The sequence below is a fragment of the Dermacentor albipictus genome, chromosome 3, assembly GCF_038994185.2.
Source record: "Dermacentor albipictus isolate Rhodes 1998 colony chromosome 3, USDA_Dalb.pri_finalv2, whole genome shotgun sequence".
NCBI lineage: Eukaryota > Metazoa > Arthropoda > Arachnida > Ixodida > Ixodidae > Dermacentor > Dermacentor albipictus.
The window spans coordinates 187,436,975-187,509,063 of NC_091823.1; positions in this window are offsets into that span (position 1 = coordinate 187,436,975).

Sequence of the window (72,089 nt, forward strand, 5' to 3'; positions counted from 1 at the left end):
CTCTGTGCGGACGGGCGCGCTACGCCATGCTTCGCGCTGCGCCAAATGTTTGGTTTGCTATCGGTATTTTTTTTAATAACGAGTTCAGGGCTGCAGTTTTGTTACAATGCCTTTTCCGATGCCGTTCCTAATCGCTCTTCGTCAGTGGTCATAGCAATTTCCACCCGCGTTATCAGTACGGGATGAGCCAGCCAAAAACGGTGGAAGAAAGAGTGGCAAATAATCAAGAAGGAGGCATGGCTACAAAACCTCGGCCCTTGGGCAGTATTGGCGGTTGATTACTTGTCCTTTTTTGTCATACGAGCAGTTTCGCGATATCTTGTGCGGATAGGCTTTGGACGGGTCAATACCTATGTGCAAAAGTGTTTGCAATGAATGAATGAATGAATGAATGAATGAATGAACAAACGAACGATTGAGTTTATTTCCTTTGTTTACAACAGAAAGGAAGCCGAAGCTAAAGGCTATGTGGCCTGACAAAGGCTTCCTCCCCCACAACAATTCGGCGCGCAGGCCGTACGCAGCAACATGTATCATCCATACATACTGAAATCAACTGGAGAATCGCGAGACAGAATATTATTTTCGTGAAACAGAACGTCTAAAAGAAATATGAGAAACCAACAGGATACCCAAACTACGATGCTTTTGTTTCAGACAAAGTACAACCTGAAAACAAAAGAAACAAAAGACTGACAATTTATACTGCGGTTCTAATCAGGCAAAGTGAATATTGCTGAGAATTAGAAAATTTTTGTATGGTTTATTTGAACATTCTATAATTTCATCAAAATCACGTAGGCGATTTAGTATTGAAGGCACCTGGTAACTGACTAGTTGTTTTCCGTAATTCGTTCTTATTTTTGGTGTTCTCATGTTATGTTGTCGAAGTCTGTAATGCGGATTGGTGGTTACATTTAAGATGTACTGGGATTCGTTTTGTTTATTGTATTGCAGCAACTTGTAATAGTAGACCTGGTTTGCCTTTAACATAGAATGTTTCATAAAAAAATGGTGTGGTTCTAGAGTGTTGTACAAGGCCACAATATCCCTCGAATGCGCGTAAGACTCTTTTTTGCAGCACTTCAATTTATCCTAATTTTTTTGCGAAGAAATACCCGAAATTATTATGCAGTAAGTTCATCTAGAATAAAAGAGTGCGCTGTACAAAGAACTTTGCTCCCATAGAGGAACCATAGTACTCAGTCTGTATAAGCAACCAAGAGTTCTGCTTAGGTCCATAGCAAGTTTGTCGATGTGCATGTTCCAGGCCAAATCGTCTTGGAACCACACTCCGAGAAATCTTTTACATTTTACCTGCTCTATCAGCCTATCTTTAAAAAGAATAGCCGGATTGCAGTTGCGTGGTTTATTAGTATCAAATAAAATTAAATCAAATGAATCTTTATATTCCAGTAAAAGAAACAGAAACTGGATGGTCATTTTGGGCTAAAAGCTACTAGCTTGACAGGGCCCAAAAGACCTTACATAGCAAGATCACCTTGGCACACGATCAAACACTGTTGTAGATATATACATATACGTGAGACAGAAAACATAATAGCCATGACTGCATTATGAATAACTATGTCATAGTCATATTATGTCATAACTATGTCATTTTGTAGTAGGGACTGCACATGCGCTAAGCCAAGCCGAGGCGCACTAACTCGCCTACAAATGTTGGCTCGAAAGTTAGGCTATTAAATGTTGTAAAAATTCCGTTGGATGTAAGGCCTGGCACAATCAATACCTTGCAATGCATCGAATATTTCTGTTGACAAGAGCTTGCTGCCGGCTTCAGCTCTTCCACAAATAGTCTCTGTGGAACGAATGTGTGAGCGTAACTTTTTCAGGGGCCGAAACCCGTTATTTCCCATAGTGCACACTTAATTTATATATGTCTAGCGACACGCCGAGATACTTTGGCCGCTTATCAGTCTACCTATTGCTTGGAAACTGTTCTGGCCTGAAACACCAGGAGCCGAACCGTAAGCCTAAATATTTCAGGAGTTTTTCTATGGTGCCAAATTTCTCTATTGCAGATACGACCTGTTCAGCACTCTGCTTATCCACGCAGAACGCTAAATCATCTGTGCGATGCCTGCTGTCGACCTCAGTTAAAAATGTACCCTGTGAAGTGCTATTTCCTCGTGGAATGTACAGCCTGTCGCGAGCGAGAGGGATAGCCTGTAACGCCGAGTGAATTGTACCTAGAAGGGTGCATTTTTCCCATGTCGGTGCACTAAAGTATATTTACCCCGAATGTGATATTCAAATTGGCTGGTACAATATTTTGATGAGGTGCTTAACTTTAGCGCCGTTTTAAAGTGGGACAAGCATTCCCACCTAAAGTAGGAAGAGCGCCTCTTCTGTGTGTGACGGTCAATGTGCCCGCCATTCTACGACTACACACAACAGGCGCATGTTTTATCGGCTTACATGCTACTATAATCAATACTGACACGTGTGCTTGTTTATAGGGTGACCAGGTTTCGTCGACCAACAAATGTTATCGCTCAGCGTAGGACACGCCTGGGCGTATCGGAAGTTTCCGGAAGCTTTTCGCTGGATGGTTCTACCCGCTGTCTGTTGTCACTGAAGATTGTCTAATCTGAATGATTGTATGGGCGGCGCAAGTTGTGTAGAAGTGTCTGTAAAATACATGTGTGCCAGCGATTATTCTGAAATCATCGATGACTTATGTATAAAAGCCGACAATCTTTCCTCGAAGATCAGATTTCGATGATCACCGACCGTGTCCGCCACTGTCGCTGCGCGTTGAGTGTAACTTGCTCTTGTGGGCACCAACTCGCCCAATAAACATCAGTTTCGTCATGCACAAATTTGCTGCTGTATTATTCACAGTGACTACTACGTGACAATACCATGAAACAGAAAGACTTATAAAAAAGAGTTGCCTTGATGTAGTGGTAAGAGTATCAAAATAATGAACGTGAAGAGCTGAGTTCGAAGCCTAGTTTGGGGCATTCGTTTACCGCTTTAATGGCTAATGTCGTTCATTGTTTGCTTGAAGGCAACGAAAAGAACGACCTTTGCTCCCTTGAGGAGCATCGGAAAAGAGCAGCTGTTAGACCGTGAAGGACTAACACTTGAAACGCATGAGGAATAACAGTTCAAACCGTGGCAGTTTCACCCCAAAAGTAGGAATTGTTGTGGCAGGTCAGTTGCTCTTCATAAGGTGTAACTTCGATACTTCATTTCCACCTTTTTTCTTCAGTGGGGAGATCCGCTTTAGGGTTGACACCGAGGCAGTCAGCTTTACTGACGGATGAAACTCGTCTTAAGAAAGAAAGGAAATGTCTTACAGGGACATCTACAACTTGATCACTTAACAGGTTAAGGTCTTAGATGTCAGCCCACCAATTGAATATCAAATCGTGCTGCTGGCGTAAAGGAACAGTCAGAAAACTCAACAGGCACAATAATCAGTACATCTTCTACCATGAGGGTGGAGAATGGTATAAAAACTTGTGGTTCTGTTTTTATTTCTTCGGCTGTCCATAAGGACTGTACATAATATGAGTGTCCTCTAATGAAGCGCTGTTTAGAGAAAGCGTTCGTGTCATTCTACTGATTGTCGCATTCGCGCCCCTTATCGTTACAATAAAAATAGACCTGCATTCAACGAAAAGTAATGCAAAGAACGCTCAACCCTAAATCTCTCATATCCTGCTGAATACCATCATGCTGAATCCACTAAGATGCATGCAGCACTGTTTCACGGCAGTGAAATTTTGATACAGGCTTCACTAATATACTCTAGAAGAACTTCTTGGGTTAGTTTGGAAAGTCGCTTTTTTGTTATCTTGAAGGGACACTAAAGTGAAAACTGATTTTTGCTGCATCAGTAAATTACCTTTCTACAACACGAAAAACACCGCTCTTGCAACGATAAGATGTTTGGTAAGCCAGAGAAAGTTCAAGAATGAAATATGGGTGGCGACGCCTGCTTGAGTACCCGCACCTGGTGGCTGTGACGTCTTGGATTTTGACGGCGTCTTCTAGCGCCTACTATCTATATCTAGCGGTACAGATTGACTACATTGTGTTCCAAAGGAATCAAATATTAAACATGCCAAGCTTCGGGAACCTTTGCTCAACCAATACGGCCCAAATGCGAAAACATACTTTGGAATCCCTGACGTCACGCTGACGTACCGGCAGTGGGGAATCGGCGCGAAATTCAAATACTGATGCTTGCACCTTCATTTTCTCCTCTAATAATCAAACTATTTTTTTATGTGACTGCCTGCAGGGTTCTCAAACAATGCTTCATTAGTCTAAACTGATTTATTGTTTCGCTTTAGTGTCCCTTTAGGCTGCACTACTCCCGAAAGGCTTAATTACGGCCAGTCATCTTGTGTCCGACGCGGCACGAAGCGCAGCAACACACGTGGCCTTTCATTAGCTATCTGACCGTTTCGTCCCCAGGCCCACTTGCGCTCGCAGTCATTTACTGGAACCAACTCGTGCGTTCTTCTCCGTTTATTCAGAGACCCCGCTGCGAACTGACCTTATGCCCAATGTTCATTAGGCCACGTTTTCATCCACAATGTCGCTCCTGTGTGCATCCCTAATGCTGTCGGTGCAATTTTTACTTTCCCTCTATTTCTTTAATAAAACACTCAGTCTTGTAAGCATTACAGAGGGGCGAAGTACATGATGTTCATATAACTTAGATAACGTATACAACGCGGTTAGTACCTGAATAATGGGGAAGATAAATAACAGCGCGTATTATTGCCACGTCATTAATGTATCCACCACTGAACATAGTCAATTCCTCAATAATAACAAGTGCCTTAAGGCAATTTAGGAAAAAGTCAAACACCATGTAGCTAGTTAGCTAATCGTCAGTTATTACACATTTGCTGCCGTTCGTAGCGGACAGAGCTTGCATGGACTGTCACAGATGCGTCATGTGCTGCGAGTAATTTTAGCTATGTTCCGCGTCTGCCTCAGTTTCACTGTGAACTATTGGACTGCCCTACCGTAATTCGCATCCGCTCGTCAATAATAATTATAAAACGGTAGTCGCAAATTGGTCTGAGAATGACAGATAACGCTAATTTCACCAATATTAGAGGTTTGGTAGTTTGATAATTAATTTTATTTTGATTCGGCTGAATGAAAATAAACCTGCACTGTGGGTTGGCATGCTAGGGTGCTATGCAGGATGCGTCGAGTTTCTCGTTCACCCGAGTTTTACCCGAGTTTGCTCGACGGCAGTCAGTGAACGGAGATAGCGTGAAACGCGCGAAGGCTGCAGGCAAAAAAATATGTAGACAAAAAGCCGCGTATGACAACATGGGCGCACCCTGCGCGGCACGCTGCTTCTACGTTTCAAGCGCAGACGGCTGCACAACGAAACGCGCCAGCGCCGCGTATTGTTATCAACGGATTATCGCAACTTAGCAATACCATGACTGTCCCGCTGTCTGTCTGCACACTTGCCGTAAGCCGCTTGCCACGCCTTTTCCGGGCGCGTCAAGGGCGTGCTTCTTCTTTCGAGAACTATCTTTCTATCCTAAATCGAATGCGAACAGGGTACATGCGGCGCATTCTTGCACCTGCGCTTTCGCTCAAACGAATACGTTAAAATACAAGAATTAAAATAACAAACATTTTTATTTCTTTAAGTGTTTGTTTTTCGTTTTGAATGCTAGAAATTTCTGATGATAAACGGTGATCGAGCAAATTATTAAATTTTGCACTTCTTGCCGCGAGTGGCGACAGTGAGGCGAAAGCTTAGAAGCGGATACATTGAAGCGGGTCGCACGCACGAGGCAATTCATACGGTGAGAAGTCGCCTAGGGGCGCTACAGTGCTATTCTCAATAATGTCAGTGATCACCACTCTTTCTCTATTAGGGGAATGGAAACGCAGCGTCGTGATGCGGCTGTTCGTCGCAGGCGCCTTAAGGCCCCCGCCTTACCAACTAAAAACGATGCACTAGTCATAAATACGAGAGCAGCGGCTGTGGCTGTAAAATGGCGGTCCGTAGTGATGCAGTTTAGTGAAAATGTACCAGTTTATCTTTGTGCGCGAAGCCTCGGCGATGTATTGCGAAGAAGTGCGTGCTTCCCATCGACACAATTCATCGCTTGTCATCGCTTGCCCACTGAAAGTGCCTCTGAGCGCATGTACGCAGTATTTGAGTGTTTTGTGCGCACCAAGGTGCTTGCGGATTACTTTTGCTGGAGCCAGCAGCGATCGCAGAAGGATATCGTAACGACACCGCAGCAATCGCATTTTGGCAGGTGAGGGCTCTTGTGTGCGGTTATGAAATGAGACTTCGAACTGAGGAAGGTGTTGGAACTGTTGAGGGCGCACTGTTTGTGATGAAGAAATGCCATTGCACTGGGTCTAGAAGAGCGAGCGATTCTCGGACGCTGATCGTGTTTACGACGTTGTGGCTCCGATACATCACCGATGACAGAGCAGTCATCTCAAACGACTGCTGCGATACGCACTCTTCAGCATGGTCGTCACCCTCGGCGCATCGACGCCTTGTAAGCAGCTACAGTGACGTGCCGATAATTATTTACTGTGTGCTACGCGCCACAATGCAGGCCATGAAACCGTGTTGTGTGGCCATCTCAGCCCGAGATGTATGCATAAGCCAGCGACAGTCAACGCTTTGTTTTTGATAGTGGTGCTCAGTACATCACCGATGACAGTGCGTTGTGCGCGTTTTATGTTGGCGGTCAAGATTGTTGATGCCTCTCAGCTCGACACCGCGTCGCTGTTGCCGGAAGTTGGGCGTGGCCCAACTGTAGTGGGTGCGCGCACAAGAGTGACATGCCTCGCGCGGGGCGTGACCTCTGGTTTTGATTGACAGGCGAACTCGTGCTAAACTCGTACATCGCGAAACCCCCTCCGAGTTCAACTCGGGAACATGGCGGCGGCAGCAGCAGCCTGTTTCATTGCATCCAGCGGCAGCAAGCGTCAGTATGACCGTCCGGACCCGTTCACCTACATGACCGCCGTGGAGTTTCAGCGTCATTTTGGCCTGTCGAAGACGTCAGTGCGCTGGCTGTGTGACGAGCTAGGCGAAGACTCTCGTCTGCGGAGACAGCGTGGCGGGCTTCATTCGCTCACCGTCGAAGAGCAAGTCCTCTGCGCCCTCCATTTCTACGGGACTGGGAGTTTTCAGGGAAGCGTCGGCGCCGAGCGCTGCATTGGACGTCATAAATCTACTGTGAGCCTCTGTTTCATAGATGTCTGATGCGCTTATTGACGCGGCAGTGCGGAAGCGGTGGCTGGCTTTCCCGAAGACTGCGGCTGAGAGGGCATTTATAAAAGAACGCTTCTTACTTCGCGGAAACATTACGAACGTAGTCGGGTGTGTCGACGGAACGTTCGTAGGAATTAAGGTGCCTTCAATGTCAGCGTTACTGTGATTAGCATTGAAGCAATGTCTAGACGAACCATATTGCCAAATTTGTCACTTCTGTGTAGCCGACTTAAATATTGTGTTACCGACATCACACATGCGGCAGCCTATGATACTGACTTTTTCGCTGGTTGCTGACGTTTTACCGATTGTTCTACTTGTCTATCAGGGTGCCTTCCAAATGGCTCACTTTTTGGGAAAAGAGGTTAATGAAGTATAACTAGATAAATGGATATCACAAATTGTGTGAAATACCCTGTGAATGCTAATCTCATAAAGAACTTGGGATTTTTTATGAGATTACTTAGTAAAAGTTACTCAGTATGCATAATGCTGAACTTTGGTCATGCGTCATCTATCGACCACACTATGAAACAGCAAGGCATTGCACAACTGCAGTGCGAGATGCGGATGTCGCACCAAGCCGGTTGTGCCTATGCATGTATGGCAAAATGAAAATGCATTAAGAATCTTAGTGTGCTGGCTTGCATGAAGAAAATACTTCACAGTGTTTGCTGTGTTCACTGTTGGTGCATGTGCCAGTGGTTCAGTGTAATTTCTTTTGGGGGGGGGCAGCGTTATTCTGTATGAACAAATCATATATTTTCCTGTAATAATGGGGCTCTAATTCGTCAGCAGTAGAACAATGGAGATCCAATGCTCTGCAGAACTCGGTGTGCGTGAATATGTGAACCACCAAGGCAAAATTACATATCGGGAGAAATGTGGTGCAGATGCCAATGAAAAGTTGGTCTTTAACCTGTCATGATACAAACAAAAATTGCAGAGCGAATAGACCTTTTTTACAGCTTTAGACCAATGACTACACAAACTGTGACATGCTCAAACGTGTAAAAGCTTGCCGCAATGCCAAAGTAGGATGAGCGATATGCAGCATATTTTGGCATTGAACATGTCTTGTAAATGCTGTTTTTATTGTAAGCCTCGCTGTCACGCCTTTCCCTCCGGCACTCCCTTTACTGAAACGCAGCACTGTCTTTCTATTGGTGTAATGATGTGGATGGTAACGGCAGCAGTAAGGCTGGTTAATGCTTGCCCCTTTGATTCCTGTGAGTTTAGTGGTACAGAATATGGCACGTGCATACACCTGTGCAGCAAAATTTTATGCTTGTGGTGATTTGTTGGAGAGCTAATTCTTGTTGGGACATTTCAAAGACGTGTGCCATTTTGGCTTAATAACTAGATCATTGTTGAGGTTGAAGACCCATTGTATTGGTATAAAAGCTTGAAACTGAATTGCACAACAATTCGACGGGACACAAAGAAGAGAAATACACACAGCAGAACACTCTGCTGTGTGTATTACTCTTCTTTGTGTGCCATCGAATTGTTGCGCGATCCAACTTCAAATAGAGCATTGGGCCTCTTTAGTGCAGGACCGAGGAAGTGTGAGCTATTCGACACCATGCTGGTGCCTTGCCACACAATTATGGAAGTCTGAGGGTTTGCAAACAAAGCTTTGCAATCAAATCCACCTGCTCATGTAATACAAGCACTGATTGAAAGAACCGTCATACAAAAATAATGGTGAAATGAATGGCCTTTGAAAATTTGTATGTTGACACTAATGACATAATAGGTGCCACAGCGAACTCGACAATTCTACTGGACAGAGCACTTTGTTTCCTATGTGAAGCACAAGCTTCCATTACATGCTATGCAGATAACCAAGCTCAGTTTGTTTTAACGTGGTACACAACACTCACTGTAATGTGTTTTTGCTTCTAAAGTGCCAAACACCACCTCTTTTTCAAGGATGTCATGGGAATATTTGACGAGAACTGTTTACAGCCCCTCATAATGGAAGTGTGGCCAGCCAGCTTTGCTGGAGTGCCTTTATAGATTTCTGTTCCTGATCACTGTGTGCTATCAAGTTGCTAAAGGCTATGCAACCAGTGTAAGGCATTACGTGATTCTATAGTCTGATACGGCTTTAGGAGGCCGCAGAACCTGCACTTTAATGGCAGGTGAACACAAGCCTGCACCAATGGGCACACACTCTACACTGACATCGTGCCGCTGGACGCACTAATACCCGCTCACTGGAGAGGGACTATTTCTTTAGACATAGAGGCAATCGGCTGCTGCGCTTTGGTCATCTGGGCAGGGCTTCTCCTGTCTTGTGAAGTTGTATCCGACAAGAGGATGCCACTTTTCATACAACACAAAAGGACAAAGTGTACAATTATTTGGCCTATGAAATGGATACATCACAAGTGAGCTACGCATGGGCTTAAGCTGTGTGAAAATTAGTACATGCAAATATATGACATTGTTAAAGAATATGTGGTATCGAACATGCATGTAATGGCACGTTTAAATCGGGGAGTGTTGCATTCATGTGCACAGTCTATAGGTGATAGCATTATTAAGGTCATGCCGTTTCCTGTCTTTTCATTGTGAAATACACAGACCGTTCATATTGTGGCTAATCAACACCCACTGCATTCTTGCACATAGAAAGAACAAACAGCACAATGACGTATATGCTGCATTAGTGTCTTTTTCATTTACACGGTCCAATAGTGGCACAGGTTGTCTTACGTGTTTGCCCAATTTGAAGAGACATCAAGTGCATGTTACAAGTGTCCCAATATGCACAGCACAATGTTTACTGCAATAATTTTATTCATGCTCTTGAATAATAGACAAAATAATAAACTGAAAGCTCCTTTGTAAGGTGTGTTCTGGGGGTTCGACTGGAAAGCAGTGAGGGCACTGATCCTACTGTTGCAGAGCTACTGTTGCCACACTCAAGAGCATGTGCCTGGCGCTCGCCTACTGCCACCAGGCGGTTGAATGCCTCCAGCAGCAGAATGTTTTGCTGCAAAAAAAGTGGATTGTTGGAATGAATCAATCGCATATAAACCATTATTTACAAATAAAAATGCTCATTGCACTATTGGTACTAACTGCCCTTAACTGTGGAAGCCTTTAGTGTATGCATAATAAAACAATTTGTCGGGATAACATTGCTTTATTTTTCATAACAGGTTTTTTCAGAGCCAATTGTAATGTTTATTAGTGTGCCAACAGCTGAGGTGTCCTCGCACCTTCACGAGTCTCTACTGTCAGCACCACAAACCTATTTTTGTTCACTGCAAAATCAATGGCGCTCCCTACAATCCCTTCTTATGCGAGCTGATTGCATCCTGTGCCTACAAACATCATATTTTTGTCCCATTATGCAATTTTCTACCATCCTCAGCTGCAGTTCTCTCTCCTTGACATCCATTCTCTCATGCTTATGTAATCACCTGCTATAAATTGGCAACAAGTGATTGAAGACGTGCATTGCCTGCCCACCGATTCTATTTTTTTTTCTTAATCTCAACTAGTATATCAGTTGCCACGGTTTACTACGCCACTGTCTTCCTGCCTTAATGCTATCTCCAACAATTTTTGTTACTTCGCTTTCTGGACAGTCCTCGACTTCTCAAGTTTCTTTGTTAACCTCCAGGTTTATGTCCCATATTGGATAACCGGTAGAATCCAACGATTCTAAACATTTTTCAAGGATATCGGTAACGTGGCGATCACGATTCGGAAATGCCTCCCATGTGCTGTTCAACCCATTAAATTTTTGCATAAGTTTCCTGCTTTATATCAGTACCTGCTATTGATATTTCACTTGGACAAAGATACTCTTTCATAGATTCTGCGGGCTGAATGTCGCTGATGAATTTCTGTTATACCACTAAGTTAGTGAAGGTTACCTTTATATTTTCCATATTTTCGCGGGCCCACGTACATGTAACAGCACGAGCACTCATTGGCTCTCAATGCCTTTTTTAAACTGCTGGACATTCAGTTCGTTACTACGAAAGTGACTTAATCCGTGCACTATTATTATGCTAAATATGAAACAGTAGAAATATACTTATCTGCAGTTTGTCGATGCCTCCTTCACTGTGTTGGTTGCGAGAACCATGGTCGGCACCACCTCTTTGTCGCATCGTAGCTATATTGACTGTCTTCCTTTTGCACACACTGTGCAATATTCGTGACGCTCGCAGTCACGCAGAGTGGAGGAACTCAGCGCACTCACATAAGCAGCACCGGATAAGTTGTTTGTTCAGGATTGTGCCGTGAACAGTAGGTACGCGTTGCTATCTGTAAAATCGCCTAAGCTATTGGCAGTCTTTCGGGGTGCACGGAAAGATTGCTCACGGAGCAACAGAACTATCCAAGAAATAGTGGTCATCGTCGAGCCTGATCACTACGTCGCGCACTGGAAGCTCGTAGTACGAGTTTGTTTACACTGCGCATCGCCGATGCTTAGCCGCCATGCTCGCCCGATGAATGTATGTGATGACGCCACCACAGCGTTCCCTCGTGGTATAATGCGAAGCGTACTAAATTACAAATTAGTCGAATATACATTCAGTGTACATCTTGTAAGCTTTAAAATGCTGTTAAACCACGTTAACCTAACTAATAATATTGTACTAAATGCATTTGTTTTATAACTCGCTTGTGCGTGTAATGCACTCGGTGGAACGACAAACAAGTGAAAGAAGGCGCGACCATGCACCGACGGTACGATCACGTGATCCCCAGTTTGTCGACCGCCCAGAAGGCAACGCCCAAGGAATGATAGCCAGCCAGAGTGAATCTAGATCAACCAATGAAACTGGAGGCTTGTCGAAAGATAAACTGTGTCTCGGTACCATTCGTGCTTTCATCTTGGGGTGTCGCCAGAGCTCGTGAAGATCCCGAGTTTCGCCAAACTCGACGCATCCTGCATAGCACCCCTAGTTGGTGCAAATCTATAATCACCTTGTTTAGCACAAAACAACGGACATAAGAAAAACGACCTGTCCTGTCGACGTCCTGTCGTCCTTCTTGTGTCCGTTGTTTTAGGCTCAACAAAGTAATTATGAAAATAAATCTAACTGTAAAACCCAGCAACATTTCCGGCCACCATAGGCTCGGATTTCTTGTAGATTAATCCCTACTTTTATCGTACGCGATGCCTGGGAACTAGCTCTGACTGTTTTTGGTGTTGCCAGCTAAAAAATGTAAAAATAAGTTGATGTATGGACTGCAGCGAACGCACGCTGACGAAGACAGCTTCTCTCGACTACCATGAGCACATGCTTCACCATTTGCGCTGACGCCAAAGCAGGGAATCTTTAAAATGTGTATTCTTTGGGGCTAAAAATAACTTGCGAGGACAACGATTGCAAGAGGTGAAACGAGGATGAATGTGTTTTATTAGAGCGAAGCATTCTTTGCCTCCATCGTAGCACTCTGCGGTAGGCTCCTGTGTCTCCTCGCTTGAAGAAAAATAATCTGTGGCTAATGTGGGAATCGAAGCTCTGCCGTAGAGCACAGAGCCGGGGGCTCATAGCATTAGGCCACAATGGCTTGTTTTTCTGTATTGCGTGGAAACAGAATTACATCATGCGGACGTATTTGCGTTACATTTAGGCAAACAAAACGCACACTTGCTCTCGAATGAAAGCTCAAAAATCGGGCAATCAAGTGCAAACGTCCCGATGCGAAATTCCTTCGGAAACGGGATCTAAGCCTCCAACCACGCCACGCATTTGAGTAGCCTCTTCTCGAAGGACATACCTTGTCGAGCGAGGTGGCTCGGCATGCCTGTCAATCATGCGGCAGCTCTATTATAACAAGTCCTAATCACATAACGAAATTTTGTGGTGCATAAGTGATATACTTTTTAAAGAAGGAACCGGATGCCGTAAAATGTGAGGAAGTTTTTCTGATAGTTCTTTGTAAAATGTCCGAAAACTAAAACGCGTCACAACAAAGAATAGCGCAATGTTCTGTTGTCGCAGGTAGGTAGCAAAGTCTACAACTTTCATCCGAGGGTACCTATCCTTCACTTTCAGGAAGTCATGTTTTATCTATGGCTAAATGCTCCTCTCGTTCCACAGCCATCCAGCTTGTTTTGGTTGGGTGCCATTTGGTATGGCTTAGAACACTACGGGGGATTGGCAATTATTTGGGCGGCAGTAGGCAAAAAGGAAGAAAACCTAAATAACATTTTGTGAATTGAGAATGACATACTAATGCTAATCCTTAATATCAATTTTCGGGCAATATAACTTTAAAATTGCAAGTTAATTGTTTTGTTTTTATGTTGAGGAAAAAAGACATATATAGTTGAGGAAAAAAGGCTTATATTTGTTCCTTGCATGTAGCTGTGTGTCCTTTTTCTACAAATGTTCTATGTATTACAAATGTTCTACTACAAATGATCTTCAATATTTGTTCTATGTATTACTGACCCTCCCTGTAACGACCCTCAAGTGAGGGTTAACAGTACGACTAAATAAATAAATAAATAAAATAAATAAATAAATAAATATAAATGTAATGTGACACTTTATTTCGTTTACTTCTAGAATTAAATATGCCGTCACGTATGTTCCTATCGCGGTATCGCAGAGCCGAAACCCCATCACAGGAAGGGTAAAGACGAATCCAAGTTGGCTAAGGGTGCGTTTTCTTGCTCGTTGGACCTACAACACTCTACAAATAAATGCTTCATAGTATCCGGTTTATTGCAATTAAATAACTTAGGAGAACCAGCCAAACCAGACCTGCGGGAATAAATATTAAACATTGGTATTCAGCAAAGCATTTTCTTAAATGAAGCTTCAAGTTTTCCTATTAAACACCATTTAATGAGGAAATAAAATCCAAGATGCTGAAAATCGGTGTCATTAACTACATATAACCTGGAATATTCCTCTTGGATCAGAAAAATTATAAATCTTGCAGCAGTGATGTATGCCGAATGTTGTATCTACCTTAATACCGGGCCTTTACCAGATTCATCATCATCATCATTTATCATCATTTATTGTCCCTTAAAGACACTTTTCAGGGTATTCATAAGGGGGGGGGGGGTAAAAGCATCGAGAAACACTATGGTCATTATTATACAATGGTTACCTCATTTGTGCAACGGTAAACAAAACTTAGTATGCATGCTAGTACACGATTGACAAAAAAAATTAAAAACAAACCAAAGTAAGGTTCGAACCGGCAGTAGAAATGGCAACACAACCGGCAATGTAAGAGAGCAGTAAAAAAAGTTAGAAGTTAGCGTAACAGCGCAGTTTTGGCAGGGTAAGGGTTTAAGAAACATGGAAATAGGTGTGTAAATTTATCTGGACCACTTTCATTTACTCTACTATTGGGTAGCGCGTTCCACAATTCAATAGCACTAGGTAAAAAGGAATTGCTGGAGGCATTAGAGGAACCATAAAGTCGTTGTAGACTCAGGTTGTTAAAGAGACGCTTAGAAGAGCGGTTGGGCGGAAGTAGAAGAGTGTTCCTGAGATGTGGGAAATTATAATAAAGTTTGTGGAAAAGAGAAAGTTGGGAAATTTTCTTACGAAGTGTTAGGCTGGGGATGCTCAGCGATGATTTGATGCCGCTTATACTTGTATGCCAGTGGTAGTTTGAAGCGATAAAACGTGCTGTGCGATTGTGCACTGCTTCGAGCGAGTTAATAAGACTGGTGAGGGTTCAAAATTGCTGAGGCATAATCAAGTTTACTCCGAATGAACGTTTCATACACGAGCTTGCGTATACGGGACCAGGGGACAGAATAATCGATCTTTTGAGTAGGCCAAGTGGTTTAGGGCAGTCGTTTATAAGTTGAGTTAAGTGTGCAGACGACGTAAGCTGATTAGTGATAGTAACGCCTAGATAACGGTAAAAGTCAACATGAGTGAGGGCTGTGGAATTAAGAGAGTACTGGTGGTTAATGATTTCCCGCTTGCGAGTTAAACGCATGTACTTGCACTTGGAAACGTTGAGGGACATGAGCCAAAGGAAGCACTAATTGGCTATTTCGCTTAAGGCGTCCTGGTGTATTAGTTGGTCATTATGGGAGGATATGCGCCAATACAGGACGCAGTCATCAGCGAATAACCAAATTGATGAAAGTATGCTGTTAGGGAGGTCTTTTATAAAAATGAGAAACAAAAGAAGCCCGAGCACAGAGCCCTGTGGTACACCTGAAAAGACTGAACTACTTGACGACTTGAGGTTATTGATGACAGTGTGTTGTGAGCGGGTTTGTGAGAAAAACATTCAATCAAGCACAATACAAGTGGGTCGAGATTAAGACAAGCAAGTTTCGCGGTAAGACGTAGATGGACGACACGATCAAATGCCTTTGAAAAGTCAAGATAGATAACATCCGTTTGAGAACGGGAGTCAAGGTGGAGGTGAAGGTCTGTGGTGAATTCGAACAGCTGTGTTTCACATGAGTGGCCTCGTCTAAATCCATGTTGATTGGGCAAGAAAAAAAAGAGTGCTTGTCTAAATGAGATGCAATGCTGGAGTACAATATATGCTCTAGAATTTTACAAGGCCTGCAAGTTAGGGAAATAGGGTGGTAATTACATGGACTGGAACGACAACCGGATTGGTGCATAGGTACAATACTGCTAATTTCCCAATCGTTTGGAATTCTGGAAGAGGCAATGGATTGAGTGAAAATCAATTTCAAGAAGCGGGTGGATTGCGATTTGGTGCCCTTTAAAGCTTTGGCCGTTATGCCGTCTCGGCCTGGTGCACTGGAAAGCTTAAAGTTATCGATTAAATTGTAGGTTCCCTGAGTAGTTAAAATACCAGCTGGCATTTGAGAATAGTGAGTAGATGGCAACGTTGGAATATCAGCAGGAGGTTCATTAGTGAAAACAGAGCCAAACTAAGAGTTAAAGACATCGGGAAGCTGATTCACTGAAACAGGAGACCCATCTGAGTTGAATAATGCGATACTATGACATGACGTACGTTTAGGTGATAATAAGTTCCAGAATTTGCGAGGGTTGTCACGCATAATGCTCAGCAGGTCCTGGTGGAAATATTTGCGTTTAGATTGTCTCAGCAATTTTGTGTATTCCCGCAATACCGTGAAGCATTTTCCCCATTTTCGCAGATTGTTGCGTCATTTGAGTTCCTTGCGCTTTTTGTTCCTGGATAGTTTTTAAAGGTTTTTCGAATACCAGGGTCTGCCGGCATCCCCGCGAATACGTAGAAGAGGAACATGAGCATCAAGAACAGACAACAGTTTATGTTTATGGAGTTACCTGCTTTGCTCAACCATTCTGGAAGAGGCTGATTGATGGAAGTTTACGCAGAACGATTCTAGCTGATTGTTAATTTCTGCAAAGTTTGCTTTATTGTAATCTCGAATGTATTTAGTAGACGGCTGGCGGGTACGAAGTTCTATAGCTATGTTAAAAAACAAAATGTTGTGCTCTCTAACACCTTTAACATGATGTAATGAATTGATTAGTTCATTGTTGGTAGTAATTACTAAATCAAGAGTGTTAGTACTGCCAGTAGGTCTGGTAACTACTTGGCTAAGGTTGTACGTAAGAACTGCTTCTAGGATATCATTGGACGCGCGGGTTGAAGCAATGAAGTTTTCCCAGTCGATATCCGGAAAGTTGAAGTCACCGCATAGCACGAGATTAGCGCGAAGAAAACGGGAGATTATATTGGATATGATGGAATTAGGTTCGTGTCCAAATGTAATGTCACAATTAGGGGGACGGTAACGAGAAATCAGTATGGTCGTGCTTTTCGGGAGTACTATCTTGAGGCAAAGAATCTCGTGCTGACCTGCAGTAGATACGCGAGAAGAGAACAGCCATTGTTTGACAAATACGAAGACTACCCCCCACCCCCGACCGGTCCTATCATGCCTCTAAATGGTATACGATGGGTTTTTCAGAAGTTCAGGGACTTCGAGATCAGAGTTTAGCCATGACTTTGTGATAACAACAATGTTAGTGTCATCGTCCGTGACGATCGTTTGCAGTGTTTCTTATTTGGCGTGAAGCTTCGAGCATTGGTAAACATAACTTTCGTCGTGTGGAACGTGGCGATCCTTGAAGGCGCATAACTGGATAGAGTAGAGTGGGAAAATGGAAGCTGTTCAATTCGATTGGATGGCTACTTTGTTAGTTCTATGACTGAGTCGCACATGGTCAGAGACAAACTGCTTGTTTTCTATGATGAGCCTGTCAAAACGAATTTTAAATTGGGAGCCCGTTTGTATACCAAGCAAATATAACTTTTTATGCTTTGTGCGCACGCGCATAGATAACTCCTCGCAAACCGCAAAAGAGGATGAGTTTGGATGCTGCTACAAGGATGGTACTTTTATCTTTAAAACGTGCGAATTTCACGATGGAGGGATGATTTTTGCTTTTCTGGAAGCGACCTAGTCTGTGTGCACGCTCTAAGTCAGCCGCTGCAATGGAAATCTTAAGCTTCTCTGATAAGAATGAGGTTACATGCATTTCTGCTTGTGCCCAGCTTTTGTTATTATCATCAGGGATTCCCAAGAACAGCAGGTTAGAATGCCTCTGTTGGTTAACCGCGTCGTCCGATTTTTCCGCCAGCGCTTTTAATTTCCAACCCAGATTAGCGATGTAGTCACTTGTGCCATAAGAAGGCTGTGAGTGCACTCATTGAACTTCATCAACTCTTTATCTAAGATATTGTCACGTGGTCGTGACGTCGAAGAACACAGTAGCAATACTGTGAAAGGCAAAGACTAGCTTTTATTGGGCGAACTTGTGCCCACAAAAGAGGCTACACTTAAAGCACAACGAGAGCGGCGATCACAGTCGGCGATCGTCGTAATTCTGTTCAGCGGGTCAAGCGCGTCGGCTTTTATAGAGCAGTCGTCGAATGTTCCAGACTAATCGTTCGGACCCGCGCGCCTTCCACAAAGTTCTACACAATTCGCGTTACGCGATGAAATCAGATAACACAAGGTTTGGCGACAACAGACAGCCGGCTAGAAGCATCGATAACTTTCCAGAAACGTCGGATACATGCAGGCGCGTCCCTCGCTGTGCGATTACAGTTAAGCGGCGAAACGTGGTCGCCCGATAAAGATACGTACACGTGTCAATACCCCCCTCTTAAAAAGCATCAACCCGATGCTGCAAACAAACGAAGGTAATAAACAAAAGCGCTCGTAAAAAAGAAAAGAAAACATGGCGAAGTTCGTCAGCATGCGTAAAAGGGTTCAAGGCGCACCACGTGGACCACTTCAGATCGTGCATGGCACGAAGCGTCGTTGGAGGTTGTAGTGTCGGCTGTCGGTCCTCTGCTGGCTCTTGATCCGCAGGCGGGCGAGCTCTCGGGCTTCTTCGGCGCGCTGGAGATAGCTAGCGACGTCAAAATTATCTTCGTCAGCTACGTGCAGCAGCATGGCGTCAAGCGTCGTCGTCGGGTTCCTGCCGTAAACCAGCTTAAACGGCGTGATCTGTGTTGTTTCTTGCACCGCCGTGTTGTACGCAAAGGTTACGTACGGCAGGACCGCGTCCCACGTCTTGTGTTCGACGTCGACGTACATTGCTAGCATGTCGGCGAGGGTCTTGATCAGGCGCTCCGTGAGACCATTCATCTGCGAATAGTAGGCAGTTGTCCTCCTGTGGCTTGTCTGGCTGTACTGCAGAATGGCTTGGGTGAGCTCTGCTGTAAAAGCCGTTCCTCTGTCGGTGATGAGGACTTCTGGGGCAGCATGTCGCAGCAGGATGTTCTCCACGAAAAATTTCGCCACTTCGGCTGCGCTGCCTTTTGGTAGAGCTTTAGTTTCAGCAAAACGGGTGAGATAGTCCGTCGCCACGACGATCCACTTATTCCCGGATGTTGATATCAGAAACGGCCCCAACAAATCCATCCCAATCTGCTGGAATTGTGGGCGAGGAGGTTCGATCGGCTGTAGTAACCCTGCTGGCCTTGTCGGTGGTGTCTTGCGTCGTTGACAGTCTCGGCATGTCTTGACGTAACGGGCGACGTCGGTGGTCAGACGCGGCCAGTAATACCTTTCCTGTATTCTCGACAGCATCCGGGAGAACCCGAGCTGCCAGTGGTTGGATAGTCGTGTAGGGCGTGCAGTATTTCTGGACGCAGCGCTGACGGTACAACGAGAAGGTAGCTGGCGCGGACTGGTGAGAAGTTCTTCTTCACGAGCAGGTTGTTTTGTAGCGTAAACGAAGACAACACGCGCTTAAATGCCCTAGGGACAACGTCGGTGTTCCCTTCCAAATACTCGACAAGGCCTTTTAGCTCCGGGTCGGCTCGTTGCAGTTTAGTGAAGTCCTCCGCACTTATGACCCCAAGGAAGGCGTCGTCGTCCTCGTCGTCTTGCGGCGGGGCATCGATGGGGGCGCGCGATAAGCAGTCGGCGTCGGAGTGTTTTCTTCCGGACTTGTATATTACCGTAACATCATATTCTTCTAGTCTCAGACTCCACAACGCCAGCCGTCCTGAAGGGTCCTTTAAGTTAGCTAGCCAACACAATGCGTGATGGTCACTGATGACTTTGAATGGCCTGCCGTAGAGGTAAGGGCGGAATTTAGCTGTAACCCAAATGATGGCGGGGCATTCCTTTTCAGTCGTAGATTAGTTGCTTTCCGCTTTTGACAACGACCGGCTAGCATACGATGTCACCCTTTCAAGTCTTTCTTTCCTCTGGACTAGGACGGCACCGAGGCCTAGGCTACTGGCGTCAGTGTGGATTTCGGTATCGGCGTCCTCGTCGAAGTGTGCAAGTACCGGCGGTGACTGTATGCGTCGTTTTAGTTCTTGAAATGCCTTGGCCTGCGGCGTTGCCCACTTGAACGCGACATCACATTTGGTTAGATGTTTTAGCGGCTCCGCGATGCGTGAAAGGTCCTTGACAAAGCGCCTATAGTAGGCACACATGCCAAGGAATCTGCGCACTGCCTTCTTGTCGGTTGGCTGCGGGAACTTTGCGATGGCAGCTATCTTCTGTGCGTCGGGGCGTACGCCTGATTTGCTGATCTCATGGCCTAGGAACAAAAGCTCATCGTAAGCGAAAGGGCACTTTTCCAGCTTCAGAGTGAGCCCTCACGGCTTGATGGTTTCTAACACTGTCGCAAGCCGCCTAAGGTGATCGTCGAAATTTCCGGCGAATACAACGAGGTCATCCAGGTAAACAAGGCACGTCTGCCACTTCAGCCCGGCTAACACCGTGTCCATGACGCGCTGAAACGTTGCAGGTGCCGAGCACAGTCCGAATGGCATGTTCTTGAACTCGTAGAGGCCGTCTGGCGTGATGAAGGCAGTCTTTTCGCGATCTCTCTCGTCGACTTCTATTTGCCAGTAACCAGACTTGAGGTCCATCGACGAGAAGTATTTAGCGTTGCAGAGCCGATCCAATGCGTCGTCTATCCGTGGAAGAGCGTACACATCCTTCTTCGTGATCTTGTTCAGTCGACGATAATCGACGCAGAAGCGTAGGGTTCCGTCCTTTTTCTTTACCAGGACTACAGGAGAAGCCCATGGGCTTTTGGACGGCTGGATGATGTCGTCGCGCAGCATTTCGTCGACTTGTTGCCTAATAGCTTCACGTTCTCGCGCCGAAACCGGGTAAGGGCTCTGGCGGAGTTGTCGAGCGCTCTATTCGGTTATTATGCGATGCATTGCAACTGGTGTTTGTCGAATCCTCGATGACGTCGAAAAGCAGTCTTTGTATCGTCGGAGAAGACTTCTGATCTGTTGCTGCTTACCCATAGGAAGACTTGGATTCACGTCGAAGTCTGGTTCGGGAACAATGCTCATCGGGGTAGATGCGGCTGAATGCGAGAGGACAAAGGCATTGCTGGTTTTCACAATTCCCTCGATGTATGCGATTATCGTGCTCTTGTTGATGCGCTTGAACTCTTGGCTGAAGTTGGTTAGCATAACTTCCACTTGCCCTCAGTGGAGTTGAGCGATCCCTCCTGCGACGGAAATTTCACTGTCGAGCAGTAGATGTTGGTCGCCCTCGATGAAGCCTTCTACGTCAGCGGGTGTTTCCGTGCCGATGGAAATAATAATGCTGGAGCGCGGCGGGATGCTCACTTGATCTTCGAGCACACTCAAGGCGTGGTGACTATGACAGCTCTCGGGCGGTATCGCTTGATCTTGTGACAGCGTTATCGATTTCGACTTGAGGTCGATGACTGCGCCATGTTGATTCAGGAAGTCCATGCCAAGAATGACGTCTCGTGAACACTGTTGGAGGACAACGAAGGTGGCAGGGTAAGTCCGGTCATGAACGGTAATTCTTGGCGTGCAGATTCCAGTCGGCGTAATGAGGTGTCCTCCAGTGGTCCGAATTTGGGGGCCCTCCCATGCAGTCTTAACCTTCTTCAACTGGGCGGCGATGTGTCCACTCATTACAGAGTAATCGGCCCCTGTGTCGACTAAGGCAGTGACTGCGTGGCCGTCGAGGAGTACGTCGAGGTCGGTGGTTCTTTGTCTGGCGTTGCAGTTGGGTCTTGGCGTCGGATCACGGCTGCGTCGCGTTGAACTGAAGCTGGAACGTCGCGTCGTCAAGTCGTCTTTCATCGGTGTAGTCTTGGCTTCCTGATTTCGTCGGGACGGCGGCGTGTCATTATGTCGTCGAGGTAGTTTCTTCGGTGTCTTCGTCGGCGGCGGAGGATCTTCGTAAGTTCGACAAACGGCAACCGCACCTCCATCGGTTGCTGCTTCTAGTTTTCCGGATATGGGCCCGCTGACTGGCCCCGAGCTGGGCCAGTGTATGGTCGGCGCTGCGGCGACAGGTAGCGGCCTGGTGATGGCGAACGCGACGGTCGTCGAGAGCTCCACTGAGTAGCGGTGAGGTAATCGGCGATATCGCGGGGGCGTTCACTTTGCGGCGGGTGCGGGACGTTCACGGCGAAACCTCGCATTCCCATCTCCCGGTATGGAGATCGTCGGTAGACGTGACCCGCTTCTCCGCAGTGGTAGCAGAGCGGGCAGTGGCCAGGAGCGCGCCAAATGTCCGTCTTTCTCGCGTAGGTGCGCTGGGCGACGGGTGGTCGTGCTGGCGGTGGCGGCGGCGAACCTTGCAGTCCTTGCAGCCTGCGGCTACCTCGCTGGTTCTTGGCGACGTTGGTGTCTTACGAGTGACGCTTGGGTCACGGCTTTGTGGGGGCGTCCGGTACGTGAACGCAAAGCACCTCCACCAGATGTCACGTGGTCGTGACGTCAAAGAACACAGTAGCAATACTATGAAAGGCAAAAACTAGCTTTTATCGGGCGAACCTGTGCCCACGAAAGAGGGTACACTTAAAGCACAACGAGAGCGGCGAACACAGTCGGCGATCGTCGTAAATCTGATCAGCAGGTCAAGCGCGTCTGCTGTTATAGAGCAGTCGTCGAATGTTCCAGACTAATCGTTCCGACCCGGGTGCTTTCCACAAAGTTCTACACCATTAGCGTTACGCGATGAATCAGATGACGCAAGTTTCGGCGACAACAGAAAGCCGGGCAGAAGCATCGATACCTTTCCAGAAACGTCGGATACATGCAGTCGCGTCCCTCGCTGTGCGATTACAGTTAAGCGGCGAAACGTGGTCGCCCGATAAAGATAAGTACACGTGTCAATATCAACACGGGCAGAAAGGGCGCTGATCGTAGCTTCAATGTTAGTTTGGGAAGTACGGATTACTGCAAGTTCAATGAGCACGGTGCTTTGGGAAGATTCTAAGCGAGATCGTGCTTTGGAAATAGATTTAAGTGAAGAAACAGTGCTTGTGGCAGGACCGGGGTTCAGTTCCACATTGCCTGCCAATATGAGCGAAAAAAAGATACATCGTGAAAAGCAACGTAACAGGAGCATAAGAACATGTATAAATGATTACGACAACTGTCAAACAACACAGGGGGGCATGACACCGTAATTTGAAAATGGTCATCGGAACGGAAGCAGCTTGCGTTTGCGAGTTAACTAACCTGCAGAAATAATGGCAGTTGCAGGACCTTGATTCGTACGGTGGCGTGGCCCGACTGCCCGAGAAACAGTTCCAGCTTAAGTAGCAGGTGGGAGGGTGCAGCTGCACTGATATTAAAGCCATGTTGCCAGACGAGAAGCGCGCTCGTGGAAAACAACGAAGGCAAAATGAAGAGTCAATGATCCGGTTCGGGATGGATGGGCACGTATTCCGTTTGAGATGGCAGGTGGCAATGAATCACCTAGGCTACCTCACTAAGCGTGAAGCAGTTGGGCAGAGGGGCGATGACCCACTGAAGGGCGGTCTGCAGAAAGAATGGCAGTTGCATGACATTGTTACGGACGGTGATGTGCCGCGACTGGCCGTGAAACAGTTCCAGCTTAAGCAGCAGCTGGGATGGGGCGGCCGCACTTCGGTGTATAAAGATGTCTTTTGCATTCATTGTCAAGATTGGAGGCATTCCGTACACCTTTCACATTTCCCAGGAAAATATCATATAAAGTATTGTCCATGCATAAAAACCGAGTCTTGCCTGTGAAAAAAGGCGACGCGATCTCCATGTTCCAGATCACGCAATTCCAGATGAAGCTACAGAACAGGTATTCCGCTTTAACTCAGGAAGAGGACCTTAGTGTTCAAGCAATGAACGACAATCTTGTGGGCATCATTAAGGAGTGTGCAATGGAAGTCGGTGGTAACTACGTTACGCAGGATACCAGTAAACTATCGCAGGAGACGAAACATCTGATCAAGAAACGCCAATGTATGAAAGCCTCTAACCCTACAGCTAGAATAGAACTGGCAGAGCTTTCGAAGTTAATCAACAAGCGTAAGACAGCGGACATAAGGAAGTATAATATGGATAGAATTGAACATGGTCTCAGGAACGGAGGAAGCCTAAAAACGGTGAAGAAGATACTAGGAATTGGCAAGAATCAGATGTATGCGTTAAGAGACAAAGCCGGCAATATCATTACTAATACGGATGAGATAGTTCAAATGGCTGAGGAGTTCTATAGAGATTTATACAGTAGCAGTGGCACCACGACGATAATGCAAGGGAAAATAGTCTAGAGGAATTCGAAATCGCACAGGTAACGAGGGAAGAAGTAAAGAAAGCCTCGGGAGAAATGCAAAGGGGGAAGGCAGTTGGGGAGGATCAGATAACAGCAGATTTGCTGAAGGATGGTGGGCAGATTGCTCTACAGAAACTGGCCACCCTGTATACGCAATGCCTCATGACCTCGAGCGTACCGGAATCTTGGAGGAACGCTAACATAATAAGTAAAGAGTCGGTGATCCGCTTCGGTTTGCGCGGGCAGGTACACCGTTTCAGATGGCAGGTGGCAATGAAGCATCCAGGCTACCTCGCTACAGGCGAAGCAGTTGGGCAAAGGGGCGATGGCCCATTGAAGCGCGGAATCCAAAAAAATGGCAGTTGAATGACGTTGTTCCATATGGTGGCGTGCCCCGACTTGCCGGGAAACAGTTCCGGCTTAAGTAGCAGCTGGGACGGGGCGATCGCACTGATAGTAGGGCCAGGTTGCCAGAGGGCAAGTGCGTTCGTGGCCAGGAACGGAGGCAAAGGGAAGAGTCGGTGATCCGTTTCGGCTTGGACGGGGAGGTACCCCGTTTGAGATGACAGGTGGCAATGAAACATGAAGGCTACCTCGCTGCGGGCGAAGCTGTTGGGCAGAGGGGTGATGGCCTATTGAAGATTGCCAGAAGAAAGAATGGCAGTTGCATGTGGTTGTTACTGTCGGTAGCGTGCCCCGATTGTCTGAGAAACAGTTCTGGCTTAAGTAGCAGCTGGGACGATGTGGCCTCACAGATAGTACAGATATGTTGGCAGAGGGGAAGTGCCTTCGTGGCCAGGAACGGAGGCAGAAGAGTCGGTGATCCGCTTCCGGTGGGACTGGAGTGGAATTCCTTTTAAGATGGCAGGTGGCAATGAAGCATCCTGACTACCTCGCTACGGGCGAAGCAGTTCGACAGAGGGGGATTACCCACAGAAGGGCGGCCTGCAGAAAGAATGGCTGTAGCATCACGTTGTTCTGGACTGGGGCGTGCCCCGACAGCCCGAGAAACAGTTCCGGCTTAAAGTAGCAGCTGGGACGAGGCGGCCGCGCTGATAGTACACTCAGGTTGCCAGGCGGGAAGCGCGTTCGTGGCAAGGAACGGAGGGAAACTGAAGAGTCGGTGATCCGTTTCGGGTTTGACGGGTAGGTATACCGCATGAGATGGCAGGTGGCAATGAAGCTATCAGGCTACCTCGCTAGGCGTGAAGCGGTTGGGCAGAGAGGCGACGACCCACGGAAGGGTGTGCCGCAGAAAGAATGGCAGCTGCGTGACGATGCGGACGGTGGCGTGCCCCGACTGGCCGAGAAAAAGTTCCGACATTAGTAGCAGCTGGGACGGGGCGGTCACACTGATTGCCAGAGGGGAAGTGCCTTGGTGGCCAGGAACGGAGGCAGAGGACAGAGTCTGTGATCCGCTTCCGACTGGACTGTCAGGTATTCTGTTTGAGATGCCAGGTGGCAATGAAGCGTCCAGGCTACCTCGCTATGGGCGAACCACTTGGGACGAAGGGCGATGACCCACTGAAGGCGACCTGCAGAAAGAATGGCAGTTGCATGACGTTGTTCCTGAAGGTGGTGTGCCCCGACTGGCCGAAAAACAGTTCCTGCTTAAGTAGAAGCTGGGACGGGGCGACCTTACTTACAGTACAGCTAGGTTTCCAGACGGCAAGTGTGTTCGTGGCGAGGAACGGAGGCAAAGTGAAGAGTGTGTGATCCGCTTCGGGTTGGATGGGCCGGTAATCCCTTTGAGATTGCAGGTAGCATTGAAGCATCCAGGCTACTTCGCTACGCGCGAAGCAGTTGGCCAGAGGGGCGACGGCCCACTGAAGCGTGGCCTGCAGAGAGATTGGCAGTTGCATGACGTTGCTCGGACGGTGGCGTGCCCGGACAGGCCGAGAAACAGTTCCGGATTAAGTAGCAACGGGGATGGGGCGGCCTCACTGAAAGTACAGCCAGGTAGCCGGACGGGATGTGCGTTCGTGGCCAGGAACGGAGGCAGAGGGAAGAGTCGGTGATCTGCTTCCGGTTGGACTGGCAGGTGGCAATGAAGTTCCAGGCTACCTCGCTACGGGCGAAGCAGCTGAGCAGAGGGGCGAGGAATATATAAAGAGTGACGCGCAGAAAGAATGGCAGTTGCATGACGTTCTTTCTGACGGAGGCGGGCCCCGAATGGCCGAGAAACAGTTCCCGCTTAAGCAGCAGCTAGGACGCGGCAGCCTCACTCATAGTACAGCCAGGTCGCCGGACGGGAAGTGCGTTCGTGGCGAAGAACGGAGGCAAAGTGAAGAGTCGGTGAACCGTTTCGAGTTGGACGGGTATGTGTACCGCATGAGATGGCAGGTGTCAATGAAGCATTCAGGCTACCTCGCTACGGGCGAAGCAGTTGGGCAGAGGGGCGATGAATAACTAAAGGGCAGCCTGCAGAAAGAAGGCAAGTTGCATGACGTTTTTCCAGATGGTGGCGTGCCCCGACTGGCGCAGAAACAGTTCCGGCTTAAGTAGCAGCTGGGACGGGGCTACCTGACTGAGAGTACAGACAAGTTGCCAGACGGGAAGTGTGTCGTGGCCAGAAACGCAGGCAGAGGGAAGAGTTGGTGATCTGCTTCCGCTTGGACTGCCAGTTAGCAATAAAGGATGCAGGCTACTTCATTACGGGCGAAGGAGTTGGGCAGGGGGGTGATGGTCCACTGATGAGTGTCCTGTGGAAGGAATGGCAGTTGCATGATGCTGTTCCTTACGGTGGCGTGCCCCGACTCGCCGAGGAACAGCTCCGGCTTAAGTAGAAGCTGGGACGGGGCTGCCTCACTGAAGTACAGACAGGTTGCCAGACGGGAAGTGCGTTCGTGGCCAGGAACGGACGCAGAGGGAAGAGTCGGTGATCCGCTTCTGATTGGAATAACAGCTATTCCGTTTGAGATGGCAGGTGGCAATGAAGCATCCAGGCTACCTCGCTACGGGCGAAGCCGTTGGGCAGAGGGGCAATGGCCCACTGAAGGCAACCTGCAGAAAGAATGCCAGTTGCATGACGTGCCTCCTGTAGGTGCCGTGCCCCGACCGGCTGACAAACAGTTCCTGCTTAAGTAGCAGCTGGGACTGGACGGCCTTACTCACAGTACCGCCAGGTTGCCAGACGCGAAATGCGTTCGTGGCCAGGAAAGGAGGCAGAGGGAAGAGTCGGTGATCTGCTTCCGGCTAGACTGGCAAGTGGCAATGAAGCACCCAGGCTACCTCACTAAGGGCGAAGCAGTTGGGCAGAGTGTCGATGAATTACTAAAGGGCGGCCTGCAGAAAGAATGGCAGTTTCATGACATTGTTCCTGACGGCGGCGTGTCCCGAATGGCCGAGAGAACGCTGCGCCTTAAGTAGCAGCTGCGACGGGGAGGCTTGACTGATGCTACAGCCAAGTCGCCAGACGGGAAGTGTGCACGTGGCCAGGAACAGTGGAAGAGGAAAGGGTCGGTGATCCGCTTTCGGCTGGACTGGCAGGTGTTCCGTTTGAGATGGCAGGTGGCAATGAAGCATCCAGGCAACCAAGCTTCGGGCGAAGTAGTTGGGAAGGGGGGCGATGACCAACTGAAGTTCGGCCTGCAGAAAGAATGGCCGTTGCATGACGTTGTTCCGGATGGTGGCGTGCCCCGACTGACCAAAAAACAGTTCCCGCTGAAGCAGCAGCTTGGACGAGGAGGCCTCACTGATAGTACAGCCAGGTTGCCGGATGGGAAGTGCGTTCGTGGCCAGGAACAGAGGAAGTGTCGGTGATCCGCTTCCAGATGGGCTGGCAGGTATTTCATTTGAAATGGCAGGTGGCACTGAATTATCCGCGGTACCTCGCTACGGGCAAAGCAGTTTCGCAGAGGGGCTATCGCCCACTGAAGGGTGGCCTGCAGAGAGAATGGCAGTTGCATGACGTTGTTCCGGACGGTGGCATGCCCCGGCAGGCCGAGAAACAGTTGCGGCTTAAGTAGCAATAAGGACGGGGCGGCCTCACTGATAGTACAGCCAGGTTGCTAGATGCGAAGTGCGTTCGTTGCCTGGAGCGGTGGCAGAGGGAAGAGTTGGTGATCCGCTTCCGGTTGGACTGCGAGGTATTCCGTTTGAGACGGCACATTGCAATGAAGCATCCAGGGTGCCTCCCAACGGGCCAAACAGTTGGGCAGAGGGGCGATGAATAACTAAAAGTTGGCCTGCAGAAGGAATGGCAGTTGTCTGATGCTGTTTCTAACGGTGGCATGCTCGACTGGCCGAGAAACTGTTCCGGCTTAAGACGCGGCTGGAACGGGGTGGCCTCACTCATAGTACAGCCAGGTTTCCGGACGGGAATTGCATTCGCGGCCAGGAACTGAGGCAAAGTGAAGAGTCGGTGATCCGATTCGGGTTGGATGGGCCGGTACTCCGTTTGAGATGGCAGCTAGCAGTGAAGTATCTAAGCTACCTCTCTACGCACGAAGCAGTTGGACAGAGTGGCGAGGGCCCACTGAAGGGTGGCCTGCAGATAGAATGGCAGTGGCATGATGTTGTTCAGGGTGGTGGTGTGCTCCCACTGGCCGAGAAACCGTTCCGGGTTAAGTAGCGGCTGGATCGGGGTGCCCTAACTGATAGTACAGCCAGGTTACCAGACGCGAAGCGCGTCCGTGGCCAGGAAAGGAGGCAAAGTGAAGAGTCGGGGTACCGCTTCGGGTTGGACGGGCCAGTACTCCGTTTGAGATGGCAGGTAGCAGTGAAGCATCCAGGCGGCCTCAATTCGGGCGAGGCAGTTGGACCGAGGGGCGATAACCAACTGAAGGTCAGCCTGCAGAAAGAATGGCAGTAGCATAACGTTGTTCCAGAAGGTGGCGTGCCTCGACTGGCGAGAAACAGTTTCGGCTTAAGTAGCAACTGGGACGGGGCAACCTTACTGGTAGTACAGGCAGGTTGCCGGACGGGAATTGTGCATATGGGCAGGAACGGAGGCAGAGGAAAGGGTCGGTTATCCGCTTCCGGTTGGACTGGCAGGCGTTCCGTTTGAGATGGCGGGTGGCATTGAAGCATACAGGCTACCTTGCTACGGGCGAAGCAGTTGGGAAGGGGGACGATGACCATCTGAAGGTCGGCCTGCAGAAAATATTGCACTTGCATGAAGTTGTTCCGGACGGTGGCGTGCCCCGTCTGGCCGAGAAACAGTTCCGGCTGAAGTAGCAGCTGGGACGGGGCGGCCTCACTGATAGTACAGCCATGTTGCGGGACGGGAAGTGCGTTCGTGGCCAGGAACGGAGGCAAAGGGAAGAGTCGCTGATCCGTTTCTGGTTGGACGGGCACCTACTCCGTTTGAGATGACAGGTGGCAATGAAGCATCCAGTCTGCCTCGCTCCGGGCGAAGCAGTTGGGCAGAGGGGCGATGACCAACTGAAGGTCGGCCTGCAGAAAGAATGGCAGTTGAACGACGCTGTTCCAGACAGTGGCGTTCCCCGACTGGCCGAGAAACAGTTCCGGCTGAAGTAGCGACTGGGTTGGGGCGGTCTCAATGATAGTACATTCAGGTTGGCGAACGGGGAAGTGCGTTTGTGGCCAGGAACGGAGGCAAAGTGAAGAGTCGGTGATCCGTTTCTGGTTGGACGGGCACCTACTCCGTTTGAGATGGCAGGTAGCAGTGAAGCTTCCAGGCTGCTTTGCTACGGGCGAAGCAGTTGGGCAGCGGGGCGATGGCCCACTGAAGTGTGTCCTGCAGAAAGAGTGGCAGTTGAATGATCTTGTTCCGGACGGTGGCGTGCCCCGAGTGGCCGAGAAACAGCTCCGGCTTACTTAGCAGTTGGGACGGGGCGGCCTCGCTGATAGCACCATCAGGTTGCGATACGGGAAGTGCGTTCGTGGCCAGGAACGAAGGTAGAGGGAACAGTCCGTGATGTGCTTCCGGTTGAACGGGCAGGTGGCAATGAACCATCGAGGCTACCTCGCTACGGGGGAAGCAGTTGTGCAGAGGGGCGATGAATAACTAAAGGGGGCCTGCAGAATAAATGGCTGTTGCATGACGTTTTTCCTGACGGTGGCGTACCCCGAATGGCCGAGAAACAGTTCCGGCTTAAGTAGCAGCTGGGACGGGGCGGCTTCACTAGTAGTACTGCCAAGTTGCAAGACGGGAAGTGCGCACGTGGCCAGGAACGGAGGCAGAGGAAAGCGTCGGTGATCCGCTTTCGGTTGGACTGGCAGGTATTCTGTTTGAAATGGCAGGTGGCAATGAAGCATCCACGGTACGTCGATACGGGCAAAGCAGTTGGGCAGAGGGGCGACGACCCACTGAAGGGCGGGCTGCAGAAAGAATGGCAGTTGCATGACGTTGTTCCGGGCGGTGGCGTTCCCCGAAAGGGCGAGAAACAGTTCCGGCTTAAGTAGCAACAGGGACGGAGCGGCCTCACTTATAGTACAGCCAGGATGCCGGAAGGGAAGTGCGTTCGTGGCCAATAACGGAGGCAGAGGGAAGAGACGGTGATCTGCTTCCTGTTAGACTTGCAGGTGGCAATGAAGCATACAGGCAACCTCACTATGGCTGAAGCAGTTGGGCAGAGGGGCGATGAATAACTAACGTTCGGCCAGCAGAACTTATGGCAGTTGCATGACGTTGTTGCTGACGGTGGTGTGCGCCGAATGGCCGAGAAAAGTTCCGGCTTAAGTAGCAGCTGGGATGGGGCGGCTTCACTAAAACTACCGCCAAGCTGCCAGACGGGAAGTGCGTACATGACCAGGAACGGAGGCAGAGGAAAGGGTCGGTGATCCACTTTCGGTTTGACTTGAAGGTGTTCCGTTTGAGATGGCCGATGGCAATGAAGCATCCAGGCAACCACGCTTCGAGCGAAGTAGTTGGGAAGGGGGGCGATGACCAACTGAAGTTCGGCCTGCAGAAAGAATGGTCGTTGCATGACGTTGTTCCGGATGGTGGCGTGCCGCAACTGACCAAGAAACAGTTCCCGCTGAAGCAGCAGCTGGGACGGGGAGGCCTCACTGATAGTACAGCCAGGTTGCCAGAGGGGAAGTGCGTTCGTGGCCAGGAACAGAGGAAGAGAGAATAATAACTTCTTTATTTCCATCAGTGATGGAGGAGACTGCTGGTAAAAGTCGCTTTGGGCAAGCGACTTGACTTGAGCCCGCAGCCTCCTTTACAAAGCAAACAGCGATTGAACGATATATATATATATATATATATATATATATATATATATATATATATATATATAAGAATTGACTATATGTGAAATATGCACAAATATAAACGCAAAAGCACAACTTATCTGAAAAACGCTCTTCAATTATTTAAGAAAGATTGAGTGACAAAATGTTCACGTAAAGCTCGTACACCAGTTATATAAATATCAAGACCTGATTTCAGAAACAAATTTAAAGTGTTGGTAGTGTGTATGATATCTTTTGTATAGAATAATTGGCACGCGGAGTGACCACCTTACACTGTTCCGTACACATTGTGATGTAAGAATGTGTGCTCCTGGTGTGATCAGATAACTCATGAAGAAACTTTAAGTTCTCTTTTACCTCCCGTTTGAAAGCTTGACTTAACTTGTAATTATAAAGGTTAAAAACGGGTATTACATTTGCTATCTGAAATAAGTCTGATGTGTGGGCATTGTAAGGCAGGTTAAGTGGCATTCGCAAAATTTTTTTCTGAAGTATATGTATCTTTTCTAGATTCGTATGTGATGTGGTACCCCACACGAGCAGACAATAATAAAGTGTAGAAAAAAATGAGAACCTTCATTCTGTAAGGTAAAAGAGGTCTCAGCCGCACCATCATGCCAACTAGACGAGATAATTTGCCCAGTACCGATTCTATGTGCATGTCCCAAAGCATATTTTGTGTGAAAATAACGCCAAGTATTTTAAAACTATCTACAATTTCTAGGTTTACATCGTCATAAACAAGCTTGATGGAACTGGTTATTTGCTTAGATTTTGGCCTAAAGATTATTGCTTTTGTTTTGTTTATATTGATTTGTAGACAGTTTTGTTTTGACCATACATGAAGTGTTTTCAGAGCAGTGTTAGCTTTATTCTCAAGGCTACTAGAATCAGGTGACGAAAAAAATATACTGGCGTCATCTGCGTACATTACGTATTTCGCATCTTTATATATATTTACTAAGTCATTTATATATAAGATAAACAGGAACGGGCCAAGAATATTACCTTGAGGAACGCTTCTGGTGATATGCTTCAAATTTGAGCGGCTATTGTTTATTTCAACATATTGATAGCGATCATCAAGATAAGATTTTATAAGGCTTCCACAGTGCCCTCGAACACCATAGGTTTCAAGCTTATCAAGTAGAACAGAGTGAAGGATGCCATCAAATGCTTTAGTAAAATCAATATAAATACCAAGGACAATGTCTTGAATTTCAAATTGCGATAAAATAAACTGTTTTTGAAGGAGTAGTGCTAATTCTGTAGACCGTCGTTTTCTAAATCCAAACTGGGCTGGAGAAATTAGGCTGTGCTTGTCAAAAAACTTCGAAACCTCCATTAGTATTAGTTTTTCTAGACCCTTCGAAAAAACAGGTAATATAGAAATGGGTCTATAATTTTTAGTATCATTAACGTCACCTTTCTTGAACAATACAGACACTCTGGCTATTTGCATCCGTTTAGGAAAGATAGCGCTTGACGAAGACAAATTAAAAATATAGGTAATGTATGGGGAAATGATATCAAGCACATGTTTGATAGGGCGAACCTGCATGCCTTCTGCATCGCAAGTTGAGCTATTTTTTAGTGAAAGGAAAACTGATGTCACCTCATGCTCAGTAAAGGGATGAAGAAAGAGGGAAGATGAATTTCTGTTCGGCATAAATTCCCTAATGTCAGACGACGCAGAACCACCAGAAAAGTTTACAAGGTAATCATGAAAAACATTTGCATGAGCACTTCCCGATACTTCGCTCCCACCAAGTATTAGGGTTTGTATTCGCAAGAGTCGGTGATCCGCTTCCAGATGGGCTGGCAGGTATTTCATTTGAAATGACAGGTGGCAATGAAGCATCCGCGGTACCTCGCTACGGGCAAAGCAGTTCCGCAGAGGGGCGATGACCCACTGAAGGGCAGCCTGCAGAAAGACTGGCAGTTGCATGACGTTGTTCCGGACGGTGACGTGCCCCGACAGGCCGAGAAAATGTTCCGGCTTAACTAGCAACTGGGACGGGGTGGCCTCATCGATAGTACAGCCAGGTTGCCGGACAGCAAGTGCGTTCCTGGCCAGAAACAGAGGCAGAGGGAAGAGTCGATGATCCGGCTCCGGTTGGACTGGCAGGTATTCCGTTTGAAATGGCAGGTGGTAATAAAGCATCCGGGCTATCTCGCTATGCGCAAAGCAGTTGAGCAGTGGGGCGATGGCCACTGAAGCGCGGCCTCCAGAAAGAAAGGCAGCTGCATGACGTTTTTCCGGACGGTGGCGTGCCCCCACTGGCCGAGAAACAGCTCCGACTTAAGTAGCAGCTGGATCGGGGTGCCCTCACTGACAGTACAGCCAGGTTGCCAGACGGGAAGTGCGTTGATGCCAAGAAACAAAGGCAGGGGGAAGAGTCGGTGATCCGCTTCCGGTTGGACTGGCAGGTATTCCGGTTAAAATGGCAGGTGGCATTGAAGCATCCAGCGTACCTCGGTGCGGGCAACGCATTTGGGCAGAGAGGCGATGACCCACTGAAGGGCGGGCTGCAGAAAGACTGGCAGTTGCATGACGTTGTTCCGGACGGTGGCATGCCCCCTCTGGCCGAGAAACAGCTCCGGCTTAAGTAGCAGCTGGGACGGGGCGGCTTCACTGATAGTACAGCCGCGTTGCCAGACGCGAAGTGGGTTCATGTGCAGGAACGGAGGCAAAGTGAAGAGTCGGTGGTCCGTTTCGGGTTGGATGGCCTGCACTGCGTTTGATATGGCATGTAGCAGTGAAGCATCTAGGCTACCTCGCTACGCGCGACGCAGTTGGGAAGGGTAGGGATGACCAATCGAAGTTCGCCCTGCGGAAAGAATGGCAGTTGCGTAACCTTGTTCCGGACGGTGGCGTGCCCCGACTGACCGAGAAACAGTTCCGGCTGAAGTAGCAGCTGGGACGGGGCGGCCTCACTGATAGTACGTCCAGGTTGCAGGACGGGAAGTGCGTTCATGGCCAGAAACAGAGGCAGAGGGAAGAGTCGGTGATCCGCTTGCGGTTGCACTGGCAGGTATTCCGTTTGAAATGGCAGGTGGCAATGAAGCATCCACGGTACCTGGCTACGGGCAAAGTAGTTGGGCAGAGGGGCGATGGCCCGCTGAAGGTCGGCCTGCAGAAAGAATTGCAGTTGCATGACGTTGTTCCAGACGGTGGTGTGCCCCCACTGGCCGAGAAACAGCTCCGGCTTAAGTAGCAGCTGGGAGGGGGCGACCTCACCGATAGTACAGCAAGTTTGCCGGACGGGAAGTGCGTTCGTGGCCAGGAACTGTGGCAAACTGAAGAGTCGGTGATCCGCTTCCGGTTGGACTGACAGGTATTCCGGTTGAAATGGCAGGTGGCAATGAAGCATCCAATCTACCTCGCTACGGGTGAAGCAGTGGGGCAGAGGGGCGATGGTCCACTGAAGGTCGGCCTGCAGAAAGAATTGCAGTTGCATGACGTTGTTCCAGACGGTGGTGTGCCCCCACTGGCCGAGAAACAGCTCCGGCTTAAGTAGCAGCTGGGAGGGGGCGACCTCACCGATAGTACAGCAAGTTTGCCGGACGGGAAGTGCGTTCGTGGCCAGGAACTGTGGCAAACTGAAGAGTCGGTGATCCGCTTCCGGTTGGACTGACAGGTATTCCGGTTGAAATGGCAGGTGGCAATGAAGCATCCAATCTACCTCGCTACGGGTGAAGCAGTGGGGCAGAGGAGCGATGGTCCACTGAAGGTTGGCCTGCAGAAAGAATGGAAGTTGCATGACGTTGTTCTCGATGGTGGCATGCCCTGAGTGGCCGAGAAACAGTTCCGGCTTAAGTACCACCTGGGACATGGCGGCCTCATAGATAGTACAGCCAGGTTGCCAGAGGGGAAGTGCGTTCGTAGCCAAGAATGGAGCTAGATGGAAGAGTCGGTTATCCGCTTGGGGTTGGACGGGCAGGTATTCCGTTCGCAATGGCAGGTGGCAATGAAGCATCCAGGGTATTTTGCCACGGGTGAAGCAGCTGGGCAGAGGGGCGGTGACCCACTGAAGGGCGGCCTGCAAAAAGAATGGCATTTGCATGACGTTGTTCCTGACGGTGGCGTGCCTCGAGTGGCCGAGAAATTGTTCTGGCTTAAGTCGCAGCTGGATCGGGGCGGCCTCACTGATAGTACAGCCTGGTTGCCAGATGGGAATTGCGTTCCTGGCCAGGAACGAAAGCGAAGGGAAGATTTGGTGATGCGTTTCGGGTTGGAAGTTCAGGTACTCCGTTTGAGATGGCAGGTGGCAGATAAGGTACCCACCGCACAAGCCGCCATTGGAATATGAACCTGACAACGTTTAACGCTAGAACTTAATCTAGTGAGGCGAGTCTAGCATTGCTATTGGAGGAATTAGATGGCAGTAAATGGGATATAATAGGGCTCAGTGAAGTTAGGAGGCCAAAAGAAGCATATACAGTGCTAAAAAGCGGGCACGTTCTGTGCTACCGAGGCTTAGCGGAGAGACGAGAACTAGGAGTCAGATTCCTGATTAATAAGAATATAGCTGGTAACATACAGGAATTCTATAGCATTAACGAGAGGGTGTCAGGTCTTGTTGTGAAACTTAATAAGAGGTAGAAAATGAAGGTTGTACAGGTCTACGCCCCTACATACAGTTATGATGACCAGGAAGTCGAAAGCTTCTATGAAGACGTGGAATCGACGATGGGTAGAGTGAAAAGAAAATACACTATACTGATGGGCGAGTTCAATGCAAAGGTAGGCAAGAAGCACGCTGTAGACAAGGAAGTGGGGGAATATGGCATAGGCATTAGGAATGGGAGAGTTAGAGTTTGCGGAACAGAATAATATGCGGATAATGAATACCTTGTCACGATGGACGACACGCTACACGTGGTCCCGAACTACCGCTTTATTTCCCGAACGCCAACCTTCCGCACCACACAACGACACTCCGAGTTCTCCCGTTCGCCACCCTCTCTCTGCCCGCTCACGCGTTCGCGCCGCTGTCCTCTCCGCACTCACGCCACCTGTTCACCGCTCAGTCAACTACCGTCAATCCCGCGCCTGGTCTCCGAGAACCATGGCTCCTCGTCGTGGGTCTTGGGCTCACTTGTCCCGGCCCTTGCGTGTCACAACCTTCATCCGCAAGCGGGATAGCCGAAAGTGTACGTGGAGGAGCCCGAACGGCGAGACTAGAAATCAAATGAATTTTATACTCTGTGCTAATCCTCACATCACACAAGGTGTGGACGCGCTCAGCAAGGAGCGCTACAGTGATCATAGGATGGTAAGAACTCGTATTAACCTAGACCTGAGGAGGGAACGGAAGGAACTGGTACATAAGGAGCCGATCAATGAGTTTCCAGATCAAGCTACATCAGATCAAGTGATTCCAGATCAAGCTACAGAACAGGTATTCTGCTTAACTCAGGAAGAGGATGTTAGTGTTGAAGCAATGAACGACAATCTCCTGGGCATCATTGAGGTGTGTGCAGTAGAAGTCGTTTGTAACTCACTTAGACAGGATACCAGTAAGTTATCGCAGGAGACGAAAGATCTGATTGAGAAATGCCAATGTACGAAAGCCTCTAACCCTACAGCTATAATAGAACTGGCAGAACTTGCGAAGGTAATCAACAAGCTTAAGACAGCTGACATAAGGATGTATGATATGGATAGAATTGAACATGCTCTCAGGAACGGAGAAACCCTAAAAGCATTGAAGAAGAAATTAGGAATTGGCAAGAATCAGATGTATGCGTTAAGAAACAAAGCCGGCAATACCATTACTAATATGGATGAGATAGTTCAAGTGGCTGAGGAGTTCTATAGAGATTTATACAGTACCAGTGGCACACACGACAATAATGGAAGAGAGAATAGTCTAGAGGAATTCGATATCCCACAGGTAAGGCCGGATGAAGTAACGAAAGCCTTGGGAGCTATGCAAAGGGTGAAGGCAGCTGGGGAGGATCTGGTGACAGCAGATTTGTTGAAGGATGGTGGGCAGATTGTTCTAGACAAACTGGCCATACTGCATACGCATGACTCATGACTTGGAGCGTGCCGGAATCTTGGAAGAACGCTAACATAATCCTAATCCATACGAAAGGGGATGCCAAAGACTTGAAAAATTGTAGACCGACCAGCTTACTTTCATTGCCTAAAAGCTATTTACTATGGTAATCGCGAATAGAATGAGAAAACCTTAGACTTCTGTCAAGCAAAGGACCAGGCAGGATTCCGTAAAGGCCACTCAACAATAGACCATACTCACACTGTTAATCAGTTGATAGAGAAATGTGCGCGATATAACCTACCCTTATATATAGCTTTCATTGATTACGAGAAAGCGTTTGATTCTGTCGAAACATCAGCAGTCATGGAGGCATTACGGAATCAGGGTGTAGATGAGCCATACGCAAATATACTGAAAGATATTGTCGTGGCATCCATGATTTCAACCGTGCGACATGCGCACGGTTGCAATCAGTTGAGTTCCTATGCGGATGATACGGCGTCGAGTGCCTGAGGTGCGAGTTACATAAACGCAGAAGCTCTTCCACGATATTCGCCGTGAATTGACGTCCCCGGTGGCTTATGATAACACCAGGCGGTCCATGTCGCAGAACAATAGCGTGAAGTAAGAAGAGCGATACTTCGGTGGCGTTGGGTGATGGTATAGCCGCCGTCTCGCAATAGGCGCAGACAATTATCCAGCGGTTCCCCTTAGATGACTTTGGAAAAGGGCCTAACAGATCAATTCCAACTTGCCGAAAGGGTGAGCTGGGAGGTGGCACAGCTTGAAGGAGACCAGATGGGGCAGTGGTTTTGCGTTTCCGACGTTGGCACTGTATGCAGCTGGCGACATACAACTCAACCGAATGTCATATCCGGGGCTAGTAAAAGCGTTCTTGATTGCAATAAACGGTGCGCACAGTGCCTAAGTGACCGGAGGTAGGGTCATCGTGCATAGCCTGAAGGATTGCTGGCCGGAGATGCTCCGGCACCACTAGAAGGAAGCGTGCACCCATGCTTGGGTAGTTCCTTTTGTAAAGGAGCTCGTCACGTAGACAGTAGCTGCTTGTTGCACTGGAATGGGCAGAAGTGAAGAGTGGCATCAATTTCGTGTCTGTCCGTTGTTCTGCTTTGAATGCATCGATATCTCGAAAAGCGGATGCCACAGAAGCGACGAGTGGCATACGGGAATGGCAGTATGCGTCAGCGTGTTTTCGGCCACTCTTGTAGGCAACACTGAAGTTATATTTCTACAACCTCAAAGCCCAGCTCGCAAGGCGACCACAAGGGTCGCGAAGGTTCACGAGCCAGCACACGGAATGTGCTGTGACAACTAGGAATGGGCGTCCGCACAAGTACGAGCGAAATCGCTGAACTGCAAATATTACAGCGAGGCATTCTTGCTCTGTCGGCATGTAATTTCGTTCAGATTTGCTTAATGAGCGGCTTGCATAAGCAATCACGTGCTGACGGTCGTCATTACGCTGGACTAAGACGGCACCCAGACTGACGCCACTTGCATCTGTGTGGATTTCCCTTGGCGCAGTAGGATTGAAGTGGCGAAGGATAGGTCGGGAAGTCAGCAGGAACTTCAACTGAAGAAATGCAGACTCGCACTCGGGTGTCCACTCAAATCGTGCGTCTTTATGTAGCAGATTTGTCAGAGGGTAAGCGACGTAAGCAAAACCAGGAATAAATCGGCGAAAGTAAGAGCAAAGACCCAGCAAACTACGAAGTTGGTTCACTGACTGAGGTGCACTGAATGCCTCAACAGCTGCCGTCTTGAGGGGATCAGGCCGGATACCGTCTTCGTCAACAAGATGACCCAGCATAAGGGTTTGACGGTCACCAAAGTTACATTTCTTGGAGTTCAGAACCAGGCCGGCGTTTTTGATGCAGTCGAGGACAATATCCAGGCGCGTATTGTGCTCATTGAATGTGCGCCCGAATATAACAACGTCGTCAAGATAGCACATGCAGATCTTCCATTTTACCCACGCATAATGGTGTCCATGAACCTTCCAAAGGTTGCTGGAGCGTTGCACAAACCAAACGGCATCACACTGAATTCGAATAATCCATGCGGGTTTATGAAGGCTGTTTTCTCCTTGTCTGCGGGGTGTACCGGAATTTGCCAATATCCTGAGCGCAGGTCCACTGAAGAAAAATAAGAGGCCAAATGAAGGCAATCAATTGCATCATCAATCCGGGGCAGTGGGTAGACATCCTTCTTAGTCACGGCATTTATTCTTCGATAATCGACGCAAAATCTCCAGTTGCCGTCTTTATTTTTGACGAGTATGACCGGAGCTGCCCAAGGACTCGAGGACTCTTGTATTATCCAATTTTTCATCATGTCATTCACTTGTTCCCCGATTATCTTCAGCTGGCTAGGCGACACCCGATAAGGCTTTTCCCTAATGGGCGCGCAGATCCCGTATCGATAGAATGGCGCGTTCGTGACTCGGGAATCGAGAACGCTTTGTCCGGCTGCGCTAAGTCAAACACTGACAGATGCTTAGAAAGCGTATCCAACAAGGTATGGCGCTCTCTTGTGCTGAGCGACTTGTTTATCATGGACAGAAGCTTTTTGTCTGAGACGTAGCGAAGGTCAGCAGGTTCACACGGCGGATCTGTTAGTACGGTTACGGACGGAGACGTGTATTCTGTAAAGAAGGCGAGTTTCAAGCGGTCTGGAAGCAGGATGGGTTCTGCCGAGCAGTTGGCCGTCCACAAGCGAGCACGCCATTGCCGGTGGATACCACACAATGAGGGACAAAAACGTTCTTCTTCACACAACGTAGACGCATTGGCCCTACGGAGGCATCGAAACTGTCTGGAACTTCACCGCGACATACAACCGGCACGCACACAGAGGTGGACGCAAGCACAACAGTACCTGCAGACACACAAAGTTCACCTTGACTGCAAGTCTCCTCTAAGAGCCCGGACGAAACATGGCCTTCGACGCAAACTTCCCCCGTGCGACAATCAATGGTCGCACCACAATGCCGCAAATGGTCGATGCCCGAAGTCACTTCGTGCGTCGATCGGGGAATAACTACAAACTCTGTCGCGAAAACTCCTCCAGCCATGGATACTTCAGCAGTGCACACACAAACAAGGCGCAACGACTCGCCACTCACTCCAAAAAAACCTTGCAGCCTGGTCCCACGGAAATACAACTTTGCGTCCCAACCGACCTTTAAAACCGAGACTCATTACGGATACAGTTGCTCCGGTATCCACTAAAGCCATTGTAGAAACACCATCAACAAGTGCATGCACTTTGTTCTTAATCATAGCAGCTGCAGGGGGCATTTCTGTCGATAGCACGTGTCGAGTGACCTCACCCCTGTCGGCCGCGCTAGCTAGTTTTCCGGTTGTGAAGGCGAGGTGGAGCGGCACATTGGCGATGGAGATTGACGTAAGCAGGGTGCACGAGAAGTTGGCGGTGGCGTCAAACACATATCAGATGCCGGCGAGCGGCTCCGGAAGCTTCTCTGCCAGTAATCGTTGCCAGGAGGGACGCCAGCTGACCAAGAGGTGGTGTATGGCTGTTGAGTTGTCCTCGTAGGAGGTGTGGTCCTTGTTGAAGACCCCAATCGATGATTCCACGTTGTTGGGCGACGATTGCAAAATCTCGCTATGTGGCCCGCGACACTGCACTGGAAACACACCGGCAGATGCCGCAAATTTCGGTGTTCTTCCATGTAGTCACGCATGTTGCTATCGACTGCATAGCCAGCAGGTGGGTCCCATTCATCATGGCTAGGCATCGGCCGCCGGGAGGCGGGCGTGCGGTGAGGGCGTTGGTCGTAGTCATGATCTTGATAGCTTATGATGCCTCTCGTTTGTGGGGCAGACCTATACTCGACGGTCGCTGAAAAAACCGTGGGTTGACATGTGGTCGAAACGGCGGTGTTTGTCATCTCGTGTGGTAAGTACGCACCAGCGATAGCGGGTGTGCAACGGTACATCTCTTCCCGATGGAGCTACTCTTCACGAAGAATCTGCCGTATTGTTGATGGAAGGTCAACACACGAACTCGGGTCTACACTTGCCACCGATGTGACATTAGCCAGGCGACCAAACTTTGGTATTGCCGTGAATCTGTGCAGTGCTTGCTCACTATTCAATTCTGCCGCCATGCGACGCAACGCAAGACGCACTGCCGCCATGCGACGCAAGAAGCGCCCAGTTGAGACGCGCCAAGACGCGCTTTAACTTGAGCGCAGACTACAGCGGCGGGCATTCTGTTCGACGACCGCCAAGCACGCTGGTCGCCTCGCTGCCGCCGGGTAATTCAGGGCATTGTGGGCGCAAGTCAGCCAATAAACAGTCTTCTTTCGATGAGCTTTTGTCCGTCCTCATCGTACCTGCGACTGCCGTCACCACTGCGTAATATCTGGTGGAGGTGCGGGGTAGCCTTCCATGTTCCGGACGCGTCCTTCAAGTCGCGAAGCCAGCCCTCAGCGCTTCGCACCCGAGGACGAGCCAGTAGTTCAGCGAGCCAGCCGACGTCTCCAGGGAGAGGATCCTGAGTTCGGGACCTTGCCGGACCGCACCAGAAAACGAAAAGACGCCGCTACGAGTACCGCAACCTCGCCGAAGATGTCGACACCGATCATACTGCGGCAGCCGCGGGGGCCGCCAACTTTCGATGGATCCCTAGGCGAAGACCCCGAAAAATGGTTGGACCAATTTGAGCGCGTGGCATCGTTCAACAAGTGGGATGATGCGGCAAAAATTGGACAGGTATTTTTCTCATTGGAGGGCTCCGAACGCACGGGGTACGAATACCACGAATCGTCCCTAACGACATGGGAGCCATTCAAGAGGGAACTATTGAAGGTATTCAGCAGTGTCATGAGGAAAAAAAGAGCCGAACGACTCCTCGAGTCCAGGATCCAGCTGCCAAATGAGCCCGTCCGTGGTTACGTCGAAGAATTGAAGCGCCTATTTCGCCGCGCCGACCGCGAGATGACCGAGGAAAAGAAAGTTCAGTTTTTAATGCGCGGCGTACAAGAACAACTCTTTGGCAGCCTCGTCCTCCTGCCGCCAAAAACAGTCGAGGAATTCAGGCAAGAAGCAAGCACGATTGAGAAGACCCTCGACGTCCGGGCTCGGCAGTACAACCGGCCTTCCTGGGGTTTGTGCAATCCGTCCGGACACGACGACCACCACCAGCGACATTTTGCGGGAAGTGATCCGCGAAATTGTTCGTGAGGAGCTACGCCGATTACTGCCATCTTCCGCACAGCCGCAAGCAACAACTCTCATGGATGTGGCACGAGAAGAAGTGCAACAGGTACTTGGCACCCCGACGGCCACAGAACCCCAGGCCATGACGTACGCCGCTGTAGTACGCACTCCTCAGCCCCAACGACAACCACTACATCCTGTCCGACATGAACTTGTTCCCAGACACCACCTCCCTGCCCCCGCCCGCCCAGCCTACGAGCAACGCTCAAGCCCCAGGAAATGAGACGCCTGGAGGACTTCCGACAACCGTCCGTTGCGCTTCCATTGTGGTGAGGCTGGCCATATTGTTCGTCACTGCCCGTACCGACGTATTGGTCTTCGAAGATTTACCGTTGACGTCCCAGGACCACGCTTCGGCCAATGTCCGCAGGAAATCGACGAGTACCTGCGTCGAGAGGAGTACACGCCAAACCGCGTTTCGCGCTCACCATCGCCGTCAACGTCGCGCTTAGCGTCGCCACGCCGCAGCTACGCAGCCGCGGTACGGGGAAGGTTTCCGAGCCCCCGTAGGGGAAACTAAAGATGGCGACCTCTGTAGGTGAGGTTGCTCACGAACGAAACGCCGAAGATCCTCCACCGACAACGCTCCATGAAGACGCTACACCGGCTACGCAGCATGAAGAGGCCCCACTCTCTGCACCGACGCCGCAGAAAATGAGAACTCCGACCACGACGCGAACTGCCTTCGAAACGACGCCGCCACCCAGAAACGCTTCGACGATACGCCCCACCCGCAACTCGAATACGCGACAAAGCCGTAACCCGACGCCGAGGACGCCGTGCAGTGCAAAAGCCAAGACATCCGACTTAGAAGTGGCTATCGACGGTCGGAAAGTCACTGTTCTAGTTGACACAGGAGCCGATTACTCAGTGATGAGTGGAACAATCGATGCGAAGCTGAGGAAAACCACGACCACTTGGGATGACCCACAAATTCGCACCGCAGGTGGCCACCTCATTACGCCGTCAGGACGATGCACAGCGCGAGTGACTGTCAAAGGACACACCTATCCTGCGACCTTTGTTGTGCTACCGCAATGCTCCCGCGAAGTGGTCTTGGGCTTGGATTTTCTTAGTGAGCATCAGGCGATCATCGACCTGCGATCCAAGCTGATCACGCTTTCGACGAACGAGGCCATTCCTTCGATGAAAACTCTGGGAAATCACTTTGCCCTGAGCATCCTGAAAGAAGAAGTGAGCGTCCCACCCCGTTCAAGCGTTATCGTGACTGTAGGTGTCATGTAAGCCATTAACTCTGAAGGCATCATCGAGGGGAACACGCAGTTGCTTCTAGACCGAGGAATCGGTATCGCAAGAGGCATCGCACATTTCCGCAAGGTCCAGACCGAAGTACTGCTGACTACCTTCAGCGAAGAATACCGGCACATTAACAAAGGAACGGCGATTGCTTTCTTCGACGAAACATCCGACGTACGGGATTCATTCGCCCTCTCCGACCCATCCGCAGAAGATTCGTCTGACCATGAGAGCTAGCCCACTTTCGACATCAAACCATCCCTGCCCCGGAACAGACAAGAGCAAATCCGCCATCTGCTTCGAAGTTACAGCCAGTGTTTTTCGTCATCGCCGAAGTTGCGACAAACGCCAATTGCCAAGCATCGCATCATAGCCGACCAGCACGCGCGACCTCTCCGTCAAAGCCCCTACCGTGTGTCACCGCGAGAATGACAAGCCATCCGGAACCAAGTGGAAGAAATGCTTCGCGACGACGTCATCCAGCCATCAAACAGCCCATGGGCTGCACCGGTTGTTCTAGTGAGAAAGAAAGACGGCGCACTTTGATTCTGCGTTGATTACCGCGGCTTAAACAGCATAACAAAGAAGGACGTCTATCCCCTCCCCCGCGTCGACGACACACTAGACCGTCTCTGCAACGCCAAGTATTTCTCATCGATGGACCAGAAGAGCGGCTACTGGCAGATTGAAGTCGACGAAAGAGATCGCGAGAAGACAGCATTCGTCACTCCTGATTGGCTCTTTGAGTTCAAGGTGATGCCATTTGGTCTCTGTTCCGCACCAGCGACGTTTCAGTGGGTGATGGATACAGCGCTAGCAGGCCTAAAGTGGCAAATTTATCTGGTATACTTAGATGACATCGTTATCTTCGCTCGAACTTTCAAGAACACCTCAAAAGACTTACGCCAGTGCTAGATGCCATCAAGTCGTCTGGCCTAACCTTGAACACCGAGAAATGCCACTTTGCTTATGCAGAGCTGCTGCTTCTAGGCCACATCGTTAGCAGGGAGAGAGTGCGCCGAGACCCTCAGAAAACAGCCGCTATTGGACAGGCCGAGAAACAGTTCCGGCTTAAGTAGCAGCTGGGATGGGGAGGCCGCGTACCAGACGGGAAGTGCGCTGGAGCACTGGATAGGAAGCATTCAGTCTACCTCGCTAAGGGCGAATCAGTTGGGCAGAGGGGCGATGACCCATTGAAGCGCGCCCTGCAGAAAGAATGGCAGTTGCATGACTTTATTTGTGACGGTGGCGTCCCCCGACTGGCCGAGAAACAGTTCTGGTATAAGTAACAGCTGGGACGGGACGGCCGCAATGATGGTACTGCCAGGTTGCCAGATGGAAAGTGTGTTCATGGCCCGGAACGGAGGAGAAGTTAATAGCCGGAGATCCGTTTCTGGTTGGGCTGGTAGGTATACCGTATGATATGACAGGTGGCAATGAAGCATCCAGGCTACCTCGGTACTCGCAAAGCAGTTGGGCAGAGGAGGGATGACCCACTGAAAGGCGGTCTGCAGAAAGAATGGCAGTTGCATGACGTTGTTCCGGACGGTGGTGTGCCCCGACTACCTGAGAAACAATTCCGGTTTTAGTAGCAGCTGGGACGGGGCGGCCTCGCTGATAGTACAGCCAGGTTGAAGGACGGGAAGTGCGTTCGTGGCCACGAACGGAGACAAAGTGAAGAGTCGTTGATCCGCTTCGCGTTGGACGGGCCGGTAGTCCGTTTCAGAAGGCAGGTGGCAATGAAGCATCCAGGCTACTTCGCTAGGCGCGAAGCATTTGGGTAGAGTGGCGATGACCCACTAACGGGCGGCCTGAATAAAGAATGGCAGTTGCATGACGTTGCTCCGGACAGTGTTGTGCCACTACTGGCCGAGAAACAGTTCCGGTTTAAGTAGCAGCTGGGACGGGGTGGCCTCACTGATAGTACAGCCAGGTTGCCGGACGCCAAGTGCGTTCATGGCCAGGAACGGAAGCAAAGTGAATTGTCGGTGATCCGCTTTGCGTTGTACTGGCCAGTACTCCATTTGACATGCCAGGTAGCAATGAAGCATTCAGGCTACCGCAATACGCGCGAAGCAGTCGGTCACAGGGGCGCTGATCCACTGATGGGCGGCCTGCAGAAAGAATGCCAGTTGCATGACGTTGGTTCAGATGGTGGCGTGCTTCGACTTGCCGGGAAAAAGTTCCGGCATAAGTACCAGCTGGGACGGGACGGCCGCACTGATAGTGCAGCAAGGTTTCCAGACGAAAAGTGCGTTCACTTCCAGGAACGGAGGCAATGTGAGGAGACGGGGATCCGCTTCGGGTTGAACGGGCAGGTACAATCTTTGAGATGACAGGTGGCAATGAAGCATCCAGGCTACCTCGCTACGGGCGAAGCAGTTGGGAAGAGGAGCGATGGCCCACTCAAGGGCGGCCTTCAGAAAGATTGCCAGTTGAGAGACGTTGTTCCGGATGGTGGCGTGCCCCGTCTGGCCGAGAAACAATTCAGGCTTAGGTAGCAGCTGGGACGGGGCAGCCTCACTGATGGTACTGCCAGGTTGCCAGATGGAAAGTGCATTCTTGGCCACGAACGGAAGCATAGGCAACAGATGGTGATGGATTTCGGGTTGGACGGGCAGGTACTCCGTTTGAGATGGTTGGTGGCAATAAATTTTCCAGGCTACGTCGCTATGGTCGAAGCAGTTCGGCTGAGGGGCGATGGCCCATTGAAGGGCGGCATGCAGAAAGGATGGCAGTTACATGAAGTTTTTCCGGACGGTGGCGTGCCCCTACTGGAGAGGGAACATTTCCGACATAAGTAGCAGCTGGGACGGGACGGCCGCACTGATAGTGCACCAAGGTTTCCAGACGAGAAGCGCGTTTGTATCCACGAATGGAGGCAAAGTGAAGAGTCGGTGATCCATTTCAGTTTGGAGAGGCAGGTACTTTCTTTGAGATGACAGGTGGCAATGAAGCACCCAGGCTACCTCGTTACGGGCGAAGCAGTTCGGCAAAGGGGCGATGGCCCCCTGAAGGGCAGCCTTCAGAAAGATTGCCAGTTGCATGAAGTTGCTCCAGACGGTGGCGTGCCCCGACTGACCGGGAACAGTTCTGGCTTAAGGAGAAGCTGGCATGGGGTGGCCGCACTGATAGTACAGATAGCTTGCCAGAGGGGAAGTGCTTTCTTGGCCAGGAACGGAGGCGGAGGGAATAGTCGGTGATCCACTTTCGGTTTGACGGGCAGGTATTCCGTTTGAGAAGGCAGGTGGCAATGAAGCATCCAGGCTATTTCGCTCCGAGCGAAGCAGTTGGACAGAGGGGCGCTGACCCACACAAATGCGGCCTGCCGAAAGAATGGCAGTTGCATGACGTTCCGGATGGTGGCGTGCAACGACAGGCCGAGAAACAGTTCTAGCTTAAGCAGCAGCTGGGATGGGGAGGCCGCGTAGCAGATGGGAAGTGCGTTGGAGCACAGGATAGGAAGCATTCAGTCTACCTCGCTAAGGGCGAATCAGTTGGGCAGAGGGGCGATGACCCATTGAAGCGCGCCCTGCAGAAAGAATGGCAGTTGCATGACGTTTTTTCTGACGATGGCGTCCCCCGACTGGCCGAGAAACAGTTCTGATATAAGTAACAGCTGGGACGGGATGGCTGCAATGATCGTACTGCCAGATTGCCAGATGGAAAGTGCGTTCGTGGCCTGGAACGGGGGAGAAGTTAATAGCCGGAGATCCGTTTCTGGTTGGGCTGGTAGGTATACCGTATGATATTACAGGTGGCAATGAAGCATCCAGGCTACCTCGGTACTCGCAAAGCAGTTGGGCAGAGGGGGGATGACCCACTGAAAGGCGCTCAGCAGAAAGAATGGCAGTTGCATAACGTTGTTCCGGACGGTGGTGTGCCCCGACGGGCCAAGAAACAGCTCCGGTTTAAGTAGCAGCTGGGACGGGGCGGCCTCACTGATAGTACAGCCAGGTTGCCAGAAGGGAAGTGCGTTCATGGCAACGAACGGAGGCAAAGTGAAGAGTCAGTGATCCGCTTCGCGTTGGACGGGCCCGTACTCCGTTTGAGATGCCAGGTAGCAATGAAATATCCAGGCTACCTCGCTCCGCGCGAAGCAGTTCGTCAGAGGGCACAGAGCCACTTGAGGGTGGCTTGCAAAAAGAATGACACTTGCATGACGTTGTTCCTAACGTTGGCCGGACCCGACTGGCCGAGAAACAGCTCCGGCTTAAGTAGCAGCTGGGACGGGGCGGCAGCACTGATAGTACGGTCAGGTTGCCAGATAGGAAGTGCGTTCGCGTCCAGGAAAGGAGGATACGTGAAGAGTCAGTGAAGCGTTTCGGGATGGAGGGGCAGGTACTCTCTTTGAGATGACAGGTAGCAATGAAGCATTCAGGCTACCTCGCTACGCGCGATGCAGTTGCGCAGATTGGGCCTGACCCACTGAAGGACGGCCTGCAGAAAGAATAGATTTGCATTACGTTGTTGCTGACAGTGCCGTGCCCCGACTTTCCAAGAAACAGTTCCGGCTCAGGTAGCAGCTGGGACGGGGTGCCCTCACTGATAGTACAGCCAGGTTGCCAGACGGGAAGTGCGTTCGTGGCCAGGAACTGAGGCAAAGTGAAGAGTCGGTGATCCGCTTCGGGTTGGATGGGCAGGTACTCCGTTTGAGATTCAAGGTCGCAATGAAGCATTCAGGCTAGCTCGCAACGCGCGAAGCACTTGGTCAAAGGGGCGTTGACCCTCTGAAGGGCGGCTTGCTGAAAGAATGGCAGTTGCATGACGTTGTTCCGGACAGTGGCGTGCCCCGACTGGCCGAGAAACATTTCCAGCTTAAGTAGCAGCTGGGACGGGGCAGCCTCATTGAGAGTACAGCCCGGTTTCAACAGGGGGTGTGCGTTCGTGTCCAGGAACAGAGGCAAAGTGAAGAGTAGGTGATGCGTTCCGGGTTGAAGGGGCAGGTACTCCGTTTGAAATGACAGGCACTGAAGGCAATGAAGGAATTTGGCAATGAAGCATTCAGGCTAACTCGCTACGGCCGATGTCCCACTGAAGGGCGGAGTGCAGAATGGATGGACGCTCCGTGACGCTTTTTCGGAGGGTGGCGTGCCCGGACTGGCCGAGAAACCGTCTCGGCTTCAGTAGCAGCCGGGACGGCACGGCCTCACTGATAGTACTGCCCGGTGTCCAGAGGGGAGGTGCGTTCTTGGCCAGAAACGGAGGCAATGGGACGAGTCGGTGAACTGCTTCGGTTTGGACGGGCTGGTACTCCGTTTGATATGCCAGGTAGCAATGAAGAATCCAGGATAGCTCGCTACGCGCGAAGCAGTTGCTCAGCGGGGGGCTGACCCACTGAAGGGCGGCCTGCAGAAAGGATGGCAGTTGCGAGACGTTGTTCCGGACAGTGGCGTACCCCGACTGGCCGAGAAACAGTTCGGACATACGTAGCAGCTGGGACGGGGCGGCCTCACTGATAGTACAGCCAGGTGTCCGGAGGGGAAGTGCGTTAGTGTCCAGGAACGAAGGCAAAGTAAAGGGTCGGTGATCCGTTTCCGGTAGAAGGGGCAGGTACTCCGTTTGAGATGACAGGTGGCAATGAAGCACTCAGGCTACCTCGCTACGGGCGAAGCAGTTGGGCAGAGGGGCGATGACCCAGTGAAGGGCGGCCTGCAGAATGAATGGAAGCTGCGTGACGCGTTTGCGGACGGTAGCGTGCCCCGACTGGCCGACAAACTCTTTCGGCTTCAGTAGCAGCAGGGACGGGGCGTCTGCACTGATAGTACTGCCAGGTTGCCAGACGGGAAGTGCGTTCGTGGCCAGGAACAGAGGTAGAGTGGAGAGTCGGTAATCCGTTTTGGGTTGGACGGGCGGGTACTCTGTTTGAGAAGGCAGGTGGCAATGAAGCATCCAGGCTACCTCAGTAGGCGCGAAGCAGTTGGGCAGAGGAGCGCTGAGCCACTGAGGGGAGCCCTGCAGAAAGAATGGCAGTTGTATGACGTTGTTCCGGACGGCGGCGTGCCCCTATAGGGCGAGTAACAGTACCGGCCTAAGTAGCAGCTGCGACGGGCCGGCCTCACTGATAGTACAGCCAGGCTGCCAGACGGGAAGTGGGTTCGTGGCCAGGAACGCAGGGATAGTGAAAAGTCGGTGATCCGTTTCGGGTTGGACGGGTAAGTATACCGTATGAGATGGCAGGTGGCAATGAAGCTTTCAGGCTACCGCGCTTCACGCGAAACAGTCGGGCACAGGGGCGGTGACCTACTTCGGTAGGTCACCGCCCCTCTGCAGAATGCATGGCTGTTACATGACCTTGTTCCGGACGGTGGTGTGCCCTGAGTCGCCGAGAAATAGTTCCGGTTTAAGTAGTAGCTGCGAGGCGGCGATCTCACTGATAGTACAGCCAGGTGGCCTGCGGAAAGTGCGTTCGTGGCCAGGAACGGAGGCTAAGTGAAGAGTCCGTAATCCGCTTCGTGTTGGGCGGGCAGGTACTCCGTTTGAGATGCCAGGTAGCAATGAAGCATCCAGCGTAGCTCGCTACGCGCGAAGCAGTTGGTCAGAGGGGCGCTGACCCACTGAATTGCAGCCTGCAGAAAGAATGGCAGTTGCATGACGTTGTTCCGGACGGTGGCGTGCCCGATCAGGGGGAGTAACAGTTCTGGTTTAAGTAGCAGCTGCGATGGGGCGGCCGCACTGATAGTACAGCCAGGTTGCCAGACGGGAAGTGCGTTCGTTTGAGATGGAAGGTAGCAATGAAGCATCGAGGCTAGCTCGCTACGCGCGAAGCAGTTGGTCAGAGGGGCGATGGCCCATTGAAGCGCTGCCTCAAGAAATAATGCCAGTTGCATGAGATTGTTCCAGATGGTAGCGTGCCCCGTCTGGCCGGGAACCAGTTCCGGTTTAAGTAGCAGCTGGGACGGGACGGCCTCACTAATAGTGCAGCCAGGTTGCCAGATGGGAAGTGCGTTTGTGGCCCGAAACGTAGGCAAAGTGAAAAGTTGGGTTGGACGGGAGCGCGTACTCCATTTCAGAAGGCAGGTGGCAATGAAGCATCCAGGCTACCTCAGTACGCGCGAAGCAGTTTGGAAAGGGGCGATGGCCCACTGAAGGGCGTCCTGCAAAAAGAATGGCAGTTGCATGACGTTGTTCCGGACAGTGGCCTGTCCCGACTGCCCGAGGAACAGTTGCGGCCTAAGCAGCAGCTGGGACGGGGCGGGATACGTTTCGCGACTGCGTCCCGCTCAACAACCCCCAGTTAGTGCTAGTGCGCTTGCGGTGCTAGTTTCTGCGGGCTGCCACTGAACACTAGTGGCTGCCTCGGCCCCTGCACGCTATAGTTGTCGTTACTGGCTGCTGTCTGCAAGGCGAGACCTCATGCCGGCAGCTACGACGGTGGTTTCTACGGGAATGGGCAACTTTCTCGACGTGTCAAAAAGTAAGCATGTGAACCGCATTATTTCGGTAAGACTATCTTGTACTCAACAAACCCCGGTCAGTGCTACTGCACTTGCGTTGCTGGTTTCTGCGGGCAGCCACTCTACGCAAGCGTCTGGCTCGCCCACCTGCACGCTATGGTATACGCTACTGGCTGTTCTCTGCAAAGCTGAATCATGCGCGCCGTTACGACTTTGGTTGCTGTGGGACTGGCGGGCTTTCTCGTCGTGTGGAAATGTGAACACTCGGACCGCATTTATTCCGCTAGACTACGTCAGCATACCGCGACCCCCGGTCATTGTTAATGCACTTGCGTTCCTTACTTCGGCGGACCGCAACTCAACGCAAGTGTGGGCCTCTTTTCCCTGCACGCTATAGTAGTCGTTACTAGCTGCTCTCTGCGAGGCGAGAACTCATGCTGGCACCTACAACAGTGATTGCTGCGGTACTGGACGACATTCTCGGCGTGTCCAAATGTAAGCACTCGGACCGCATTAGTTCAGCAAGAATACCTCGCAATGAACAACCCCCGATCAGTGCTAGTGCGCTTCCGTTACTAGTTTCGGTGGGCTGCCACTCAACGCAACTGTCTGGTTCGCCCACCTGCAAGATATAGTAGCTGCAACTCGCTGCACTCTTCGAGACGAGAACACATGCCGACCGTCACGACGGTGGTCGGTGCGGCACTGGGTGACTTTCTCGGCGGGTCGAAAAGTAAGTTCTCAGACCGCAATATTTCAGCAAGACTAGCTCGCACTCAACAAACCCCGGTCAGTGCTTGTGCGCTTGCGTGGCTAGTTTCTGCGGGCAGCCACTCTGCGCAAGTGTCTGCCTCGCTCACCTGCAAACTATAGTAGTTAGAACTGGCTGCTACCTGCGAGGCCAGAACTCATGCCGACAGTTACGACTGTGGTTGCTGCGGGACTGGACGACATTCTCGGTATGTCCTAAAGTAAGCACTCAGACCGCATTATTTCAGCATGACTGCCTCGCACTCAACAAACCGCGGCCAGTGCTAGTGCGCTTCCGTTGCTAGTTTCGGTGGGCTGCCACTCAAAGCAAGTGTCTGACTCGCCCACCTGCAAGCTATAGGTTTTGCAACTCGCTGCTCTGTGCGAGACGAGAACACATGCCGATAATCACGACGGTGGTCAGTGCCGGACTGGACGACTTTCTCGGCGTGTCCAAAAGTAAGCACTCGGATCGCATTATTTCAGCAAGGCTACCTCGCACTCAACAAACCGCGGTCAGTGCTAGTGCGCTTCCGTTGCTAGTTTCGGTGGGCTGCCACTCAACGCAAGTGTCTGCCTCGCCCACCTGCAAGCTATAGTAGTTATAACTGCCTGCTAGCTGCGAGGCCAGAACTCTTGCCGATAGTTACGACTGTGGTTGCTGGCAGCTACCTCATACTGGCAGCTCATGCTGGCAGCTACCACGGTGGTTGCTGCGGCACTTGACGAAATGCTTGGCGTGTCCAAAAGTAAGCACTCGGACCGCATTATTTCAGCAAGACTACCTCGCACTCAACTACCCACTGTCGGTGCTAGGGCACTTGCGTTGCTGGCTACTACGGGCCGCCACTCAAGGCATGTGTCGGCTTCATTTCCCTGCACGCTATAGTAGTCGCTACTGGCTGCTACCTGCGAGGCGAGAACTCAAGCCGATAGTTACGACGGTGGTTGCTGCGCGACTGGACGACATTGTCGGTGCGTCCAAAAGTAAGCACTCCGACGGCATTATTTCAGCAAGTCTACCTCGTACTTCACTACCCCATTTCAGTGCAAGTGCACTTGCGTTGCTAGTTTCTGCGGGCTGCCACTCAACGCAAGTGCCTGCCTCACCCCCCTGCGCGCTATAGTATTTGCAACTGGCTGCTACCTGCGAGGCGAGAACTCATGCCGACATTTACGACTGTGGTTGTTTCGGGACTGGACGACATTGTCGGCGAGTGCAGAACTAAGCACTCGGACCGCATTATTTCAGCAAGACTACCTTGCACTCAACTACCCTCGGTCAGTGCTAGTGCGCTTGCGTTGCTAGTTTCTGCGGGCTGACACTCAACGCAAATGTATGCCTCGCCCACCTGCACGCTATAGTAGTCGCAACTGGCTGCTCTCAAGGAGGCGAAAACACATGCCGATAGTCACCACGGTGGTCGGTGCGGGACTGGACGACTTTCTCGGCGTGTCGAAAATTAAGCACTCGGATCGCATTATTTGAGCAAGGCTACCTCGCACTCAACAAACCACGGTCAGTGCTAGTGCGCTTCCGTTGCTAGTTTCGGTGGGCTGCCACTCAACGCAAGTGTCTCCCTCGCCCACCTGCAAGCTATAGTAGTTATAACTGGCTGCTACCTGCGAGGCGACAACCTATGCCGACAGTTACGACGGTGGTTGCTGCGGGACTGGACGATTTTCTCGGCGTGTCCAAAAGAAAGCACGCGGAACGCATTATTTGAGCAAGACTACCTCGTACTTCACTATCCAAGTTCAGTGCTTGTGCACTTGGATTGCTAGTTTCTGCAGGCTGCCACTCAACGCAAGTGTCTGCCTCGCCCCCCTGCGCGCTATAGTAGTTGCAACTGGCTGCTACCTGCGAGGCGAGAACTCATGCCGACAGTTACGACGGTGGTTGCTGCGGGACTGGACGATTTTCTCGGCGTGTCCAAAAGAAAGCACGCGGAACGCATTATTTGAGCAAGACTACCTCGAACTCAACTTTCCCTGGGCAGTGCTAGTGCGCTTGCGCTGCTAGTTTCTGCGGGCTGCCACTCAACGCAAATGACTGCCTCGCCCTCCTGCACGCTGTAGTGGTCGCAACTGGTTGCTCTTTGCGATGCGACGACTCATTCCGGCAGCTACCACGGTGGCTGTGGTGGTACTAGATGACATTGTCGGCGTGTCCAAAAGTAAGCACTCGGACCGCATTATTTCAGCAAGACTACCTCGCACTCAACTACCCCGGTGAGGGCTTGTGCGCTTGCGTTGCTATTTTCTGCGGGCTGCACCTCAACACTACTGTCTGCCTCGCCTACCTGCCCGCAATAGGAGTCGCTATTGGCTGCTCTCTGCGAGGCAAACTCATGCCCGCCGTTAGGACGGTGGTTGCTGTGGGACTGGACGGCTTTCTCGGGGTGTCAAAAGGTGAGCACTCTGACCGCATTTATTCCGCTAGACTACGTCAGCATACCGCGACCCCCGCCATTGCTAGTGCGCTTTCGTTGCTAGCTTCGGCAGGCTGCCACTCAACGCAAGTGTCTGCCTCGCCCCCCTCACGCTGCAGTAGTCGCAACTGGCGGCTCTCTGCGAAGCGTGAACTCGTACTGACAGTTACGACGGTAGTTGCTGCGGGACTGGACGATTTTCTCGGCGTGTCCAAAAGTAAGCACTTGGACCGCATTATTTCAGGAAGACTACCTCGAACTCAACTACCCCCGGTGAGTGCAAGTGCACTTGCGTTGCTAGCTTCTGCGGGCTGCCATTCAACGCAAGTGTCTGCCTCGCTCACCTGCGCGCTATATATAGTAATCGCTAATGGCGGCTCCCTGCGAAGCGCGAGCTCATGCCGGTAGCTACGAAGGAGGTTGCTGCGGCACCGTGGACTTTCTCGGTATGTCGAAAGGTAAGCACTCGGACCGCATTTCGTCAAGACTACCTCTTCACTCCGCTAGCCCCGGCCATAGATAGTGCGCGTGCGCTGCTATTCCTGTGGGCTGCGACTGAGCACACGCGTCCGCCTCGAAGCCCTGCTCTTTGCAGTAGGCGATTCTGGCTGTTCTCTGCGAGCCAAAAAAACATTCTGTCATTTAAGCCGGCGCTGGCTACGAGATTGGCCCTCTTTCTCGGCGGGTAGAGAAGTAAGCACTTGCGCTGCATCATGTCGGCTAAACTACGTCAGTACTGCGCTACCCGCCGGTTAACGGTATTGCGCGTGCGTGTCTACTTGCGGCGGGCTGCCACTGAACGCAAGGGTCTTCTCACTCCCTGCTCGCTATAGTAATCGCTTCTGGCTACTCTCTGGAAGGTGAGAAATCATGCCGGCAGTTACGACAGCGGTTCATGCTGGACGGTACGACTTTGTCGTCGTGTCAGCGAGGAAGTACTAAGACCGCATTATTTCGGCAAGGCTACCACAGCATTCAGCTACCTACGGACAACGATAATGTGCGTGCGTGGCAACTTGCTGCAGGCTGCCACTCAATGTGATTGTCTGCCTCACCTCCCGCTCACAATAGATTCTTTCATTCAGATTCTTTCAACAGATTCTTTCATTGCAAGACAGATTTGGCGCGCCTGCGCCGGAATGTCCCCTCGATGGATGAGGATAGCAATAGGGGCTTGTTGGTACGGCATATCTTATTTTGTTATAGCGCAAGCTTGACAAGGACAAAAGAAGGCACATCTGACACACACAGCGCTACTTTCAACAACAGGTTTATTTCTCGTTCTCGTCGCTATATAAACACCCTCGACCCGTCATACACCACGTGTAACATTTTTGGAAAAAAACAAAAGATATAAACTGGGAACCACACGTAGGCAGTTTCTTGGTTCACATATTCAAAGACATGTACACGTTCAACGCGAACAAAGATAATTCAGCTCTTTTTATGATAATGATATGGAAGTTTTACTGACGCATGCATCGCCGAATGTTGCTATGTGTCTGGCTTCTATTATCAAGCGCGTCATTTCACACCTGCTTCTACTCATGATCACTGTTTCTTTAAATCTTGGTTTGCACTTGCATCTCTGGCAATGGATGGCAAGAAAGCCGTCAGCGGCCACGTTGTTAAGTTTGTTACTATGTTCTCGTAGCCTGTCATTTATGCATCTACCTGTTTGACCGATGTAGGATTGTCCACAGCTGAGAGGAATACGGTATACCACGGCGGTGATACAATCAACGAATTTGTTTTTATGTTCTTTTTCGCATGCGCTTAAAGGGCTTCTCCGCCGATGTTAAAGACCTTTATTATTCTCTGCCACAATCAGAATTATTAACCTGTATTGACAGTTGCATAGATACATATGGTGCCGTTAGGTTTAGCACGGAAGCAGGTACATCCATTGACAATTTTTTAGAATTACTTAGGTTTTATTTGTCATCTACGTTTATCGAGAACAAAGGTACCCTGTATCTGCAGAAACAAGGAGTGCGTATAGGTTCTTGCCTAGCACCAGTGCTAAGTAATCTCTTTTTAGCCAAACTTGACAGAGACCTGTCACAGCGCCTTCACGAATCTAAGGTTGTAAAAGTTTTTAGATATGTTGACGACTTTTTAGTTTTAATTGACTGTTCATCTGCTTGTTTTACTAATGAATGTGCTCCTGTTTTTACCACTATTCGTGACTGTCTAAATCCACTAGAAGTGACGTTTGAAATGCCATGTGACGGGAGGATTAAATTCCTTGACATTAAGTTTGTGCTCACCGATAACGAAACCTGCTGGTGTTACGAACCTAGGGCACGTAAGCCACTTCTACCATTTCATTCCACGCATACAAAGCTTGTGAAGAGGGGAATCGCGAAGATGCGTTTCAGCGAAACACTGAAAAAATCATGCCAACACCTAATGTACGATAGCTTCAAACGGCAAGCCTCGCGTTTAAGCTGCGCTGGTTACCCGAGCCACGTGCTTGTGTCAGTCGCAGAAGGACTGCTTAAGGAGGCGCAGCAAAGCAGTTCGGAGCAGGTGCACGTGTCGAGCACTGACATGAACAAAGGAAAGGTTGCCGTCATCCCCTACATACACTGATTCTCCCATAGAATAAAGAAGATTGCTGGAAGGAGCGGCATTAACGTTGTGTTTTCGGCACCTAATAAATTGGTCAGCCTCTGTAAAACCACAAGGCCGGAAAGAATCCCACGTAGCGCATGCGAAAAAGAACATAAAAACAAATTCGTTGATTGTATCACCGCCCTGGTATACCGTATTCCTCTCAGCTGTGGACAATCCTACATCGGTCAAACAGGTAGATGCATAAATGACAGGCTACGAGAACATAGTAACAAACTTAACAACGTGGCCGCTGACGGCTTTCTTGCCATCCATTGCCAGAGATGCAAGTGCAAACCAAGATTTAAAGAAACAGTGATCATGAGTAGAAGCAGGTGTGAAATGACGCGCTTGATAATAGAAGCCAGACACATAGCAACATTCGGCGATGCATGCCTCAGTAAAACTTCCATATCATTGTCATCAAAAGAGCTGAATTATCTTTGTTCGCGTTGAACGTGTACATGTCTTTGAATATGTGAATCTAGAAACTGCCTACGTGTGGTTCCCAGTTTATATCTTTTGTTTTTTTCCAAAAATGTTACACGTGGTGTATGACGGGTCGAGGGTGTTCATATAGCGACGAGAACGAGAAATAAACCTGTTGTTGAAAGTAGCGCTGTGTGTGTCAGATGTGCCTTCTTTTGTCCTTGTCAAGCTTGCGCTATAACAAAATAAGATACCCTCGATGGAGCACCCTCATGGAAAGCCTCACCTCAAGTGATGTTCCGACACGATCTCGTGAGCAGTGTGACGTCAGCGGACACTTCCCAGCTCGAGCATAAAAGCCGCAGCCATCTCCAGCAGCTTTTCAGTGGGCTTGGCAGCACCGTGCTCGCACGGATACTCATGCATTTTTGCTTTTTCGTACAGGTTGGTTACAAATATTTTGTCTACTCTATGCGGGACGATTCACTTACTTTGACAGTGCTACCAAGCCAAGAGTGCCTGCTTGTTTCTCTGTGCGATTGTTTGCACGTTATTAGACTGCTCTTTTTAACTTTAGAGTATGTAGAGCTCAACCCTGGACCGTCCTTACAGTCAGAATCCGAGGCGACTCTAAATAGCCAGCTTCTCAGGCAAATCCTAAAAGAGCAAACAAAGACCAATAAGGCGCTCAACATGCTCTCCGCAACGTGAAGCAACTGGAATGAATGGTAGGCAACGTCCAAGAAAGGCTACCTTCAAGGAAGAAAGAGCTTTGACGATTACTAAAATGGGAGAAGAAGCTGGCTGAGTACGAAGTAAACTACAAAGAGACCAGGGAGCTAGTGAATGAGTGATCGAATAAGGTTGACGATCTTGAAAACCATAGTCAAAGAAATATTGTGATCATTTATGGATTACGTGAAGAAACAAAAGAGGACAGTAAATCCTGGCAAGACAGAGTTGAACAAGATAAATTGAAGGAGTTGCTCGACATCGAATTGAATGCCATTGAGCGCATTCACAGAGTTGGTTATAAACATGCTGGGAAATGCAACCAGTTACGCTGAGGTCTTTGATTTTTCTAAGAAAGCTAGAATAATGTTATCATGCAATAAGCTAAAAGGAACGCATGTTTCAATATCAGAGGACATTTCTAAAAAGAGTCGTGACTTGCGCGGTAGACTGCGGCGTTCTGCAACTGTAGAAAATGTCAATGGAGCAAAGGTTTCACTCGTTTTTGATAAACTAAAAATAGATGACAAAGTTTATATCTGGGATCAGCTTCTAAACCGCCGAGTGGAAATCGCACGATCTGGTGCGCAGATGCAGCGTGATTGTGATCATCCTGCTTCTGCCCGTGTGACCACACGAAGTGGCGATAAAAAATGACAATCTTCAACCAAAGTTTTCCGAGTTGTCTCGCTCAATGCGCGTAGCGTTGTAAATAAATCAGGTTCCCGCGAAGATGTAATCTCCTGTTATCATGCACAAGTTTTAGAAATTACTGAAACATGGTTACATGCTCATGTACAGGATTCAGAAGTCGTACCTTGTACTTATAAGCTTATCCGTAAAGACAGAGAGTCACGAGGTGGTGGAGGAGCTATCGCCGTTAAAAGTAATATTGTATTCACACTAATGAATGGATTTAATAACCATGAAAGCATATGGTGCAAACTTAAATTCTGAGCAAAACTATATTTCTAGAGGGTGTGTACCGACCCCCAAATGGTTCACGGGAATATCTGGAAGCCATGCACGACTACCTTGCAGATAATACGAATTCCCGGTCAAACATTATAATAGCGGGAGACATTAATTTGCCGGGGATAGACTGGTCTAATTTTTCTCAAGATGGCAAAGATTCTAAAAGTGCTTGTGCATTGCTCACAACTACATTCAACTTTTGTTTACAGAAACTAGTTTCCGACGATACCAGGGTCAATTATTCATCATCTTCACTCTTGATTTAGCACTTGTTAGCAGCTCACTTCAAAGCTGTCAATTTAGTGTTGAAGACGGCATATCTGACCATAAGTTGCTTGCTCTGTCTTGTCCGGAAGCAGGGAAACGTTCTTTTACTAAGCATTCAGATACTTTCGTCAGAGATTACACACACGCTGACGATATCGCTGTTTTAAACTATTAGGAATCACGCTTTGCTAACTTCAAGAAAATCAGTGATGTTAATAAAAGGTAGTAATACTTTAGCGAAACTCTTCTCTTTTGCGAGCAAGAATATGTCCCGTTAAAAAAGAAACGCATCAATAGGGAATACCCGCGGTTCACGCGAGAAATGATTCATTTAAAACGTAAAATTAAGCAACGACGCAAACGCGGTAATACAAGCGACCTTTCAAGCCTTATTTTTAACCTACAGGAGCAAACAACGTCGGCGAAAGAACGTTTTTTTTTTCAGTCACTTTGCAGCTCTTTATGAACAAAGAACCCCAGAAGTTCTGGCGCTACCTAGCAAAGGATAAACGGTGTAAATCAGAGACAAAAGTTTCGGGTGAAAGTATTGCTGACTCGACCGTTATTTCTAACAAATTTAATGCATTTTTTCCAATCCGTGCTCACGTGTACCGTTTCGCATGCACTGTTAACATTACATCGCTATGATAGTCCTATGCCCGAGGTAAAGATAACAGAGTACGGTGTTCTTGGCCTCTTGCATAGGCTAGATGTGAAGAAATCACCTGGTCTTGACCAACTATTCAATACCTTCTCAAGTAGATATGCTGCCTGGGTGGCCAAATATTTACATAATATTTTCGTTATATATTCTAGCACTACAGTAGTTCCTGATGATTGGCGCGCGGCAACAATCATTCCGGTGCATAAATCTGGCTCTCCTCTTGAAGTTAACAACTACAGGCCCGTGTCTTTAACTAGCACCTGTTCTAAAATGTTCGAACACACTATCTTTAAGGCAATTATTACTTACTTAGAAAATAATAATTTGCTTTATCCGCAACATGGCTTTAGATCTGGTATATCTACTGTAACCCAATTGCTGAAATAACTGATGAATTGATTTTTACACTCAATATAAAACGCCAAACAGACGCTATTTTTTATTTTTCAAAAGCGTTTGATGTTGTTCTTTATAAAGATTTTTAAACGAAACTAAAGGCAATTGGCATTGTCATTGGCATTGGCAATTGTGTACTGGTGTGTTCCACAGGGCTCGGTCCTGGGGCCTCTCCTTTTTTTGGTATTTATTAATGATATTCATCTTTGCGTCGAACCACCGATCCAGATCAAACTATTTGCAGATCGCTGTGTTGTATATACAGCCATAAATAACCGAGAGGACCAAATCAAATTGAACAATTCTTTACACTCTATTGCTGCATGGTGCGCAAGGGGGGGCTTACGAATAAACACTTCCAAAACAGTTTCCATTACGTTTAGCAACAAAAAGAAGCCCCTTGACTTCACTTACTCTTGGGGTAGCGTTAGCATCACAATAACTACAAAGTTAAATATTTAAGCATTACACTCACCAGTAATTTCAATTGGGAAGCGCATGTTAAAATGTCTGTGTGGGTGCACTACAGAAATTGTCGTTTTTCAAAAGGAAACTGTGTAATACCCCTCCTGCAGTAAAACTTAACGTATACAAAGCGTTAATACTACCTAAATTGGAGTATGCATCGGTTACTTGGAGCCCTGGCCAACAATATTTGATTAACTAAATCGAAAGAGTACAGAATTTAGCATTGCGTTTTATTTATTCTGAGCACCCACCACTCTAGTGTCAGCAACTTACGTAATAGGGCGAACCTACAAAAACTTGAGCAGCATAGGATAATATCTAGATTAACATTTATTTGCCAACTTTATCACGAGAACGTTGAGCTATCATGGGAACGATATCTTCAAGATCCTTTCAAACGATCAGAGAGAGCGCACCACAGTAATACTATTAAATAGCCAGTCAGCCACATCAACGTTCACAAGTTATCTTTATTTCCTCGCGGAATTTGTTATTGGAATACGGTAACTCAGGAGGCAGTGAACTCCGCCTCGTTGGAATCATTTGTTCAATGTATTAGTAATATCAACTATTGTTGAAATTTGAGTCCAAGTGGTGTACGCTCTGAATTGATAATATTACCTTGTTCGAGTATTCATTTATGTCATCTATGTACAGTGTATTGTCATGCCTTTTTTGACTTTTGTATGTAATATATCTTGGCAATTGCGTCAAGTAATTAGCTTAAATTTACTTGTTCGTATTCTTAGTGTCCACTCCTGCATGGGCCCGAGAAAGGCCTGCAGTATTTGTGAATTTAATTATAAAAACACAGTAGTCACATCTGACTGCTCTCTGCGAGGCGAGAAATTATGCTGACAGCTACAACGGCGCTTCCAGCGGGACTGCACGAATTTGTCGGAGTGTCGAAAAGCAAGCACTCGGACCGCATTTTTTGGGCAAGACTACCTCAGCGTCTTACCCTTACAAAAATTTTAATGTTTTTTTCTAGAAGGTCTTTTGAATTTTTTTCTTACAACTCGATTGTGTTTATTTCGTTTCCTATAGAATTTTCCTAACGAGTTCCAAAAGTTTTCTGGCAACCGCATTCTTATAGGAACTATAAAAGCACATTTCTGTAGAACATTTCTACGTAGTTGTTTTTAATATGCTAAAGACAACTTTCTGTAGAATATTTCTATCGACTTGGTTTAGAGATGCTAAAGACAAATTTACTTAGAATAGTTCTATTGGGTTGCTTTAGAGATGCCAAAAAAAATGTCATAGATTATTTCTGTCGAGTTGCTTTAGAGATTCTGAAGAGAAATCTCTATAGAAAATTTCTGTCGATTTGCTTTAGAGATGCTAAACGCAAATTTTTATAGAATATTTCTATGCAGTTGCTTCGGAGTCCTTACAGGCCTATAGAAGCATCGGCCTATAGAAGCTAGGCCGATGTATGTATATGCTTGCAGCTTACCAAAGTTCTAGAGAAGTGTACTGTAGGCAATAAGCACAACCGTTAATGCAGTGCCAAGAAAATTTGTGCTACAGCCACAAAGTATACAGTTCGGAATCTTTATTGCACCTCGGACAAGATACATGCTTCATATATGTTACATACACGCTTCAGGCTAGAACTTGCAACACACAAACTGTAGCTGCCAACATGCTTCTCGGGTCAAGCTGGTGCTGCGAACGCACGAAACATGAGATACAAAAATCAGTGGCGACTTGATTACAGTTGACACGTCACAATAATAGGCATGACTAGGACAAGGAACCTTACCATTAAAACTGCAAAAGTACTGCCTGTTCCAGCAGTGCACATTAAATGGTTGGATACTGATGCCTGAAAATAGACTGATATGAATGTGCGCTGCAATGTTGTGTCAGCTTCACGAAACCACAGAGCATTTTAGTCTATGTTTAAGTGCAAATATAGCACTTGCAGTTCCTGCAAAAAAATGTGGCAAAAAGTGGCCTTCACAGATACGTACACCATATACCTAAACCACACAGCATTTTAGTCAATGTTTGTGTTTAGGATTAACACTGGCACTCCCTGAAAAAATGTGGCAAAAAGTGGTCGCCATAGAAAAGTACACCATATATCGCACAAAGTTTAAACGTTTGAATTTCGTTGTAAACGATAAGATTTTGAGATCAGAGTCACTATGCTAAATGAGGGTGAGAAATACAAACCAGACCGACACACGCAATGCCTCAAAAACGATTTAGCTCGGGAGCTCCTAAGTAATGCACATGCACATTAAAATTGTTTTTCTCGGAACTTTAGGACCAAATTTGATGAGGTTTGATACATTAGAAAATTTTAAAATCATAGTTTTAACATTGATCTCTCAATCATTATTCATCAATTCCTATTAAAATTGCTGAAAATGGCAAAATTTCAAGGAAATGAACATACTCAGTTTGCAACGGTAAATTACAAAAGAAACTAGCACAATTCCTTTAATTCTATAAATTTTCCTCCTCGAATACATCCAAAATACAGATATACTTTTGAGACAACTACAAGACTAATTCGAATTACGTTTTTGGCATTTCAGAAGGTAAATTCTACTCGTTGCAGGAAGAACTATTTGGCAGGTTTAGGAAAAATAACACTACATCTCTATGCCAGAAGCAGATATCACAATTCTGCTGACTCCATCTGCTATGCCTACAGGCCGCAAATTTGATATATGAATTTAGTGCTTACATGATATTGTTGCAATGTTTGACAGTTTTGTGTATCTACTCACAAATTATTGCTTCTCTATAAGCGCAGCATATGGCCTTACAAATTTGCCAGAATAAATTATGGTATTAGGTCCAATAGAAATGCGATCTGATTTTCTGCTTATGAGTGAGATTTCTTAGATTTACATTTGTTTTGTCAAATTTTGCAGTTTTCATGAATTCATATCAAAAGCAGACTAGTTGTGTAAAAACATTTCTTCATGGTACTGTGCTATATGAATTATGCTGGGTAAAATAACATGTTTACTTTGATGCAACAATATTTCTTTACCTTACCTGATTCTTTCCTGGAAACCTATGAAGCGTTCATGAGATATGAATAAATAAATGAGAAATGAATAACTAAACAAATATTGCGGTTTGTTTAAGCATTCCACCACCAACATGACTTGTATGGAGCTCTGGCTACTGCTCACATGTTACAAGTTCATTTTTTACATGATCACCTGCTATATCCCTTCCCAGGAAAGGCTAGTGTTTGGCCTCATTTTGGTCTGTCTAGACAAAGCCGGAAATATCATTACTAATATGGATGAGATAGTTCAAGTGCCTGAGGAGTTCTATAGAGGTTTATACAGTACCATTGGTAACCACGACGATAATGGAAGAGAAAATAGTGTAGAGGAATTGGAAATCCCACAGGTAACGCCGGAAGAAGTAAAGAAAGCCTTCGGAGATATGCAAAGGGGGAAGACAGCTGGGGAGGATAAGGTAACAGCAAATTTGTTGAAGGATGGTGGACAGATTGTTCTAGAGAAACTGGCCACCCTATCTACGCAATGCCTCATGACCTCGAGCGTACCGGAATCTTGGAAAAACGCTAACATAATCTAAATCCATAAGAAAGGCGACGCCAAAGACTTGAAAAATTATAGACCTATCAGCTTACTGTCAGTTGCCTACAAACTATTCACTAAGGTAATCGCAAATAGAATCAGGAACACCTTAGACTTCTGTCAAGCAAAGGACCAGGCAGGATTCCGTAAAGGCTACTCAACAATGGACCATATTCACACTATCAATCAGGTGATAGAGAAATGTGCGGAATATAACCAACCCTTATATGTAGCTTTCATTGATTACGAGAAAGCGTTTGATTCAGTCGAAACCTGAGCAGTCAAGGAGGCATTACGGAACCAGGGTGTAGAGGAGCCGTGTGTAAAAATACTGAAAGATATCTATGGCGGCTCCACAGCCACCATAGTCCTCCATAAAGAAAGGAACAAAATCCCAATAAAGAAAGGCGTCAGGCAGGGAGATACGATCTCTCCAATGCTATTCACATCATGTTTAGCGGAGGTATTCAGAGACCTGGAATGGGAAGAATTGGGGATAAAAGTTAATGGAGAATACCTTAGTAACTTGCGATTCGCTGATGATATTGCCTTGCTTAGTAACTCAGGGGACCAATTGCAATGCATGCCCACTGACCTGGAGAGGCAAAGCAGAAGAGTGGGTCTGAAAATTATTCTGCAGAAAACTAAAGTAATGTTTAACAGTCTCGGAAGAAAACACTAATTTACAATAAGTAGCGAGGCACTGGAAGTGGTAAGGGAATACATCTACTCAGGGCAGGTAGTGACAGTGGATCCGGATCATGAGACGGAAATATTCAGAAGAATAAGAATGGGCTGGGGTGCGTTTGGCAGGCATTCTCAGATCAGGAACAGCACGTTGCCATTATCCCTCAAGAGAAAAGTGTATAATAGTTGTAGAAGGGCAGCGGATTGGGCGAGTTGGTGTTGCATGGTAACAATAAAAATTCAAACAGCGCATAAACGACGGGACCAGAATGAGGAGGAGACAAACACGGCGCTGAACTTACAACTGATTTATTTGAAGTAGGAAGTCGAACATTTATACGTAGAAAACTGGGCACGCATGCGCCCGGTCAAAACATCAATGATCACATACAAACTCCGGACAGCAAACATTCGCACGCGTTGTACCTGCCTAGCAATCTACCCTTTATGCAGCAATGCCATTTCTTTCACCGACATAATAGTTGTGTCTTACCAGTACTCACCTACGGGGCAGAAAAGTGGAGGCTTACGAAAAGGGTTCTGCTCAAATTAAGTACGACGCAACGAGCTATGGAAAGAAGAATGATAGGTGTAACGTTACTGGATGAGAAAAGAGCAGATTGTGTGAGGGAACAAACGCGAGTTAAGGACATCTTAGTTGAAATCAAGAAAAATAAATGGGCATGGGCAGGACATGTAATGAGGAGGGAAGATAAACTAGGGTCATTAAGGGTTACGGAGTGGATTCCAAGGGAAGGGAAGCGTAGCAGGGGGCGACAGAAAGTTAGGTGGGCGGATGAGATTAAGAAGTTTGCAGGGCCGACGTGGCCACAATTAGTACATGACCGGGGTTGTTGGAGAAATATCGGAGAGGCCTTTGCCCTGCAGTGTGCGTAACCGGGATGATGATGATGATGATTATGATGATGGTCATCTAGTAATCGGCGACGGTGGAGCTTGGAAAATACAACTGAAATTATTTTCAGAAGGTGTAATGAACATTCAGCCATAATGTATTAGCGGGCACAAAAATGCCACACAAACTACATAGGTGTAGCACTATGCTAAGATTCATTTCAGCAGTTGAGAAAAAATTATAACAAAAATGGCAGAAAGCCCCACATCCCTCAACACTCTGCCAAGCAGAGAATAACTTTGATCACTTCTGAGAATATTTTCACTTTCCCAAGATTCCATGTAATTAGCACTGGGCCAATGTGCCTGGCACTAGAATATCATTGCTAATGACAAACTTATCACCAGAGGACAACAGCTCAGTCACACATTAATTTAAATTTGCAATGACCACACATTGCCATCTATGATATCTCGTGTTGGGGACGTTGAAGATCACAGTAGCAATACTGTGAAAGACAAAACTAACTCTTATTGGGGGAACCTGTGCCCACAAAAACAGGCTACACTTAAAGCACAACGATAGCGGCGAACCCTGTCGGCGATTGTCGAAAATCTGGTCAGCGGGTCAAGCGCGTCGGCTTTTATAGAGCAGTCGTCGAATGTTCCAGACTCATCGTTGGGACCCGCGTGCCTTCCACAGAGTTCTACACCATTCGCGTCAGGCGATGAAATCAGATAACACAAGGCTCGGCAACAACACACAGCGGATAGAAGCATCGATAACTATCCAGAAACTTCGGATACATGCAGGCGCGTCCCGCGCTATGCGATAACATTTTTCAGGCGGCAAAACGTAGTCGCCCGATAAAGATAAGTACATGTGTCAATATAAGCAAGTACGACCACCCGTGAGCTGAGTCCTATACAGACGCCACACTTTGCGCAGCAAACGATTTTTTTAAAAGACGGGAATGACTTGCTGGCTTCTATTGTTGAGCGGTAAACAAAATTAATATTCCATCCACTGCTGGCAATAGTTGGTATGTACTATGCTCAATATGCCAATAATAAATTTCTCACACGGAGCTTCAGATTGAGCAATCATGATGATGCATGTAAGTATCCATTGCATGCGGACCAATACTGTTTTAGGTTGTTTTCACAAATCATGTTGGATAACTGCCAATTTTCGGTATTTGGAACACAGTCGCAGTGTCACTGTCAGATACAATGGGCACAGTATATTTGTGCTTTTTGAGTTATCGAAACAGTTCCTAATCCAGTACGGGTACGTACACTGATGTGTATCCTAAACGCAATGATAAAACTTGCCAATTGTAATTGAAAAGTTAATTCAGTTTTAATTAGGAAGGGTCTTTCTTGCAACAAAGCATGTGAAAAGCAGAAAACAACAGTTATACCAAGGAATTACGTTACTTTGAAAATTGATTGCATAACTGCTCTATAGGTGAAGCAGAAGATTTGACAAGAAATAAGGTGCCTGAAACTAGTTGCAACAAATAAATTTGTTACTACGGAGGTGGCGTACAATTCATTAAACAGATTGTGACCAAGTCTTTTTATGTGGCATTCCTCGGTGATTCTGTTGCTCAATTGGTTGCCCTAGGTGAACAGAACAGATGAACAGTCTAAATCTGGCGTGCAGCCCCAGTCTCATTGGTGCATGGTCAAGTGGGACGAACATGCTCGTCCGGTGAGTGAATTATGGCAGGTGTTAAGGCACCGGCCAGTCTGCTGCATGTACATTTGACCAAATATACACATGATCACAGGAATAGAGTACACTACCCCTGACAGAAATAATACAAATTTAGTGGTATCATTAGGCAAGCCTTTCTGGTCAGGGTACCTATATATCCAGTGAAAAAGAAAGCATGCAGCACATGCATAGCAGTGTGCAAATGAATTGAGAAAGGCAAGCAGGCAAGGAAGGCTTGCTCGGTGAAAGATCCCACCATATTTATCCAGTGTGTGTCACAGGCACTGTACTATATCTCTTTCACATGTGGTCAAGCGTACATAGGACAAACTGGCCGGTATATTATCATGTGTAATAAAAAATTTATAGAAGTTCTACGCACAAAGCAACAATAAAAATTTAACTTCCAGGTAAGCAACTAAGGCAAAAGATCACCATATTTCATTCAAAAGACCAGTTTGGTCGTCCAACTTGGCCGTACATTTCCACCACGGGGCTTCATCTTTCATCTGTTTCATCTGTTTCATCTTTCATCTGTTCTCATCCACCGTAAAAAATTTACAAGCGAAATCAATGAGGCATACCGCATACATAGCAAGACATGTGGGCGAGTCTCCTTAATGCAACAAAAAAAAGGTATCCTGCGTAGGTCACACGGTATCTAAATCAATCTGTGCCTATTTACTACTGAAGTCTTAATCTATTAAAATTAATCTAACCTATTAATCTATTAATTCTATTAATCTATTAATCTATTAATATTATTCTATTAATCTATTAATTATTAAGATTAATCTATTAAGATTAAGAAGTGTCTCGCAGGGCTCGGTGCTCGGCCCACTTTTGTTTTTAATCTTCATAAATGATCTTCCTTCCAGCATTTCGTCGAGCATTCGTCTTTTCGCAGATGACTGCGTCTTGTACCGCCGCATAACCACATCCAACGATCAGTTATTGCTTCAAAATGACTTGGACAGAATTGAAGACTGGTGTTCGACATGGCTAATGAAGCTGAATGTATCAAAGTGTAAATACATGCAGGTAACACGCAAGCGCACTAACCTCAGCTACGCATATTCGTTGTACTCAACCACCCTTTCTCAAGTTGAATCTTACCGTTATCTTGGAATTCACATCACCAGCAAACTCACCTGGTCCGAGCACATCACGAAGATTGCAGCTGATGCATCGAAATCACTTGGGTTTATCAGACGGCACCTCAGCTTCTCCCCTCCCTCTATTCGCAGTCTAGCTTACAAAACTTTCGTCCGAACCAAACTAGAATTTGGCTCCCCAATTTGGAATCCACATCAGGCTTACCTAATCGATAGCCTAGAAGCCATTCAGAACCGTGCAGCCCGATATATTTCATCCGATTACGACACTCACTCCAGCGTTACCAATATAAAATTATCGCTTGACATCGAGCCTCTGACACACAGACGACAAATCGCCCGTTTGGCATTATTTCATAAACTATACTTCTGTTTTCCTTCGCTTCGGGACTCTCTTCTGCTACCACCTCTCCGAACATCACGCCGTCTTTTCAACTCCATGAGCATTCTACGTCTGCACGGCTCCACTAACGCATTTAACAAGTCATTCCTGCCTCTTGCAATTGAAGAATGGAATTCATTACCAGATCATATTGTTATAGAACGCGATCCATTTAAGTTCCGGCAATTGCTGACATCCTATTTGAAAACATGATGTGGAAATTATTGTCTTCTTCTGTTTGCCTCTGTTGCTATTTTTATATTTGTATATGCTTAAAGGGTTCTTGTACTCTTTTTTTCTGTATATACCCTGCTGATCACTGATTGTGACAATGTTTGCTAGTGACCTGCGTTTGTTGTGTTCAATGTTTCCCCCCCCTTATGTAATGCCCCTTCCAGGGGTCTTTAAGGACGAATAAATGATGATGATGAGTTTGCAGGGACGGCATGGCCACAATTAGTACATGACCGGGGTTGTTGGAGAAATATGGGAGAGGCCTTTGCCCTGCAGTGGGCGTGACCAGGCTGATGATGATGATGATGATGACTACTGAAGTAAATGCAGCATAGCAAGTACTGACTTTCATATTCATTTTTCAAGAAATTCAAGCTCATCAAGTGTGTATTTGCCACAGGGTGTCTACCAAGGTGACATTTCCAAATTCCCTGATTTTTCCAGGTTTTCCCTGAGCACCTTTACAAAATTCCCTGAATGAGCCAGAACTTTGTTTTAATATGTCAAGACAGGCTGACACCATGTTGCACGAATGCTGTCGCTCTCTAGTAAGCATGCTGAAGCAAAAAAAATGACAATCCAATTTGAATAGTAAGAAGTAATATCTATTTTATTTAAAAACAAAACAGAAGGACGGTGTTAGTAAAATGCACAGCGAAAGAAATGGTACGACCCATTCCAAATTGAGACGAACATTTTCAAATACGAATGAAAAGGAGATGCATACATGAGCAAATATTTTTGAATATTAGATATTTCTATCAACTGATAGCAAGCTCATCGGTATGAGGCCTGAACTTTGTCACAATTAAGATTCTCTCTCTGCAGCTGGGAAGTCAACCTCAACAGTCTTGACATACTCTCAGCCCGTACACAACATCTCAGTGTTGGGTTTCACTGCTTTAAAGAGTTTATTCTGGTTTGAATGAGGGACACTTGCATCTCGGCATCAGCTAACACTCTTTTTTGAGCTCAAGCTCCTTCAAAGAGGCGGCGGCACGCTTCCTTTCCCGTTAATATTCCTTAGTGCGTCGGTCCTTTCGGTTCTCATCCTCCTTCTGCCACCACCCTTTCACCCCATGGATCATTTGAAGCATACTCTAGGTCAGTTGTACAGTCAACGTCCCATTTTCGGACTCGCTAGGGGCCGCAAAAACATCCGAAAAATATGGCTATCCGGAAAAAAAAAATGACGCATGTCTTTAACTGCCCTTAAGGGCTAAAATTGCCACAAGCACGTCCGAAAAAACTCTTAAAGCCTGTCAGCACACTTATTAGGCATATCGGTGCTCGCACTTTGACATGAGACGGGGGTGCACGTGTGTATAATTAAGGAATGCATACTGTGTCCCGTGACAATTGCCCCTTCCCACCCTTGTTATGCTTCACTGCCTAGCACTACTGTACTGAGGCGAAACTAACTTTCGGTGACTGGCATTACGCAACGCGCTGTGCTCTGCGAACTTCGAAGCCAATCGCGAGGATTACAAAGGCGGAGTCGGTGCCATTGCTGACAGCGGCGAATTCCTTCAATGAAAAACACGGCACCGCACGGCAAGAAGCTTAATGGCGAACGTAGAAGCAGCTAGGCTTAACGTTACCGCGGTAGTGGCTACGGCTGCCAGCGGATCTGCGTGCGAGAGTGTCAGTTCGAGGCGGCGAGATAAGAAAAATGGCGGCGGTGGTGGCTTTCATTAATGCCATTTCAGAACTGCAGTCAGGGCAATATACATTGACTATATGGAGTACATGGTGGTGCCGCAAAGTCGTGCGAGTTATCGGGCATGTCCGAAAAATCGGGCGTCTGGAAAATCGGTCGTTAACTACTCTGGCAATACATCGTGCCGATGACACTGCGTCAATGACAATTTTTTGCGATTCCTCTTTTAGTGGAGCCAGCATTAGCACGACTTTCGTTCCCTTTCACTAAAGTTACGGGTAATTTTCCCTGATAGAAGCACAAGTTCCCTGAGTTTTCCCTGAGTTTTCCCTGAGTAGTTCCAGACTATTCAAATTCCCTGAGAATTCCCGGTTTTCCCGGTTTTCCCGGTCGGTAGACACCCTGTAATGCCAGTGCCTGTTACTATGGGATCACAGGAATAACTGTAAAAATATCAGTGATAGACAATGGTGTGCACACTACGAGCTTAGACCTGTGACATATTTAGCCCACACACTTCGAATTCATATATGCACTGAAAACTGCACAAGATTGGAGCACAAAAATTAAAGAAATATGCAAATAAGGGGTGCAGCATAGGAAATAGTTTTCAAAGAGCAAAACCACAATAAAAAAGTGATAAATATATGCTTCGTACAAAGAAAATTTATATTTAGCATGCACGTAAGCAACTTATAGAAAAGAAATACTAAACATCAGGAAAGTTGGGTATAGTTTTACACGGAACACGA